General features: G+C 30.3%; 5 protein-coding genes, 1 non-coding gene and 1 pseudogene across 8 annotated transcripts; 3 read left to right on the forward strand and 4 right to left on the reverse strand.

Moving 5' to 3' along the window:
- The first annotated feature begins 2,476 nt into the window (after positions 1 to 2,476).
- On the forward strand, positions 2,477 to 2,548 carry TRNAQ-UUG (transfer RNA glutamine (anticodon UUG)). Its single transcript has one exon. It is a non-coding gene; the product is annotated as a tRNA-Gln (tRNA).
- Positions 2,549 to 6,381: 3,833 nt separating this feature from the next.
- Positions 6,382 to 7,571, forward strand: LOC107923249 (NAC domain-containing protein 83). Its single transcript, XM_016853464.2, has 3 exons — positions 6,382 to 6,633; positions 6,797 to 7,077; positions 7,178 to 7,571. The coding sequence occupies exons 1-3, from the start codon at positions 6,459 to 6,461 to the stop codon at positions 7,433 to 7,435; spliced, it is 714 nt and encodes a 237-aa protein (XP_016708953.1). The 5' UTR covers positions 6,382 to 6,458; the 3' UTR covers positions 7,436 to 7,571.
- Positions 7,572 to 10,380: 2,809 nt separating this feature from the next.
- LOC107924367 (uncharacterized) lies at positions 10,381 to 19,765 on the reverse strand. The gene is made up of 3 exons (XM_016854774.2): positions 19,429 to 19,765; positions 19,002 to 19,212; positions 10,381 to 15,342 (listed from the first exon to the last, which is right to left on the reverse strand). Exons 1-3 carry the CDS (start codon positions 19,585 to 19,587, stop codon positions 10,592 to 10,594), a joined length of 5,121 nt encoding a protein of 1,706 aa, XP_016710263.2. The 5' UTR covers positions 19,588 to 19,765; the 3' UTR covers positions 10,381 to 10,591.
- An 11,527-nt stretch (positions 19,766 to 31,292) lies between these two features.
- Positions 31,293 to 33,795, reverse strand: LOC107923158 (ubiquitin-conjugating enzyme E2 27). 3 transcript variants are annotated; one of them, XM_016853373.2, is made up of 6 exons: positions 33,656 to 33,795; positions 32,675 to 32,865; positions 32,451 to 32,499; positions 31,954 to 32,113; positions 31,728 to 31,817; positions 31,293 to 31,608 (listed from the first exon to the last, which is right to left on the reverse strand). In XM_016853373.2, exons 2-6 carry the CDS (start codon positions 32,850 to 32,852, stop codon positions 31,570 to 31,572), a joined length of 516 nt encoding a protein of 171 aa, XP_016708862.1. In that variant the 5' UTR covers positions 32,853 to 32,865; positions 33,656 to 33,795; the 3' UTR covers positions 31,293 to 31,569. The 3 variants fall into 3 exon arrangements, with proteins under 3 accessions (XP_016708862.1, XP_016708861.1, XP_016708860.1); XM_016853372.2 differs by having other exon boundaries at positions 32,675 to 32,880; positions 33,656 to 33,776; XM_016853371.2 differs by lacking the exon at positions 33,656 to 33,795 and having other exon boundaries at positions 32,675 to 33,021.
- Positions 33,796 to 35,906: 2,111 nt separating this feature from the next.
- On the forward strand, positions 35,907 to 37,283 carry LOC107923157 (CASP-like protein 1F1). The gene is made up of 3 exons (XM_016853370.2): positions 35,907 to 36,484; positions 36,565 to 36,691; positions 36,775 to 37,283. Exons 1-3 carry the CDS (start codon positions 36,285 to 36,287, stop codon positions 36,994 to 36,996), a joined length of 549 nt encoding a protein of 182 aa, XP_016708859.1. The 5' UTR covers positions 35,907 to 36,284; the 3' UTR covers positions 36,997 to 37,283.
- Positions 37,284 to 44,891: 7,608 nt separating this feature from the next.
- LOC107923522 (protein bicaudal C homolog 1-like) lies at positions 44,892 to 46,125 on the reverse strand (annotated as a pseudogene).
- Positions 46,126 to 55,743: 9,618 nt separating this feature from the next.
- On the reverse strand, positions 55,744 to 58,207 carry LOC107923621 (transcription factor bHLH137). The gene is made up of 8 exons (XM_041080626.1): positions 57,688 to 58,207; positions 57,394 to 57,582; positions 57,149 to 57,214; positions 56,977 to 57,045; positions 56,793 to 56,876; positions 56,490 to 56,654; positions 56,251 to 56,390; positions 55,744 to 56,138 (listed from the first exon to the last, which is right to left on the reverse strand). The coding sequence occupies exons 1-7, from the start codon at positions 58,018 to 58,020 to the stop codon at positions 56,298 to 56,300; spliced, it is 999 nt and encodes a 332-aa protein (XP_040936560.1). The 5' UTR covers positions 58,021 to 58,207; the 3' UTR covers positions 55,744 to 56,138; positions 56,251 to 56,297.
- Positions 58,208 to 61,955: the final 3,748 nt, after the last annotated feature.

Raw genomic sequence — 61,955 nt, forward strand, 5'->3', positions numbered from 1 at the left:
TCATTACCAACATACTAGATAGGTTTTATGCATATAGACATATATTTTACTTTAGGCTCAACACGTGTTTATAAAATTTTATGCACGTGTAACCTCATAAGAGAGTAAATTGATCTTGTGAGCTCAGCCCACGAGCTCATTACGACCCAGGCCCAAATCTTTTTAGATTTTGGGCCGATGATGATAATTTTCTTAACAGAAATCTTAACAGAAGTTATAAGGTGAGAACAGATTTAAATTAAGAAAACTAATATTAAAGGGTGATTAACAAAACCTTTTTTGTTTAATGATGGTGAAGAGCAAAATGTTAAGTTGGTATTGCGTTCTATAACAGTCTCTTTTTTCTTTTTCTTTTTTTTTTACACTTCGTCACGCGTGAAACTGAGGAGGATTTCAACCTCATCCAAGTCAACCTCACTCCATTTCTTCACTGTTTATTTTTCATCTTTGATGTTGATTTTCCCACACTCGTTTTCCAATTAAATCAAATTACAAGGCTTGAAGGGAAAAAAAGTGTCGAAATTTTTATATATCATTTTCAAGACAAATTGCTTTTTGTAAAGATGGGACTTGAAGTGGTAGGTTTAAGTGTTAAACCATACCTGAAATGATAACATTTTCTAAACAAACCCCATCATCTGATTAATTAAAAGATTACCCTAATGATCATTGTTTTAAACAATTTCTTTGCTTCTCATACTTTTTTTTATCAAGCATTATGTTAAAAACCAGCTCATAAATTGAATTGATTAAATGTACGGTTTAATGGTTGATGATATAATCTTTAAGTTACCATTAGAACTAATCATTCGTTGATACAATGATACGGTTGCGACAATTTATTTGTAGGGAAAGATTAAGGAAATGATGAGAGCAAAAGAGTTCTCAAGATGTCTTAAGGTTTAATATGTATCACTGGCGAATGGTAAGCATTCTATTTAGGTCAAGTATATGATTTATAGATCGGGCTTATAAGATCTTAAGCTTGCAAGATGTTGACCTGTGAGATCATAGACACGTAAAGTAAATTTACAAAATATAATTATAACATCATTAAATTAAACAAAATCTCGACTTTTGATTCAACAGACTTGAAAACTCATTTTGTTTTATTTTTTTTAAAAAATCATGATAATATTATTTATTATATGTTTACAACAATGATAAAAGTGATATAATTAAAAAAAAAACTGATAGCAACATATACATTGTTGTGTTTAATCTGAAAATAGCTTATTATTTGCACGTCTGAATATAAGTGGGATACGAAGTTAGTTGCTTTCATGGACAGTATTTTGAAAGCGAAAAGCTGTGGGTAACTTGGCACTTAAACAAGCTTTAGCACGTACTAAAAAGCTTTTAATTTTTGCGGCTCTAAACTTAGTTAGAAGCTGAGTGTGTGAACAATGTTTGGAAAAAGGCTAATATTCTACTGTTAATCTTGCGGCTATCATTCAAGTTTACATCTTTTTGTTCAGATTGGAACATTTGTTGCAAACCTGCATTTAAATAAACCACAGACAGGTAATATACAATGATGTTTCACCTTTTGTTTTGCATATAAAAGGTAATGATGTATCATTGTTGATACATACCAATTATTTATGTACATATTTTAGTTAATTTGAATTTTGGTTTTAAGGTTTATATTTAATATATTAATTAGTGAATTACTTAAAGTATATTATTAAAAATAGAGTTAAATTATGTGTATTATTATTTGATTTACTCGTGATGATATAAGAGTTGTTTCGTCTTGATTTTTGAATTTAAAATTTTAATTAGCAACGTAGAAGAGATACTTTTATATATGTTAATAAAGGAAAATGATTATATGAAACAGATATGTCACATCATCCTGTATACCTCATCAATTATTTAATACTTTTTCAGCATTTTTTTTCATGCTATTGACACATCATTTTGGTAAGTTTTTTAAATCTTGACCCTAAATCTTATACTCTGTACCTTAAAACTCTAAAACACTGGATCCAAAACCTTGAAACCTTGGACTCTGGATCCTCACACCCTGAACCTTGGACCCAAGGTTTAGGGCCGATGGTCCAAGGTTTCAAGGTCTAGAGTCTACGTTAAGAAATACAAAATGAAGAAGAGAAAATTGATTAAGAAATTAATTAAACCAAAGAGAAAAAAAATTAAAATCTAACCATTAATTGTGCTTAAAGCTAGTATGAGACATTATACTGAAGAAAAAATCATGTCTAAAGAAAAGATGTGAAAATATTAAATATAATATAATATGAAATAAATAAAAAAACGAATATGCTAAGTTTTATATAATACAAATTTTGAATATGTATATAAACGTTTATGATGATGATTATAAAATACAGAAAGTGGTAGATTATGAGTAAAAAAAAATACACAAATGGTAAGACCATCTTTTATTAGTGCAATCAGCTAGAAATTCCAATTTTATTAATAAAGTAAGACTGAGAAATTGATATCAAGTTGGGGTTCCATGGTGTAGTGGTTAGCACTCTGGACTTTGAATCCAGCGACCTGGGTTCGACTCCCGGTGGGACCTTTCTTTCTCTTTTTTTTTTTTTTGTCATCATTATCATTTATGATTTACATCAGTAGCGGACCATTAGGCCCATGTATTTTCAACGGTATTGCTTTTAAATTTGCCCACTTGTTAAGAGAATCAATACTCTCTTTTTCTCTTCCTTTAGGTTCAAGATTCTTTGTTAGCCATATCATGGTTTCAATGTTTACACTATAATTTAATTTTTATATAATATATAATTGAATACAAGCTTATCAGCCTAACTCTTGAAAATAAAAATTTATAAAGAATTTCTTTAAGTTACCGAAACAAAGCGGAAGCAACTCGAAAAGATAAATGGGCTTAAATTGAAAAGAAAAGTCAAAAGAAAATAATAGCATGTTGGTGTTTGAATAAATGCTTTCAAACATATTCTTTTAACTCAAGAATGAAGTACAATGAGATAGTTACAAATAAAAGGAATACCTCTATTTATAGTTGAGCTCTCTTAAACTTAGTGGTACAGTTTAAATTACATCGACGGTCAAAAATTAAAACCTATCTACAGGACGAGAATCCTAAAGGATTTAAACTTCATACAATCTTGTCTCTCTAGATTTACAACATTCAGCATAATAACTTTAGTTTTATTGGAGTGCTTCATTGAGACACCAAAGCTTCAAGAAGACGGTCTTCTCCATATGTGTCATGAATCGAATCAATTCAAGTGGGTTAAATGTACCCTATTTAATCAATTGACTTCCATGAGACACTTTGTGTGCATTTGTCACGAACTTTGAACCGTGACACTTAGACGTTAAAAATCCTTTAACTAATGGTTTTCGTCATATTGACCACTAATGTGTTGACATGGCTGTTAATTATCAAATAAGGCCAAAATTCCACATGGTTAACTTTGTTACAAATTGGCATTATTTGATTTTTTTTGGATAAAATATATTTTGAATTTTTTTTACTTTTATATCAATGAATTTAGTCTTTTTGATTTTTTTTAATCTAAAAATGCAAATCCAATTATTCACACTATTAATTTTTTTATTAAAATTATATTCATTACAATACCATTTTTTTTAAAATTGCATGGCTACTAAGTGAGTATTGTCTTTTATTTTAAAACATCACACTAGCAGATTTAACGGAAAAATTTTGATAATGCTAACAATTAAATTTGAATTTTGAAATTTAAAAAAAATAAAAAGACTAAATTTTAAATTCACGAACAATATAAAAACTTATAACACTTTTTAATTTTTTTTTCTAATAATACAATAATTAAATCCATCCATTTAATAAAAAAATAATTTCATCCTTTATGAATAAATTCAGAACCATAAAAAGTACATGTAAGACTACCCTATTTTTCAAAATTTATCCAAACATAAAAATTAGCTACCAAGAACTTCATTGATTTCATGAGCTGGATACTTATGCTTTGAATTGACTATACACAACTTGATGGGACTAAAATAAAAATAATTAATGTGATTTTCCACACGTCAAATTAGTTGGAATTACAATAAAAATAAATTTAAAATTGAATTATTATAAAATGGGGAATTTAAGAAATAAGAAGTTTTAGAGTAGATTGTATGGTCAAAGTTGGTAAAGAAAAACAGAAGACTTTTGTTGGTGTTGTGAATGAATATTCTTTGATAAAACAATGAATTAAATAAAAATAAAAATAAAAAAATACTAAAAATGGGAGCCGAGTATTCTTATTTCCGAATCAACATTGCGTGGAAAGAGCAAAGATAACATCTTCGTTATGAAGAAAAGCACAAAACTCCAACGTCGCCTTCATGCACAATTTTCTTTTTCAATAAATAAACAAAAAACGTACCTTTATTTTCTTAAAGTTTACTAATTTTCGACTTAAAGTTTTCTTTACAAAAATGATCCTAAAAACTTTTATTTTTTATTTAATATATTCTCTAATCTAATTAATATTTTGAAAATTAAACTCTTTTATAGTTTAAATCATTTTTAATTTATCTTTTCAAATTCTATTCGTTTTTTATTTATTTTATAAGGTTTTTATTTATTTTTTTAAAAATAAACTCGGAAGTCAATTTTATCAAACTTTGGTAGTGTTTATAGAGTTTAATGATTTAGGTTCGACTCTAACTTTACACAAATCATATGTGACTTGTCTTCAGATTTATTTTAGTTTAAAACTTACAATGTGTAAGTTCTTTTAAGAAGTATTCTGATTCGATTCGATTATATTTCGGTTTTTTTATTTTAATTATAGTTAATTCAAATATGTATTATTTATAGTTGGAATTGTAAATGTAATTTAAACTTTTAAAAAAAATTAATATGAGTTTTATCTTCACCTTTTTTCTACCTTTAAAAATTTTATTCAATTTGCTTTTGAAATTACAATATTTATATTAAAATAAGAAAAATTGTTGATAATTTAAAATTGGAAAAAATATTTTATGGACCATTCCCACCACATCATTCACGGCGACTTTTCAATTATTTAATGACATTTCAATAATATTTTTCATGTCATTAATACATGATTTTAATAATATTTTTTTATCCTGAACCCTAAACTCGAAACCTCAAATCTTGAACTTCGGGATTCAAAATTTGGGATTTGAAATAAAAATAATTACCAAATTATATATAATAACATAAAAAATTATTGAATAATTAAAAGAAAAACCGTGATTCAAATTTGGGCAGCTTGGAAAAGTTGAAAAGCATAAATAAAATGTTGATGATAATTGCAACAAAAGATATATGAAAGCTTTGACTCACAGAAACCACTTATAAAGTAGATAAAATGGGGAGAGATTAATTAAACAAAACAGCAAATTAAAGAAATATAGCACTCTCACACTCTCTACTTTGAAACTTACACCTTAAGTAACTTCCTAACCTCTACCATCTATTTCTCTTAATTTTATATATATATATATTTTATTCTTTCAACAAAAAAGGTACTGTATTTGACAAACTATAAAAGAAGAGAAAAGAAAACTACTTTATTTAACAATGTTAATTAATTATTTCAATTTTGGAAAAATGCCTTTCCATTATTTTATATTTCTATTTAAATCCTTGATTTTATCATTTTTATCGATTTTTTTTAATTTGAACTTTTAATAAATATATTTTATTACCATAATCTAATAAATTATAAATCATTATTTAATCTTATATCAAAATTAAGTTCCAATTAGAAACAAAAATGAGTAATTGTGTAAAACAATAATAATGAAGAAAACTCAAAGTGATAAACCAATTAAACAAGATTCAGGGACCATCCTATCAAATTTAGAAGGGACCAAGCGTGAAAATTTTGCATGGAAAAGAAAAAGGCTATCGTTAAACCCTAGCTTTACACATCTCCAAATTTATCACTTCATTAATTTTCAATTCAATCGATTTAATCCTCAATCTAACAATAATAAAAAATTTAAAAAAATTACAAAAATTATAAACTCGTTAGACTAGTTCAACTGTTAAATTTTTATTGATTTTAGGTTTTTTTTCGATTTTGAGTGATTCATTCAAAAGACAGTTTAATGCTTTTGTCTAAATTAATATACTGATTGGTTTTCAATCTAATCTATCTGATTGTCCGACAATGTTAAATAATAAAATAAAATTTTGAATTAGGTAAATAATTTAAAAAATTTTATATCGTAATCTCAAAAAAAATTATATTATATATTGGGACCAAAAAATGGAAATTTTTTTTGTTCAGTTAACTAATCCCTTAAATTTGATTTGATAAAACTTTTAACGAATCTGCCAGAGTGCCATTAAGAAAAACGGGGACCATTGGTTTCTTTTGTTTCTTCTTTTTGCCCTATAAAATGCTTTCAACTTTCAATGGCCATTGCTTGACTTTTACCACCCACCTTGCAGAAGAAGAAAGGGAAACTTAGGCTATTACTCACTTAAGGATATTATGAACAGTCTGAGGCTGAATGGATTAAGAAAATTGCCGCCGGGCTTCCGTTTTCAGCCGACGGAGGAAGAGCTTGTGTTTCAGTACTTGAAATGCAAGGCCTTTTCCTTCCCTTTGCCTGCTTCTATCATCCCTGACCTCAATATTTGCAATTTTGATCCCTGGGATTTGCCTGGTAACACATGTTTTGTTTTTATTTTTATTTATTAGCTGTCACATATTCCATGATTGGGAGCTTATGTAGCATGCATGCATGCAGTCTCTATGGAGGGTTATTAAAACATGCATTTGCATGTAAATATCCATGAAGTTTAATTAATATTCAACTTTATTTTTAGGTGATTTGGGGGAAGAGAGGTATTTTTTTAGTGTGAAGGAAGCCAAGTATAAGATCGGGAACCGGATAAACTGGGCGACTGCTTCCGGATATTGGAAGGCAACCGGGTCAGATAAGCAAATCATATCAAGGAGAAATCAAGTAGCAGGGATGAGGAAAACCCTAGTTTTTCACATGGGGAAGCCTCCACATGGATTAAGAACTGATTGGATCATGCATGAATATCGTTTAGTCAATGTACCAAACAATGATTTCAACTCGGCAAACAACCCAATGATGCAGGCAAGTCTATGTATATAAACTGATATTCTACATTGAGTAACATAGATACATATAACATGTCTCATTATTGCTAATATAAATTTTTTTAAAAATTTTGCAGAATTATTTGAATCATGGGATGGAAAAATGGGTACTATGTCATGTATTTTTGAAGAGAACTAGTAAGAAAAGTAGTGAGGAGGAGATTATGCAGAGTTTTTGCAATAAAAATAGAAATGAAGAATTGGGTCATAGGATGGAACCCAAATTGTATAATTTTATGAGAGAAAAAGATGCCGAGTCATCATCTTCATCATCAGCAAGTTCGAGGAGTGATATCACTGAGGTGTCTTCAAGTGCATGCAGCAGACAATACTGAAAGAAAGCAACTCACTGCCATACTGTATAATTTAGGTGGATAATTTCTCTTCATCAGCAGTCTGTTGTTATTAGTCCATCTATATTGACATTTGGAAAACTATTTTATTATAATATAAAATATAAATTGATATAAAGAAATTAGAGGTTGGATGAAAAAAGGCATATTCATTTTTATCCTACAGAAAACGAATATGTCAAACTTTGTCGAAAAGAAGAAAAAAAAAGGTTATTCGGCGGCAAAGCAAAGCACCGTTAATTAAAAGCAAGAATATGTAGCACGTAGGAAGGATTCAATTCTGATTCTTTCTTGCCAGGTTCTATGTGGTTTAAACTCTATGTTCGCTTCTCAGCAATGGATTGCAGATGCTTATAGGGTTAAAAGTCAAATTTTAGACTTTTTAAATATTATTTCTTTTACAATTAAATCATGAACTTGGTGGTTAAGTGTTGATCACCCATAAAATCCATCTACTTATGAATGAACCTTTAAAAGTATAAGTAATAGGTTTTTATTTGGACAGCTTAGACCTGGTGTGAGTATGCTTCTATCGTAAAGGACGGATCCAATATTTTACTCCAAAGGAGACGAAATTTCTAAATTTGAACTACTTTTTTGTTTTTAATGTAAAAAAGTGTCATTCTTGTCAATATATTGAGGAGATGTTGGAGCCTCATTGGTAGGAATCGGTTGATATGATCCAACCTTAATGTAAGCTTAACGGACTCTATCCTATTGATTTGGAGGGTAATCCCAAATAGATTTTCGAAGTCCCAGATCACGCTCTAAAGAAGAAGTATTAAACTTCTTTGCTTTGATTCTCGACACTTTATGAGTACGTTTAGGAACTTGAGAAGACTCGATATCTTATTTAGGAGTTTAGGAAGACTGGATATCTTGTTTAGGATCTTGGGAAGATCTGATATTTCATTTTTCTCCACTAATAATAGAAGATTGATGAACCAATTGATCATTATTACTTTTTGAGACCCTTTTCTTGGAAAAAAAATTAATCTTTTTGTTGACCATAATTTAATTGAAAAACCTCAAGCTGTAATAATATATTAAATAAAAACATATTAGGAAAAAGAAAAATAATAATGTCAAATAAATAAATAACATAATTTATGCAAAAATATTTACCAAGACGTCTTTTACGTAAGCAGCCAAGAGGAAGATAATTTGTATTTTTTTTACTCTATGCTCTGAGTCTCGACATGAAACTCATTTCTTTTTCTCTCGGCAGTGTCGACACCTTACTAGGGGAAGATAATTCCTTAGTAAGACATACAAATCAAAATACAAAAAAGCCACTAACCTAATATGTATGAGTATGGGCCAAATCAATTAATTCTGGAATTTAACTTTAAAATCCATATTGAACCTTTAAGTTTAGTCATTCAAGGCCCATCATACATTAATATTTGAATATTATTATTAAAGTTATATAATTAAAATTTAAAAAATACTTTGTTAATATAAAGTATAACCTTACAACTTAATCAAGCAAATTATATGAAATACATTTTAGCTAAGTGGGTGAATGTTATATAATGTGGACGCCAAATATAAAATACATGATAATTTATATATAAAATTCAAAAATTTAAAAATTTCAAGGGGCGACCGCCCCCACGCCCCCTGGATCCATCCATGCCTATTGTAATGTGTGATTACTGACCATTTAATTGTGCAAGTCACATTCACTACTTCTAAAGAATTTTGTGTATGTTATAGGGTATAATAATAAATTTAGTCCTAATGTTTATATCTTTTTTACTAAATTTTCCCATTAAACATTTGAAAAGAGTTAAATTATTTTTTTTAACGGAAATGCTAATTAAATTAAACACTAATCTTTTAATAATGTTGGCGTATCAACTCATGACATTCTGCATGTACTTTATTCTGACATAAAATTATTTGTCTTATATTCTACATCAACAAATAATATAAAAAAAATAATAATAAAAAAGCTACTCTAAAAAAATATAAAATATAAATGAATTGTCGTACAAATTATTATGTTTAATTTAACGTTTTTGTAAATATTTTTTAAAAAAAAATTTAATTTAATGAAAAAAAATCAAATTTACAATAGAGAAACTTTGGATTATGAAATTAAATATAATACGTATAAATTTAATTTATTTGATGCCGAAATTGGTCTCAGTTTGTTGATTCAACTATCCAAAATAAATTGTATCTTATCTTTCTAGTTTCGAACAAGCCTTTCCTTACTGGAACATCTTTTCTTACTATTTTTTTTTTAATGTGTGTTTTTGTGAAAAGTTGGATTCAAGTTAATTATAGGAATATTGACGTCATATACACAACTTGTCCCTGTCTGGAAAGCGATATATTTGTTCTACGAAATTCTGTAGAAACTGATAATCTAAGGGAATAGTTTTGTAGATTAGCCTAGAATTTCTCTCAGAATTTTCTTTGAAGAAAAGTATTTAGCATATTCATATTGATTGAGCTATCAGTGTCTGATATATATATTTAAATATAATTATGAATATTACTTTTAAATAAATTTGATTTTTTTTTTAAATTACGATTGAAATTGATTCAAGTTGAATTGCCCCATAGAAAAATTTTCAATCGGGTCAGCCACAACACAAGATAACCTGGATGACGACAATGCTGAAGATAAGAAAGATAAAAAGAAAAAGTTCCTTCAAAAAGCGTAAGGCACTAAGGTCTATCTACCATTTTCATGTAAAGCTGGCATGTAAGTCTCACTTTTACGAATAAGATGTGAATCATTTTTATCTAAAAAATAATAATATTTTAAAAGGCTAGCATATTGGACAGAAATGGTGATTGCTCAAACATAAACCATCCCTAGCAAGCAGATCATAGAGACCATACTGCAAGACATAAAGAGATATATCGAATTCTGGCACATCGACAAACAAACGAATTCCTTAGGTTAAATATCACAGGCAAGTTTTTAAAGATACATTAAAAAAACAGATCATAAGAAACCATTCATACATATACATGCATGTAGACATTCATCCAAACCAGTTCTTACAGATGCATCAAAATATTAAAGTTCACGCACCAGCATATGTTTCATAAGCTATGTTTTAATACACACAACTGAACACCATACTATGATTCATACTATAGCTCATACCTTAAACACTATTCATTAGGAAAAGCAGCAGATAGGAAATCTTCATCCTCCGCAAACACTTGCAGATTCTTGGATTTCATCAGGAAACTGACAGCGTCTTCATCGAATTTCAGAATGAAGGCCAGCTTGATTAGTTCGGAGAGAGAACTGACCTGATCTTCCTTCTCCCACAGTAGTCCCTCAGCAACTGCTTCTGAGAAATAAGTAGCATATTCAAGCCGATCCTTTTGCCCAGCAGACTCATCCAACTTCTGAATGAAAAACTTTGAGCTTTCTTTGTCCCAGCGTACCATTCGACTAGCTTGAACTTCTTGGGTTTTACCTGAAGACAATAACAAACTATATACAACAGCAACCGGTTCCGAAGTCTCAAGGACAGTGAGATTGCGGAGGGACTGAACAGCTTCATGCCTTTTCTCAGCTTCCATTTTTAATGAACATGCTAAAAACCCAAGAATAAGTCGGAGCAGCTCTTTTCCAAGCATGGCATCTCTAGGATTGATCTGCTTAAGTTCCAGGCCATTTGTAAAGGATAAGTCTTTCTTCTGTACAGAGTGAGAGATCATCCGAACCCCGATTTTCAAATATAACTCGAACAACGTAGTCCGAGGCAAAACAGGTAAACTTGGCTGAGGATACCAGACAAATAGAGGATGAGATGATGATTTGAGTAAAAGCTCCTTAAGCCGAAGATCATCAGCTATAAACACATCATGCTTGTCGAATAACATAATCCCCTCTGAACCTAAATCCACAGGGACCTTCACCAAACTTTCAGAAAGAATTTGCTCTTCCTTTGAACTCTTGTGCTGCAAAACAAACCTCCAGAATGCACAACACTCACCATGCGACAATCGGTGTCCTGAAGTTTCCCAACCTTTCCAGAGTTTGCAGTAATCATCTAGCGAAGGATACGATTTGACACCAAATGCTGCACCAGAGAAGAGCTGCAGTAGTACTTTGTTCTTATAGTGCTTCTCCAAAACATTCAACTGCAAACCAAAGAGTCCATCTCTATCATGCAGAACACATCCATCAGGTTTTACCCACCTTCCATTTTCATTTCCCTCTGGGATCCATATTAGCTGTTTTGCTTCACAGTCAGGCTTCCATTCTACTTTTGCCAAGAATTTATATATTCGAATGATTGTGGCAAAATCTGAATGCAGATCAAGGTGATTGGCTATGTGTGTGCTTCCCTTCTCAACATCAACAATAACACCTATAGAAGATAGCTCTTTTCTGTATGTTCTAATCTCGGAACCATAAAACCCTTCATCGATGAATGGTCCATCAGTTGGTTTCAAGCCTGAATTCTTATCTAAAAGTAAGCAATCACCTGGACTCATATAACCAACAGTGGTTTTCAACCATTTTTCTGAAACTTTTTTAAGAAATGGTAAAGAGAAGGTGTAGTTCTTGTCTTCCAACAAAATTCTCAAGCAATTGAGAAATGAAAGTGCAATTCTGGGAGTTATACTGTCAGTACTTCGAGGGAAATAGAGGCAAGAAGGCACAAACTTCACACCACTTTCGAATTCAATGACTACTCCAATAGTCTTCAACTCATGTCTGTACTTGTGAAGATCCTTTCCGTAGAAGCTATCACTATCATCAAGAAAAGGAAGGAGGGTAATTGAAGAGATGGACTCCCATTCCGGACTAAAAAGGATACACTCTCTCGGAGACCTGAAATCACCAAGCCGAGTCCGCAACCATTTTGCTTCAAGTATGCATTCCTTTAAGTCAGAGGGAAACTTATAGGACGTTCCCTTCAGTTGTCTACAGCATGAGAGGAATGAGAAAACATCATCTTTTGTAAGAGATGATGACGATGCCCGTCGCTTGAAACGGCTGATAAAGGATTTGACTGCTACATCGAAATCCACAACAGCACCCAATCTCTTCAACTCATTTTTGTAGCTAGAGATGATACTTCTGTAGTAAGCTTGATCGATTATCGGGAAACAAGTGAAAACTTGTAGAAGACAGCCCCACTCTTGATCAAATAGAAAGCATTCAGATGGAGGTTTGAAACCAAGATTTGTCTTCAAACACTTTGCATCTCTAAGTGTAGTAACAAGCCTCTCAGGCGATCTTGCATAACGCATACATTCCAGCGATAAAAGAAAAGCATCAGCACTCATAGAGGTCAAGTACGAAGAATTTTTCAAGTTATCAATGACAAGCTGATAGCATCTACTGAAGCCAACTATAACACCAAGCAGCCTGAGTTCGTCTTTGAAGCCAAGGATTTGATCACCGTAGAATGCTTGATCAATGAGGGGGGCATTACATATTTGTATGGCTGTCCTCCATTCCTCGTCGAACAAAACAGCTCCCACCGGTGATCTGAAACCACGGGAAGTCTTTAGCCACCTTCCTTCTTTGATACTGCGGATAAATTCATCAGGAGCGAGGTATTTTTTCCTCAGATATCTGATGAGACCAAGAATGGAAAGCACACGATCTTTACTTAGCGTTGATGAAGATGCCAATCGCATGAGATGGTCCCCGATAAATTGACATGCTTCACCATACTCAAACATTACTCCGATAATTTTCAGCTCCTCCCTATAATAATTTATTCTGTCTCCATAATATGTCTGATCAATTAGTGGAATATCAACAAACACTGACCCATTCTGCAAAATATCTCCCCATGAAGATGAATGAAAGAATGATTGTGCTGGTGGTTTGTAGCCAGAAGAGCCATTTATGGTGACTTTCAGCCAGTTTCCACTTTTTATGCTAGTCAGAAACCTTTCTGGAATTGGCGTTCTTCTGCTTCTCAAGTACCGAATCCAATCCAAAAGCAAGAAAGTGTTATCCTTTGTGAGGGGTGAAGAGACAGCAGGAACCGCAGCATTAGGGGGAGACACAGATGGGATATCTGAAACACCAACATGTGATATTAGAAACTCCAAGAGCTGCTTTCCAGGAGTGAATTGACCAGCAAAAGTCCTCTCATGCAAGTAATCTTCCCCCAACTCAATATAGCCTTCAGCTTTCAGTGGATTAGAACCCACTAAACTGTTCCATTTGCTTCCATTAGCAGGAACAAGAATCTTCCTCTTCTTGGTCACATTTACATTACCATAGTTATCTACCAGCGGAATAATGTCACACAAATCACCAACTTCTGCTGATGTTACGAAGTACTTCCAGAATGAATGATATAAGAAGTGAGCATAGGTAATAACAAGCTTCGGCTTGCTACCAAGACTGTCAATAAGAGCAGCTGCATAGTCATACACACTTATTGAAACAACCTTGACCTGGTTTTGTAGCCATCCTGAAATTGTTTCTTTCTTGAAGCATGTACGGATGGCATATTGTGTGCTTTCAGGAAGAAAAAGACAGTTTGTAGCCCCACCAAACTCCCTATTCCAATCAATCATCCATGAGACGTGATCAAATTGATGAGATCGGCATATTGTCCCTCGAGTATGTTGCATGGATTCACTGATACTGCACAAGGACACACATCCAGAAAGATCAACATATTTAAGAAGTGGTACGTTTATAATGTTGGTACCATAGAATATGTTCTTCCAATTCTCTGCAAGGAAGATAAGAAGCTCAAGATAAAGGCTCTCCGAAACTCCCAACACAAGATTAGAACCTCGGATGCACTTTGCATACCATCTGTTGTCGACCAGTCCAACTCCCAAAAAATTCAGAATATTATCATACTCGGCCACATCAAAAGAAGAATGCAAGACATATGTTCCATGTGATGACAGATTATGCAAGCCTACCCCCTCCTTTCTTGCCTTCTCCACAATAACCCAGAAAGCAGGCATAATTCTACCAACTTCACCGGGTTTATGAAAAAACTTCTGGCCCGTGCAAGACTCATCACTTGGTAGTATATCTTCATCCACCAGTTTCAATCTTATTGTTTCCCTAATGGCATTAAATTTCTGGTACGAGGAACAGTTGACAGGCAAGAAATTGAACATCCAACGTAGACTAGAAACCGGGGCCTCATTTGTCATTTTAACCAGTGAGATGAAAGCATTGACAAAAGCAGTGGGAACGCAATCAAGAATCCCTTGGTTCCATTTGTTGTCTAAGAGTATTGTTTCCCTTGATGATGATAAAACAAAATCTGCTTGAATAATGAAGGGGAAATTGGTCACCATCTCCGTGGGAAGAAATGCATAGACCCCAGGTAAGTTCATCCCCCTATGCAGACGCTCATCGTTCGGAAAAGCCAACGTGATCACCAACTCGTCCACATCCATTCTCCTTTCCACTTTGTTTTCCAGCCTAACAGGAAACTTCTGCTTCCATATATGGTAGCTGCATTCTTTTCCGGACTTGTCATCCTTTTCCTCAGCGGAAAGACAGAGAGTATAGGACTCAGCATCGACATTCTTCCTTGTCACAAAATTAGTCTCACTTGTAATAGCTATCCCACTCACAGTATTGAGCCTCGGATCCTCATTGTCTTCCCTGACAGAAAGACGCTTGATCTTCGAAAGGAATAATAAAACTTCGGGTTCAATGATTGACAGCTGCTGTTTCACTGCCTTGACCTTGTCAGGCTTCAGGGGAAGCACAATGACTGTGGTTGGAAGCGCAGATCCATAAACCTTTCTAATGTCGTCGAGTGTCAGGTCATCAACCCACTCAGGAACTATGTAGCCAAGACCACAGTGAGGGCAAGGGGCCTCATTGAACCGTATCTGATAGCCATTGCTGAATACGTAGGGCTGCGCACTGATCAGAAAGACACTCTTGAATCCAATTCCTGCAAAGAAAACATAATACATCCTTAGATAATAAATCCTCACATATATTATGGCACTGTAATATTTATGAGGTTTCCAAGTCTTGCTCTGTTATAATTTCCTTTTATTTGAATTTTAGTTGCTAAAAATGTTAAATGTGAATTATTTTTGTACGTCCACAAAAGATTTCTTGTAATTTAAAGAAGCTCTGATGTTTCATTGAAATATTTTATCACGTGTTATTCCATTTCTCTAATTTTTTTTTATGCTAAAATATCAATGGTAATGTAAATGCCTTGAACACTGAAATATTTGTATTAGAAGACTAGGATATCAATGACTATGCTAATAAAAGTGTAAGCAAAATAGGGTATATAATTATGTTAGAAGATTAAAATATTTGTTAGGCAACTGGCTTGAACACTCTAAAGTTATACAAATATAGTATACTAAAAAGTGTCAAGCAAATTAGGGTAATATATCATCTTCCACCAAATAATTATACTCGCTCAGTTATTAATTTTTATTTTTTTTTAAATTTTTCAAAAAAAAAAAGGAAAAAGATAAGTTTTTGATATCCTATACACTTAATTTATTTAAGTTCAATGAATTTCTCTCCCAACTTACTCGTTTCATAAAATATATTAAAAATTCAATAGAGTTATCATAATAAATCTATGCATATTAGAAATTATCAAAAATCATCCCAAAATACCAAATATATATTTAAAATATCAGCTTTCAAAGGAATTTGACTTCTTAGCTATCACATATTATACATTTAAGGTGGATTAAATTTAGTTTTAAGCATTGCCCATAAATGAAAAAAAAAAAAAGAAAATGAAAAGTTCACATGCCGAGGGAATTCTGTTCTGCGTTCGAGAAAAGAAAATTTAAAGCTTAGTCAATATTAAAAATTTCTAATATTTATCAAAAATTCTATCTTAAACACTAAAAATTTTAGTATACTTTTTTTCCGTTTCCCTTTTAATCCCAACAAACTGTAATACCAAAAAAATCCCAACAATATGCAGCCAATGAAAATTTTATAATATACATATTTGAGCATTGATGTAAGTTTGCAAACAAAAGATATCGTTATAATTTCTTTTATTTATACAACTTTTTTTATAGAGTTACTATATTACTATTTCAAGTTCATTTTACTCCCTTCATTAAATATAATTATAATTAAATTATAATTTAAATAAAATATATTATAATCAACTAATTTATTATGACCTGACTTGACCCATAAAAAAATTATAAATTTTTTTTAAAGATACTTAAACTTTTTATGTGTCGAGTCTGATCATTTTAAATTATTTTAATATAATATATTTAGTCTGATTTATCGTTAACTTAAATTATAAACTGTAATAGTATCATAATTTAAATAATTTTTTTTTGGGAATAGTTGAATTTTTATATGTGAGGTCAAATTAAGGTAAATCAATTTGATATAATATATTTAGTCAACTGTACAGTAATTTAAATGGAAATTGTAATAGTGTCAGAATTTAATTAGATTTTTAATGTACAAAAGACTAACGTCGTCCAATTTTTAATAGGAGTAAAATGAAATTTACACTGTATGACAGAGAATCCTAGTATACTTTGACCTTTATAGAGATAGTTTAATTATTTATTTCATCATTTTGTTGGCTTTTTTATTAAACTAACCCAAAAAAATAAATTAATTATCAAAATAACTCACCTTTTTAATTAAATACAAAAATAACTCGTTTTCTACAGTAAAAAGTGGTGGAGCCATATGATATAACGCCATCACAGTGCCACGTCAGCAAGGGGTGTTAAAAAATTATTTTTTAGTAGAGCCATGTTAAATGACGCCACCAGTATAAAATATCAAGAAAATACTTAAAATTCTGAAAAAATGGGGATTTAAAAAAAATTTTACCATTTTCGGGTGAAGCCATTCTAAATGGCCCCACCACTTTTCTGCTTTCTGACACATTTTTGTTTTCTTTTTCTTTTATTTTCATATTTCTTTTTTTTATTTTTTTATTTTGTTCCTTAATAAATTTTATCTTTTTATTTTTTTACTTTTTTGATTGTTTTTCTTATTTCATTTTGTTTATTTTGTTTTATTTTTTATTATTAAATTTAAAATGATATAATATAATATTTTTTTTAATTATGATATAATATAATATTTTTTTTTAATTATGATTGGTTTATCTTTTTTGTATTAAATGAGAATTATATGGCCATGATTGCTTTTTTACCTTTTAAAGATAGGTATTAATTGTGATGAATATTTCATCCTATTTTTCTAAAAATCCAATATTATAATTAACAAATATTAGTAAAATATATTGCATTTAAAAAAATTATTTTATTCATTCATTTAATTTTTCATTTTTCTTAACTTTTAAATCTATTTTTTACTCAAAATTGATGAATTTTTTCAATACATAAATAGCTATGTGGATGATATCTTAATATTTAATTAATTTTAAAAATTTTAAAAAAAATTAAAATAATTAAGAATATATAAAAAATTTAAATTTGAAAAATGAATTAAATGTTGACATATCATTATATGACAACCAAATGTGAGATATGTCAATAAAATTAATTTTTTTGAGGTGGTTTTAATAAAAAAATAAAAAATTGATTAAAATATTTTTTCTATAAAACTAGACTGCAAAAACGACAAAATGTGAATAAAAAAATCATTATAAACATAAAAGTCGATTTAAATGGAATGATAAAATTTATTGAAGGATCATTATAAACAGTTAAGGTTTTGGGGGGCGGGGGCGGGAATATTAAAAGTAAAATAAAAATAAATTTTATTTATTTATTTTAAAATTATAATAGAAAACTATTAAATTTATTTTTATATTTAATAGTTATAGTAGATAATATTTTCTTTTGACATGGGTGTTAAAATCCAATCATAATTAAAAAAATATATTATATTATATCATATTAAATAAAAAATAAAATGATATTAGACACCACATAATTATATTATATCATAATTAAAAAATATATTATATTATATCATTTTAAAGTTAATAATAAAAAATAAAACAAAATAAAATAAGAAAAAAAATCAAAAAAGTAAAAAAAATCAAAAAGATAAAATTTATTAAGGAACAAAATAAAAAAGTAAAAAAATGAAAAATGAAAATAAAAGAAAAAAAAAACAAAAGAAATATGAAAATGAAAGAAAAAGAAAACAAAAGGTGTCAGAAGGCAGAAAAATGCTGGCGCCATTAAGAATGGCTCCACCTGAAAATGGTAAATTTTTTTTAAATATCTTATTTTTCCAAAATTTTAAGTATTTTCTTGGTATTTTATACTGGTGACGCCATTCAACATGGCTTCACTAAAAAATAATTTTTTAACACCCCTTGCTGATGTGGCACTTTGGTGGTGCCATATCATATGGCTCCACCACTTTTTACTTAAAAAAATGAGTTATTTTTGTATTTAATTAAAAATGTGAGTTATTTTGATAATTAATTTATTTTTTGGGGTTAGTTTAATAAAAAACCCATTTTATTTGACATATAAATTTATTTAAGGATTTAAATATTTGTTTTAAAAAATTATATATTTATATAATAAAATTTAATATTTTAAAAAATAAAAAGCAGGTAACCAATTAAAAATAAAAAGAATAGAAAATGGAAAATGCATGTACCTTTCTCCCCAATATAACCACTTTGCCTATTCCCTTTCTTGGTGGAACGACCAATACTGCAAATAGAGTCAATATTTTTGGAAGAAAATCCCTTCTCATTATTGAACATCAGCAACGTTGCCGAAGCTCCGGTCGCCGTAATATCTCGAGAAGTTATCACAAACTCGAGTGATGGATCCACTCCTTCTAAATACTCGTTATCTTGCGCATTCTGCCTCATCACAAAACTTTCCCCCATTACCACGACAATCAAAATTTAAAAATATAAAAAAAAAACACAATCGATCATCTACGTCATTCTGATTCACATGAATGTTTGAGTATATATCTTACAGTAACATATTCAAAATTTTTCATATATTACTGGAAACAATATCATATTAAATGGACAAAAGAAAAAGTGGGCAAAAGGAACATGAAAAAAGACCTGGATAAGTTCCATGAGGAAATGAACATCTTTAGTATAAAGCTCAGCGGATAAGTTTCGAACGGCTTGATGAAGGTCTTCTGTCAAAGGGTTGGGTTCTCCTCCGATTGAGTACTTTATTTTTCTAATCGCATCAATGTGTTCTTTAGGTGACGCCATTGCTAACACAAGTTTCCTTAATTTCTTTTTTCTCAGAGAAAATGAAAGTTAAGAGGAAGTAGAGAGCAGAGAGTGGACTAAAAAAGGAGGAGCTTTTAGTGTCTCCCGTGGAAAAGGAAACCCCAACGCCAAGGTGACTTAATCAATAAGGAGTTCCTTTAAAAGTTAACGAAATTATGAAAATTCATATCATATCAATTATTAATTTATTAAAAAAATATAAAAGGTAATAGTACAATTGAACGGAAGGAGGCTCTGGCTTCCACTTTGGTCAAAAAGGAGAATAAGAATAGTCTTTTTTTAAAGTTGTCGTTTACTTGGCGGAGAAAAGGGAAACTCTTACAATTTATTCTTTAATGCATATAAATTAAGATTCCTTGCCGCAATTAAGGGATATTAAATTTTGTCACACATGTACGTGGATAGAAATTACTTATTTAAAATATATAAATATGTTTTAAAACAATAAAATATAATATTTAAAATTAATTAATAATAAAATATGAAATATGTAGAATTTTAAATTATGAGTAAAATAAAATTTAAACATGTAAATACATTATATTAAAAATATTAAATGCACTTCTAAGAGTTAAAGTTGTGACACTAACTCAATTAATAACGTTATCAATATAAAATTTTCTCACAAGCATATGCATATACAAACCACATATTTAGAATATAAGTATGTGATTAAAAATAACATATAATCAATAATAAAATGTACTATTTGAAACTAATAATAATAACATTTGTGCAATATGTATGAACACTCATGTAACATGTACGGAATTAAGAAAAAGAAATTAGTTTAAATTTGAATAAAAACAAATTAAACAAACAAATATATTGTATTAATAATACATGTTTTCTAATTTTTTATTATAGTATTTCCATTTTTATATTGTAACACCCCAATTACCCGACTCAATCACTGGGTCCGAACAACGAGATATCACATTCGTTGCTGGAATAACTGACAACATTCATTCCAATATAATAAAAAAAATCATACATTTAGACCCATGACCAAGTCATGATTAATATATATATTGTAATGGCCTAAATTCAAAATTATCGGAACAGTGATTTCGTAACCACAAATCCGATTTAAAGAAAAATTTATTTCAATATTTTTGCATGAAAATTGATATGATAGGAAAATCGTATTAAAATATTGATAGAAAAATTTTACCGATTTAGTGGTTAGTTAGAAAAAGAAATTATTGAAGAAATTGGGTAAAAATAAGGTATCGGGACCTCTATCTTGTAAAACCGAGTCAAAAATAATTTTATAAATATTTATGAAATGTTAGTAATGTGGTATTAAAATTTCGATAGGAAATTTTAATGTTTGGGTAGTCAATTAAATGAAAAGGACTAAATTGTAATAGGTGTAAAAGTTGCTAGAATGATTAAATAGCTTAAGAGTCTAATGAGAAAGGATTTAACAGGTAATTAGCCCCAAAATTTATTATGGCTGGACGGCATGGGCATGAAATCAGCAGAAAATTGATAAATTAAGGGCAAAATTGGAATATTACAAAATCAACTAAATAAAGCTATGACTAAATAGGAAATATCTAGATTTCTCTTCATTTCTCTTCAATTCCAACAGCTAAAAACGCCATAGGAGGGTTCTCTAAGCTGATATTCCATAATTTTTGCACCAAGTGAGTTAATCCTTGCCTTTATCTTGTACTTTTTGTGCTTCTAAGACTTTTACAACTAGGTCCTACTATTAAATTCATTAGTTTTTGATTTCATGGATGAAATTGAAAGTCATCATGGTTGAGTGCTGTAAGTTTATGATGAAATAGAATGAAATTAAAGCTTTAATTTGTTTATGAGATGATTTTATTAGGTAATTTCAATAGAAATTGATTTTTAAGACCTAATTGTGAAAATGCTTGGAATTAAAGTCTATTACTGAAATTCTGATTCCTAAAGGTTGTAAACTAGTTTAAGGTGATAGAATAAAATTTTAATTGAGAAAAATCAGCTCAATTAAGAGGCTAATTTAGTAGGGACGAAATTATCATTTATTAAAAGCTTAGGAGAAAAATTGTAATAAACAGTTTGCACAAAAACAGTTTGGACAGCAGAGTAGACTAACTTTGAAAAATCATCATAAATTGTAAAAATCGAATTAGAATATGAACAAAATATGGAATTAAATCTTATTGAGTCTAGTTTCTCATATAAGAAATAGTGTAAGCAATGAAATTGTAAATTTTGAGATATAATGAATTTTGTGAGACAAGGTCAGAATGAATTGGGGTTCCCCTGTTTTGACTTTTAAAAATCATAAAAAATTGAAGAAAAATAATTAGGGGCTTAAATTTACATGTATAAAATCATGAATGAGTCTATTTTTATGAGAAACAAACAAGAACATCATTTGAATCCTATATGAAGAGATAATTAATTTTTAGTGAATAAGGGTCAGAACTGTCAGACAGCAGAACAGGGGTGATTTTAAAGAATAAACTGTACTTATTGGCTAAACCAAAAATTCTAAAAATTTTATGGTAAGAATATATATGAGTCTAGTCTAAGGGAAAATTAACAGATCTTAATTTTGAGTTCCGTAGCTCGAGTTATAAATAATTTAGTGACTATGACTCAAATAGACAGCTTTGAATAAACTATAAATAATAATAGTTGAATTATAGAGAATGTTGCATATGAACATGAAATGTATTAAATTGATAATTAAATTTATTTATTTAGATCCAGAAGATTCAAATACGAAGCTAGATTGAGGAAAGGAAAAAGTTCGGGATTAGTAGATTTTTTTTTGTTTACAAACAAGTATCAAGGTAAGTTCGTGTAACTTGAATTATATTCTTAAATGCTTGAGATTGTATGTTATTGATGTGAATATGATTTGAATGTTCATTGTATGAAAATTAATGAAACATTGATATATTTGATAAAATTGGAAGAAATCCCGGTTGAATGAAGGGAAAATTCGATGGATCTCTGAAAAGGAATTGACGGTAAAAAGGATCTAGCCCGGACGGGTGATCCTATCTTGATATAGCCCTCCCGAAGAATATGTGTAAAATGGATTTAGCCCGGACGGGTAATCTGAATTAGGATCTGAATTTAGCCTGGACTGGTAATTCAGATCCAAGCTCATTAGAGTAATTGTTGTTGCAGGGGATTTAGCCTGGACTGGTAATCCCGACAACACTCTATGAGTTTATATTGCAGGGGATTTAGCCTGGACTGGTAATCCCGCTGCAAGGTTGAGGTTCGCGGGAGTGTGCTCTCTGAAATGGAAATGTGCGCACATGAATATGAATTGACGAACCCAGAATTGTACACTAAAAGTGTACCTCTGAAAATCCATCGAAATTTCGATAAATTCAATGGGATAAATATGAAAAAATAACAATGAAATGAAAATTATGATATTGATGAGCTTATCAATCATGATATATATTATTGGTACATGGAAATTATTGTACTAACTTGAATGTTGAGTTTGTGCATATTAGGGTAATAATGCATTGAATGGATATATGAATGTTTATTGTATTGTATTGAAAATATTAGGTAAGTATAATTCTTGTTACATGAGCTTACTAAGCACGAAGTGCTTACCCCATTTCTTTTTCCCTGTTTTGTAGTGTTAAGAGCTCGGAGGTCGGATTTGGTCGGAGACACATCACACTATCAACCTCAGGATTTCGGTATATAAAGAAACTTTATTTTGGAAATCAATGGCATGTATAAGCTAATAAAGTAAATGTTAACGTGAAATGAATATAAAGTTAGCCATTAGTATGGTTAACAAACCTGGTTTTGGGTATGTGATGACGTTATCTTATAAATATGCATGAATTTATCTTGAAAATATGTTGAATTGGTTTGGTTGAAGTGGATTGGTCTCGATATAATATTGCAGGGAAGGTTAGATATTTATAAAGGGGCTATATTGAATATAAAAAAAATCGTAAACTCCGGTAATACCTCGTACCCTATTCCGGTAATGAATACGGGTAGGGGGTATTACATATATATCAGTATCTCAACTATTAATCTATTTATTCGTTGCATTTCATGCATCATCTTTTCCAATTATATATATCGGTTCACAAAAAAACATTATAACTTCATCTAAATATTCGCATAGCATTTGTAACACCCCTTACCCGTGTCCGACACCGGGACATGATACGAGGCATTACCGAACTTAAACGAAATCAATCATGCAAACCAGGCCAAGTCACACGCCTGTGTCTTCCACACGGTTGAGACACATGGCCGTGTCTCTGCCCGTATGGCCAGTACATAGGCTATTTTCCAAGCATTTTTGTCGCCCTTTACATGCACACACACAAACATGGATCCAGAAGCATTCAACATCCTTAATTATGATGCAGACATTTCATTTACTTATCAACATACATGTGTTACACATTCTCACATTAAATCAAGTCTAGACACACTATATCTTATTCATTTGGCTTTATCAAATACCTTACCACTTATACCTTTATACCATAGTTATCTTCAACTCTATTTAATTCCAACTTATCATCAAGCATAACCTTCTATGTAATACCCCCTACCCGTATTCATTGCCGGAATAGGGTACGAGGTATTACCAAAGTTTACGATTTTTTTTATATTCAATATAGCCCCTTAATAAATATCTAACCTTCCCTACAATATTAAATCAAGACCAATCCACATCAACCAAACCAATTCAACATATTTTCAAGATAAATTCATGCATATTTATAAGATAACATCATCACATACCCAAAACCAAATTTTGTTAACCATACTAATGGCTAACTTTACATTCATTTCACATTAACATTTACTTTATTAGCTTATACATGCCATTGATTTCCAAAATAAAGTTTCTTTATATATCGAAATCCTAAGGTTGATAGTGTGATGTGTCTCCGACCAAATCTGACCTCCGAGCTCTTAACACTACAAAACAGGGGAAAATGAAACTTGGTAAGCACTTTGTGCTTAGTAAGCTCATGTAACAAGAATTATACTTACCGAATATTTTCAATACAATACGATAAACATTCCTATATACATTCAATGCATTATTACCCTAACATGAACAAACTCAACATTCAAGTTAGTACAATAATTTCCATGTACCAATAATATATACTATGATTGATGAGCTCATCAATACCATGATTTCCATTTCCTTGTTATTTTTTTCATATTTATCCCGTTGAATTTCTCGGAATTTCGATGGATTTTCAGAGGTACACTTTTAGTGTACATTTCCGGGTCCGTTAATTCATATACATGTGCGCACCTTTCCATTTCAGAGAGCACACTCCCGCGAACCTCATCCTTATGGCGGGATTACCAGTCCAGGCTAAATCCCCTGTAATATAAACTCATAGAGTATTGTTGGGATTACCAGTCCAGGCTAAATCCCCTGCAACGACAATTACTCTAATGAGCTTGGATCTGAATTACCAGTCCAGGCTAAATTCAGACCCTAATTCGGATTACCCGTCCGGGCTAAATCCATTTTACACGTATTATTTGGGAGAGCTATATCAGGATAGGATCACCCGTCCGGGCTAGATCCTTTTTACCGTCAATTCATTTTTAGAGATCCATCGAAATTTCCTTTCATTCAACCGGGATTTCTTCCCCTTTTTATCAAATATATCAATGTTTCATAAATTTTCATACAATGAACTTTCAAATCATATTCACATCAATAACATACATTTCAACCATTTAAGAATATAATTCAAGTTACATGAACTTACCTTGATACTTGTTCGTGTACAAAAATCTACTAATCTTGAACTTTTTCCTTTCCTCGATCTAGCTTCGTATTTGAATCTTCTGGATCTAAATAAATAAATTTAATTATCAATTTAATACATTTTATGTTCATATGCAACAATTTCTATAATTTCATTATTATTATTTATAGTTTATTCAAAGTTGTCTATTTGAGTCATAGTCACTAAATTATTTATAACTCGAGCTACGGAACTCTAAATTAAGATTTGTTAATTTTCCCTGAAACTAGACTCATATATATTCTTATCAAAAAATTTTCATAATTTTCAATTTAGCCAATAAGTACAGTTTATTCTTTAAATTCACCCCTATTCTGCTATCTGATAGTTCTGACCCTTCTTCACTAAAAATTAATTATCTCTTCATACAGAATTCAGATAATGTTTCTGTCTGTTTATCTTGAAAATAGACTCATTAAGGATTCTAGGCATATAAATTTAAGCCCATAATTATTTTTATTCAATTCTTTATGATTTTTCAAAGTCAGAACAGGGAAACTCAAATTCATTCTGATCTTGTCTCACAAAATTCATTATATCTCATTATTTACAGATCCATTGCTTACACCGTTTCTTCTATGAGAGACTATGCTCAATAAGCTTTAATTTCATATTTTATTCATCTTCTAATTCCATTCCTAAAATTTATGGTAATTTTTCAAAGTTAGTCTACTGCTGCTGTCCAATATTGTTTTAGTGCAAGCTGTTTATTACCATTTTTCCCCTAGGCTTTTAATAAATAACAATTTCATCCCTACTCAATTAGCCTCTCAATTGAGCTGATTTTTCTCAATTAACACTTTATTCTATCACCTTAAACTATTTTACAACCTTTAGGAATCAAAATTTCAGCAATAGACTTTAATTCCAAACATTTTCAGAATTAGGTCCTAAAAATTAATTTCTATTCAAATTACTTAATAAAATCATCTCATAAACAAATTAAAGCTTTAATTTCATTCTATTTCATCATAAACTTACATCACTCAACCATGGTGACTTTCAATTTCATCCATGAAATCAAAAACTAATGAATTTAATAGTAGGACATAGTTGTAAAAGTCTTAGAAACATAAAAATTACAAGAAAAAGGCAAGGATTAACTCACTTGGTGAAAAAATTATGGAATACCAGCTTAGAGAACCCTCGTATGGCATTTTTAGCTGCTGGAATTGAAGAGAAATGAAGAGAAATCTAGATATTTCCTATTTAGTCCTAGTTTTATTTAGTTAATTTTGTAATATTCCAATTTTGCCCTTAATTTATCAATTTTCCTGCTGATTTCATGCCCTTGCCGTCCAGCCCAAATAAATTTTGGGTCTAATTTCTTTTTAAATCCTCTCTCATTACACACTTAAGCTATTTAACCATCTCATCCACTTTTACACCTTTTACAATTTAGTCTTTTCATTTAATTAATTATCCAATACCACATTACTAACATTTCATAAATATTTATAAAATTATTTTTGACTCGGTTTTACGAGATAGAGGTCTCGATACCTTATTTTATCCAATATTTCTTTTTCTAACTAACCACTAAATCGGTAAAATTTTTCTATCAATATTTTCATACGATTTTCCTATCATATCAATTTTCATGCAAAAATATTGAAATAAATTTCTCTTTAAATCGGATTTGTGGTTACGAAACTACTATTCCGATAACCTTGAATTTAGGCCATTACATTCTAACCAAGTCATAACTTTATTTAGTGTCCACATTTCACATGCATAAAACAATATGCTTGACTAAGACATTCTATACCAATTCCATATTCAATTTAACATTATTACTGTTTCTCACTTTATTCCATTGTACCATGGTTACCAAACTATCCATCAAACGTCCATGTTCAAAGCATTATCATTTTATTTCCACATTACATATTTAATTTATGGTCATGACCACCTTGATTGGTCATAAAACATGCATTCAACACACATGACATATTACCAACCATGCATGGCAAACAGGCATATTCACATCGCAATTATTAGACACAACATGAATGGCTAGATTAACAAGTCGTAATCAATAGCTCAATATAGGCCAATACATTTGGCCAAATTATAATAACACATGTTATAAAACTAGGTCCCTATACATGCCACTCACTTGATATTTCTAACTTATGTATCAATACTCCAAAGGTATTGGCTTGATAGTGTGATGCTGCTTCCGACGATCTTCAATCTCGAGCCGACTTAAGAACACTAAGGAATAGAAAGGAAGGAGTAAGCTTTACACTTAGTAAGCTCGCATGAAAAATAATAAGCAATGTATTAACATGCTATTTTCAAATTCTTTTTATTTATTTAAAGTCCAGTCAAGCTATTTTCTAGAGTCGCGGTAATTAAATTATTTATATCCGGAGCTATGGAACTCCAAATTAAGATCCGATAATTTTTCCTAAAACTAGACTCACATATCTTCTTACCATAAAATTTTCAGAATTTTTGGTCCAACTAATAAGTACAATTAATTATTCAAAATCTCTCCTATTTCACTGTTTGACAGCTTCTACATTTCTTCACTAAAATTTATTTATCTCTTAGTACGGGATTCAAATAATGTTCCCGTCTATTTCTATTGAAAATAGACTCATTAAGGACTTAGTAATATGAATTATAACCCATAATTATTTGGGTAAACTACAAAAATAGTCACTTTTGTTTGTTTCAGGTTACATTTTAGCCACTTATGTTTGAAATGTTACATTTTAGTCACTTATGTTATTATTTTGTTACGAAGTGATCACTCTTCCGTTAAGTTCCGTTATCATCAAAAAAATTTATTCAAGTACAAAAACAAAAGAGGATTCAATGAAAGGTCTAGGTATGTTTTCTTCACCAACAAATTTATGTTCTAAAACTTAAAATGAAGTGGTTGTCGACAAATAAGAAGATGGTAATCGTTTTTGTTCCTAATCATTGTATTTTTCAATTCTTCACATTCTTGAATAATTAGTTTCTCAATCCTGTTTTTTCTGATTTGAATCGGCTTGATTGTTCACAATCCCTTTGTGGGTATCCCTTTTTTCTGATCTGAAATTCTTTTAGTTAATATTCGTATCAAGAATTTTAATTTAGGGTTTTCATTAAACAATAAAAAATTCAATCTTTTATTTTTCTATATTGAATAAAAGAGATAGAGGAATGCAAAGAAGACATACCTGAACCCTCCATTGAATCCATCTTTATGAAGCAATGAATTTGATTTCAACTATTTTGATCTTAATAATAGTTTTTTCAGTTAAATGAAAAAAAAAGCATTGAAAAAAAAGAAGAGGTTGAAGAAAAATTAAAAAGAGGAGACGAGCAGTTTTTTTAGTTAATGTTTAGGTTTAAAAATTTTAATTAATTAAATTTTTTAATTAAAAATCTATTTTCATCCCATTTAAAAATCCAAATTGGCATCTAAAATCTAGTTGGACTGCCACGTAGGATTACCGTTAGAGAGATAACGGAACTTAACGATAGAGTGATCACTTTGTAACAAAATAGTAACATAAGTGACTAAAACGTAATATTTCAAACATAAGTGAATAAAATGTAACCTAAGGCACACAAAAGTGACTATTTTTGTAGACTACCCTAATTATTTTTGTACAAGTTTTAGTGATTTTCCCAAGTCAAAACAGGGGATTCCGAACTCATTCTGACACTGTCTCACAAAAATTCAAATATCTCATAATATGAGATTCCTTTGCTTATGTTGTTTCCTTTATCTGAAACTAGCCTCAATAAGCTTTAATTTTATATTTTATTTAGCATTTAATTTGACTTTCAAAATTTGTGGTGGATTTTGAAAGTCGGAATATTGCTGCTAGTCAAACAGTTTTAAAGCAACAAAATGATAATCATTATATGATTGCCATAAAAATTATTCTCACATGTATCACTCATTTATTAGCATTCTTACCACAAGTCCATTTCACTTCCCCTGTCCAACACATGTTCGTGGGTTTCGAGGACATACCTATGCTACCTCTTAGCACCACCACTTGTCCAATCGTGACAATCATATCATCATAATAGTATCTTATAACATAAATAAGTTCGTCATGGCAAAAACCCTTTTTATTCATTTCTCATATTAATCCTGTTGAATTTCTCGGAATCTCGATGGATATCCCATTTACCCGTCAAATCATACAAGTGATCATTTCAAGTACGCACTCCTGCGAACATCACTCTTACGGCAAGATTACCAGTCCAGGCTAAATCCCTTACAACGACAATTACTCTCATGAGCTCGGATTTGAATTACCAGTCCAGGCTAAATTCAGATCCTAATCGGATTACCCGTTCGGGCTAAATCTATATTGCACACATATTATTCGGGAGGCTAGATCACTTTAGGAACACCCGTCCGGGCTAGATCCTTTTTACTGTCAATTCCTTTTTAGGAAAATCCATCGGACATCCTTTTCATTCAACTAGGGTTTTCACTTTCATCAAGTACATTAATATGCATAGATGACCTTGTAATGTGCATTCAAACCAACTCATTTTCATGTTTATTAAACATTAAACTTGTAGCACCCGCTAACCCTATCCCGTAGCCGGAACAGGATTACAGAGTATTACCAGTCATTACAGTTCGATTACGATTAATAGAGAGAGAAATATAATTTAGTTCATAAAATATAGCTTATTGTCCCTTATTGGGCCCTCGAGACTTATAATGTATGTTGGAACCAAACAGGACTCAATCGAAAGCTTATAAAATTTTTCATACAATTCTTAAAATTTCCTTTAATGAATAGTACCATACGCCCGTGGGGCCTAGGAGACACGTCTGTGTCTCCATGACACACCCGTGTTGCCTCCCCATGTGACTCACACGACTTGGACACGCCCGGGTCCTTTACCCGTGTACAACACTGACTTATTACTCATGAATAAACTAGCTTCACATGACCAAGTCACACGCCTGTGTCTCTGCCTGTGTGGCTATACCTAACTACTCACTTCCAAGCAAAAATTTAATATTTATTCTTAGACAATAGCAAATTCGATAAGATTTTATGTTATTAAGCTTAGATGGAGAATTATTTCATATTTCGAGAAGTTATATAAATAGGCATATATGACAGTTGATAATAGTTTGTACTATGTATATTTTTTATGTCGATGATGCTATGCGAATATTTAGATGAAGTTATAATGTTTTTTGTGTGAACCGATAATTGGAAAAGAGGACGCATGAAATGCAACGAATAAATCTATGATTTTTTTTATTTAGATACTGATATATACATATATTAATCATGACTTGATCATGGGTCTAAATCTATGATTTTTTTATTTATATTGAAATAAATATTGTCAGTTGCTCTAGCAATGAATGTGATATCGCGTTGTTTAGAGTGTTGCAAATATTTTATTATAAGATATATTAATATTTTAATTAATTAAATCAAATGAGATATTTGTATGGAAGTAAGAAGAAATATGAACATACTCTCCATGCTCCAATGCCACCGCCATCATCATAAAAGGAGAGAAATTCTCATTTTCTTACAACTTAGTCCTTTGTCATAAAACCGTACTATTATGCTCAAAATTCTTGAAAATTTCCAGACACCAAGCATGAATGATGAAATAGAGATCTTAGAGAGTATATTCCACAACTTAGCAAGTAAGGGGTGTTACATATTTCTTTTATTTAAAGATTATATAAAAGTATGAAAAAAATAAAAACACCATTAAAATAATTTTTGTAATAATTTAATAGAAAGAGTAAATTAGTTTTTTCCCAATTGAATTGATACCCAATTAACCAATGACACCAACTTAATATACAGTTCAAATAGTGTAGATTATATAAAAATATGAAGAAAAAAAACAAAATATATAAAATAATAGCATAGATGCAACTTTGAAGAAATTGAATGATCATGAGACTTAGCACGCAAGTAATCATTCAAGAAAGCAAACTTTAACTCCATGTTATCCAGCAAAAGTTGATAAGCAAAGTCTCATAACCTCAGACAATACTTAACAGCTTTTATTCAAATATAATCCTTTGTGCAATCTATAGTATTCAGATTCACTTGGTAGATGAGAATTTACTAAGTTGGCAGCTCCACCACAGATCACCAGGTCAAAAGTCCTTCAAGAGCTTAGCCTTCATCACCGCCAATGGCTGCTGGACTACTTCTCACCAAATCATCGGCGAAACCGTTTCATCTGTTCCCGTCTGATAAAAATAAATAAGATTGTCGACATTAGTCCGCTACCGAAACTAACTCGAAGCATACTTTGTTGGAATGTATTTACTTGCGTCTATGAGTAGCCGGATGAATAAATAATACTAACCTTTTCCTCAACCCCTAAAGAAGACACCCTGGCAAAATTTTCTGTCCAGGAACGAGCTGTATCGATGAATGTCTGATACTCACAAATATACTGCGATAAAATGGATTAAAAAAGGGTCACTAAAGCTGTCCTGAGAACAAATATACTGCATATATAAATAAGGCTTGGTAAAAACAAAGGAAATTTTTGTTACAGAACATGGGAGAACACATTGAGCAAACCGAACCTGTCGTGCTACTAGAGCATCTTGAGGATCACGGAGTTCAGGAGCAGAAAGCAAAGCTTGGACCGAAAGAAGAGCCGTTTTAAGACGGACTGCAGGGCTCCACTGGTCCTTCAATATATCCAGGCACATCGCCCCACTTTGACTGCTGATATTCGGGTGCCTTGGGTAGGTTACAGAACATAAGCAAGTTTTCAAGAGTTAATTAAAACCAGAACTTAATCGTTTGTAAGGTCATGTTTATGCACCTAGCTTATGTATCAAATTCGACAAAGTTTTGCATCTGATAAACGAAGCAGTTTGTACCAATTGAAACTAGGATTCCACAACATACATATATCTCTCCTTAGGCCATTCCCAAGTACAGAGTTCAGTGGATTATCAATCACAGGCACATCAATTGTACTACACTACTAGAAAATCAACTCAACTATCCAAAGCAATCAACAAATGAAAATGAAATATGCAGACTAAATAAGATGATGCAAATTTTTTACTACCAAATTTTGGTAATAAACGTCATTCGGGGAGGTTCGTATGGGTATGCACCTGCAAAACAGCATGAATTCACCAATATCAGCAATTAATGATCTAATCCAATTAAACAAGGCTAAGTTCAACTTAATCTATCAGCCAACTACATATGTAAGACCATTAATTTATCACTTCACACAACACAAACCCCATCAAAGTAGACAATAAGATTTAAGAATTGTGAATAAACCAGGCAATGCGATATGGATCTGAAAGGAGCCTCCTTCATAAGGAGTGCCGAGGGGACCGGCGATGCTGCCAATCAAGCGAGTGAGATTGTCTGGTTTCAGCGAGAGCGTAATGCCCGAGGAGTCTTGTTCTGTGTTACATTCTTCTAACTCCTTTAGAATCCGAGCAAGGTGTTTCATCTTCTCAATTCTTCTTCTTGATCAAACCCTAAACCCAGTAATTAAAGAAGAAAAACAAGATTGCCAAATTGAACTATAAAGAAAAAAAAAACTCTATAAAGGGAAGAGTCCAACAAACAATGGTTTCTTTTTCCCGCCAAAAGAGTTTTATTTTTTAAATGATTTTTGCTATTCTCAAATGGAGTTTTAATTTGAATTGAATTTTAAATCTAAAAAAATTATTGACATAAATATTTTTTTTTGTAAATGATAAGAGAATGACAAAATATTAACAGTAACGCGATTCAAACTTAAACTATAATTGGGACAGTGAACACAGGATTCGAGATAAATAAATTTTTTGAATGGAAGACATAAAAACTTTAAATTTATTTAATTAAAAATGTGATAATTTAATTTATAATTATTAACTATAAAAAAAATTCACCTAGAATTGTGATGAAAATTTTGTTTTATATTATAATAAATAGTTGATTATTATATTTTTGTGTAAATGTTAAATGAAATAGTTGAAATAAGTGAAAGTAGATATCAAAACAGATGAAGACAGTAAAATAGACGAGGATACTTATTATTATATAAAAAAAAAAACAACTTCAGCTAAGCTGCAATCATGGTGGAATAAAATTTATATGCAGCAATCCAAAAGGGTGAAGCCGCCCTCTTTGTTTCTGTTTGTTTATGGATGAACAGATTCTTGGGTACAAGTGTTGTCATGACACTATACTTATTATACTCACTATCATGAATGGCTAAGATCCAAAGCAAATGTAAGCTTAAAAACACTAAAATGAAGATCTCACCTTATAACCAGCAAGGATCATTCGCTACTTATCAACATGTCCTCCTCCAAAACCAACAATACCTCATACCGAAAGCTAGCGTTACTATCCTTACATCAACACTTTCCTCGCATAGTTGTCTTTACATGTGTGAAGGTCTCAGGGCCATGTGGTTAGATAGGCATATTCATCAACATAAATTACATATCACTTTAGACGTAATCTTTATCACCTTCCACATTTAACCCACTTGCCTTTTGTTTTCCATTTGCAGGAAGAAGGATTGGAATTGATTGTTTGACCACTTTATTATATATTCTCACTTATTAATGCATGGGCTAATTGCTTTTATATATACATATATATGAAGACTGAAAATTAAAGTTGTGATCATGATAATAGGTTGGTCCTATTTAACATCTTCCACTATGATTTAATGGTTTTTTTTTTGTTACACATCTCATTTTTTAACTATGTGATCAGAGATTTAATCTCGTTTACCTATTTAAAAAGCACTGACAATAAATTAAAAAAAAACCCTAAAAATCGTATTAGCTCTTAGCTACCCAAATACCACTTCACATGGCACATTAAAGACCAAGTAGGATTTCGGTTATGGCTAGGTAACCATCATCTTCCATCCAGAGGAATGCATGTGGCTCTTTGCAAGCCACCAAAATGTGTATAAATTTATCATAATGGGTTATCAAGCATATATACTAATATCGATTTGGTTAGGTGGGATTTTTTGAAGAGTAATTTTTATTTTAAGTTTTTAGATATTTTAATAAAATGAAATTTATTTTATAATTTTTAATACTATTTAATAAAATATTGAAGTGTTTTTTTTTATAAATATTGTTCAATAACAATTTTCAAAAAATTTTAAAATATAAAAGAAAAAATGACAAACTTACACAATAAACCATCAAAATATATTGGAGATTGAGTTATTGCTGCTGGGCGGTTACCTTCCTCTATATTAGTATGAGTCAAAAATATAATAAGCAGAGAAAAATGGTGAGAATGAAGTCCACACATGTTTTAAGAAATTTGTTTGGTTCTCAACTGGGATTTATGGGTTACGGAAGCATAAGTCAAACCTTCAATTCTTCCTTTTGTTTTATTTTCATTTCCAGAATAAAAACAAAATAGAAATGAACTAAACTACTATGCCAAACTTCCAAATATGTTAACTTCTTTCTAAAATCATTCTATTATTATTAGATTATGGTACATCCTTTAAATAGAGTGAAAATAATTATATATAAAAATTTTAATATATATAATTTTGGTTAAAATAATCATTTAAAAAATTTAAATTTCATGTATTTCAAGTTTATTATTTTATTATAAAACATAAAATAAAATAAAATTATTTTTATATAAATATTTGTTATTTTATAAAAGTGAAATACTCTTAATCAATTTTAACTAAGTTGATATCATATGTCAAAAGATGTTACAAAATTAGATTTGAGATGAAATTGGTCTAAGAGACTAAAAATCACAAATAGATGAAAAATCTTAATATGATTAAGGCATATGATGGTAAATTTAGAGACTCATATTATATAACAATTACATATGATAAAACTCGAATCTAGATACTCCATAATTCAAGACTTGAATGAATTCATGTTGGTTTGAATAATGTAATAGTTAAATCAATTAATCTAAAATTTCAAGCACCCCCAAATCTATTTAATGCATTTATACCCATTAAGAAAACTAATTCTTTTGGAGTTGGTCTCAATAATATAATTTTTAAAATTAAAACTTGATTTTTTTTCTTTTATTAACCACGGTTAATGATGTTGGGGATAAATCCGAATTAAGTAACGAACAAAAATGAATATAGAAAATTGAACATAGATATTTACGTGAAAAAACTTCGTTGAAGAAGATAAAAAATTACGGAAAAAAAACTTCACTAAAACAATAAATAATCAAAGAGGAGTACAAGATGGAGAAACAAAATAAACCCGAACCCAAAACGTAAAGTTTTCTCGAAGTTTTCAAAAAACCCTCTCTTAATTGTGTTGTTGAATTAATCTCTCTCAATTAATAAACACCTTATTATTTATAGGCTGAAATTCGTAGGCTAATCTAATTAAAATATCCAGTTATTGAAATTCCTAAGCTTTTCTCGTGACGATATTGACCCTATTTCGTCGGAAATGAGTCACGCTCCACAAATAATTTGAATAAGTTTGCATAAAATCTTCTTCTTCTTTACTATATAAGTAGCAAATACTTGGTAACGTAGTCTATTCACCGCCAGAAAACTTTAGCCTTTTTCCATGAAAATCTGTGAAGAGTCAAAACAACTAGTGTGTCTATATTAATTGCATATCCATCACTTTACCTAATATTTAAAAAAAATTACCTCATTTGTTTCAGAACAAAAACCACATTTGTAGTATTAATCTTTAGATTAAAAGCTGAAATACCACCATTTTTGTTGTTTGGTGAACTTTTTTAACGCACTAAAAGATTCTTCACTTTTTCTTTTCTTTCATCTATAAATACCCTTGTTAACTTTGTGTTTCCTTTTTCTATATCAACGCCCTTGCTCTATTTTATTCTCTGCGAATTCATTCCCCTGTTTTTCTTTTCTTCTTTTTTGAAGAGCTTCATTTCCCTTTCAATGGAAAGCATGGAAGCCAAGCTCCCACAAAACCCACCTCATAAAACACACAAACTTGTCCTTTGTGCACAAATTTGTTTGAGAATCGTGGCCATTTCGACTGCATTTGCTGCCACATGGACGATTGTCAACGCCAAGGAAACTGTTGTGGTTTTCGGCTTGCAATTCGATGCTCGATATACCTATTCCTCTGCCTTCAAGTAAGATGAACTCATCGTGATTATAACACAAAACCCAAATTTTTCATGTGCTAAATCAGTAAATCCTCTCTTTTTTTCAGGTTCTTCGCGTTTGCAAATGCCATCGCATGTGGTTTCACTTCGCTTTCCTTGATGTTCGTGCTCTTAATCTTCCGCCATGGCCGCTTTACACCTTCGAACTTCTTCTTCCTATTCCTACACGATTTGGTAATGTCGGGTTTCATGTACGTGTATAGAAAACCAACAGCTTTTATTTGATAAATAATACTGTGTTTGGTTGGGCATTGCAGTTTATGATGTCGCTGATTCTTTCCGGCGTGGCGGCGGGGACTGCAATAGGATTTGTTGGCCGTTATGGTAACAGTCATGCTGGTTGGTCGGAAATCTGCGACCGTTTGAAGAAATACTGCGACAAGGTGACCACTTCTATGGTGCTGTCGTATCTGTCAGTGATTTGTTTAGTGGTGCTTACAGTCATCTCCGCCGGCAAGTCCCGACAAATCATGGTTTAAAAGTTATTTGAATTTGGGTCATGATGACGATGCAATGCGTGTCTTTGTAAACTTTGTTCACTCTTTCGTAGCAAAAACGAAAGTAATAAAATTTAGCCTTTTTTTACTGCTTATTTTCCTTCTTCGTGAGTATCGATAAATCACAGTTTTATCATATGGGGGAAAGGATAGCTTCAGGAAAAACTGGCTAACTTTTCTTTATAAAGTCAAAGTCATTTCCTTCGTAAAAGTTATTTCATCAACTGTTTTTACTGTTCTTATCAGTTAAAAGTTAAAAGTTAAAGCTACACACTTTACTTCTTTTTTCCTTTTTTCATGTTATCGTAGTTACTGGAAAGTTTTATCTAATGACGTAGAAAAAGAGTGAAGTGAATGCTTTTAATTGATGGGAGGATGGGACACAAAGCATCCAGAAATAAACTTTCATCTATCTAAAATAAGTTTTAAGAGATAAGTTTTAAAGTTAAGTGTGGTTTAGATGAACATTTATATGTAGTATAATGTGTTTAATTTATTTTATTTTATGTTTTAATATCATTATAATATTTAATTTTATTGTTACCATTTTTTTTACGCTAAATGTCCGTCCTAACCCACCTGTAATCAAGACCACTTGATAATTAATCTTTTTGTTAAACCATTATTTTTAACTTTCATCTTTTAAAATTTTATTTCAGATAATATTACTAACTTTATCTCTTCGCACATAATATTTTTGTTATTTAATGACTCAAGTTGAATAATTTTCATTATGTTAATTTATAATTTTATAATTATCTAATAAACTTAAAAAGTAATTTTTCCATTTTGGGTGTTCAAAGTCTATGCCTACCTCTTGGGTTCACTCCTTTGAGTTGAATTTGGTGTTCATTCCTTATTCAGCTAAACTCTATCTTGAGCAAATAAATTGAATTCTAAGTAACTTGCTAGCTTAATAAAAAAAGTATTTTTTAATTCATTTTTATTTTAAATTAATATTGAAAATTTTCATTTCAACTCCAACAATGTAATTAAATTTAAAATTAATTTTGAGACTCAAGTTTATTTTATATTTGATAAATAATTTTATCGATTGAGGTCAAATTAATTTATCTCAAATAAAACTAGACATTTTCTAAATATATAAATTCCATCTAGCTCAAGTCAGATTCGACCTCAAATTTCAAGCTGAGTTAGTGTTTGGAATTTTGTTCGACTTTGAGATCAACTCTTCTCTTATTTTAAAAGTTTAAAATTTAATCATTTTACTTTTATTTTAATTTAAAAATTTCAGTTCAATCATTATTATTATTATTATTATTGGTAGCTTCTATTAAAATTCATTCTAACACATCACATAAGGATAACTTAACCAATATGACAAATTGAAAAATTATGACACAAAATATTTACAATTTCAATGATTGAATTATAATTTTTAAATTAAAATAGTTTACATATTTAACTTTATAATTATAGAGATTAAATCTCAAATTTTATAGAATGATTATTTTAATTTATAGATAATTATTAAAGTAGTTCCACTCACGATCCAATTTTGAAGAAATAAGCCAAGCAATTTTGTTCTAGATTGAAAGTTGAGACGCCATTATTTTTTTTTTATCTTGAAGCTTAACCTTAACAAATGCATAAGTTTCCTCTGTATCATTCATCTCTAATTTTTTCCCTATATTTTTAAGTCTTTTTAAGTCGCAATGAAAAGTAGTACCGAGTAAAATTTGATTTGACTTGAAAAAATCGAATTTTAAATTAATTAAGTTGAGTTCTTCAAGTTATTCGAATCAATTCGAATAAATAATTTGAGTTTCGAGTTCGAATCAAGTTGAATTTTACAAGTTGAATAACATATTTGTGTAAATATCCTCTTAGTCCTTATCAATTTTGAAAAATGAGTAAATTGATCTCTCTCAACAAAAATTATGAAAAAAAATTCAAAATATTTATAAAAAATCTAAAATTTTATCTTTTATAATTTAAAAATTTTAAATTTTAAAAATAAAATTTAAAAATAAAGAATATATAAAAAAAATTAAAATTTTTAAAATTTTATTTTTTAAACAATAATTTTGAGATCTAAATAATAATTTAATTATTTTGTAATAAAATTTTAATTTAACATGTTTAATTTTTTAATTTAATTCTAACATTTCATTTAATTTGAAAAACTCACATCACAATACCCACCATCTTTTCCTCTTTGCACAAATTTGCTGGCGGATGGTTGCGATCGCCACCGCATTTGCCGCCACATGAACGACCGTCACTTCCAAAGAAACCGGTACCTATTCTTCGGCTTTCAAGTAAGAAATGAGAAACCCGGGATTATTACAATATATTGCCCTCAAAATTTCTCGGAACTGCTCAACTGCTAATGGTAAAATCACCTGGTTTTTCAGGTTCCTGGCGTTTGCAAATGCCTTCACTTGCGGTTTCACTTTGCTTTTCTTGTTGTTCGTGTTCTTCTTTGGCCGCCATGGCTTGAATCCTACTAATCACTTGTTGTTCCTTCACGATATGGTATAATGTTGGTTTTAAACAAATCCATGAGATTGAAATACGATTTTTGTTAACCTCAAATGTTTGTTTGATATTGATATTCGGATTACTGCAGTTTCTGATGTCGCTGATGCTATCCGGTATTGCGGCGGGGACTGCATTTGGGTATTTAGGCCGCGGTGGTAACATCCATGCTGGTTGGTCGCAAACCTGCGGCCCTTGGAACAAGTAATGTCTGTAGGTGACCACGTCTATGTGTCCAATACTGCTAACAATGTTGTGTCCGAAAAATAAAAAAAGGTTGGACAAGTAAGCAAAAGAGATTGAATTGGAAATATGATTTATATCATCAAATTTTAAGAATGTGTAATAAATAAGCTTGAGCTTGGAGTCAGACCCACAAATTCTTCATCTCAAAATTACATTACCTTATAGCATCCTTAATTCAATTAATATAGTTATTATTATAATAATTAAGAGGATCTGGGTTTGAGTACGTTTAAGTGTGTTTTTTTTCATATATGTGTATAAAGGCTCCTATACTAGGTATTAGATTGAATTTTACCACTATTGCTAAAAAAATAAATAAATTAATCATTATATATTAGATCAAAGAGTAAACTGGTCTTTTATGTTAAAAATTTCATTCATTTTTACTATTAAAAACTAACATGGCTGACAGAATAACCAAACAATAACATGTAATGTGCCATTTGCCATGTATACCTCATGCCGACATATACGAGGCAATTTTTAACAATAAAAATAAATAAAGCTTTTAACAAAAAAGACTAATTTATTATTTGATCTAACGCATAGGAATTAATTTACTTATTTTTTTTAACAAAAGAGACAAAATGTAATCTAAATATCCTACAACACCTTCATATTACTTTTGCCTAAATAGAAATATGCAGCAAATCATATATCATAACTTACTTACCTTACAAATTAAACAAATAAAAAAAAAAGTGGTTTGACAATTTATTCTAATTGAGGGGGTGTTTAATAAAAATAAAATTTCAAGTGTTGGAAATTAAGGATATTAAATTTAAGTTATAAAATGTTTAAAATATAATAGACGGTTTGGTAAATATAAAATTTTAATTCTTTTTTTTATTTTTTATTTTGAAAACATTTCACATTATTTTAAACAAAATAACATTTTAAACCTAAACAAATAAAATAAATTAAGTGATGGTTAAATTTTTTTTTATCTACTTATCATTTTATGCATTTGTTTCATAGAAAAAGATTTTATCATATGATTTTTATATATTATAGATTATTAAACATATTTAAAGATTTAAATTGCTGAAAATATTAATTCTTAGTTGTTTCAATTAAGGCGTAAATCATACAACTACTCTAGTTACGTTTGTTTTATTAAAAACAACTTTCAAAAAATGATTTCTAAGAATTGGATTAATTTTTTGAAAAAGTTGATTTTTTTTTTGTATTTTGATGGTTCTACTTAAAATATTTTCCGTTGTTTGAAAAATTTTCCTAAAATCGGTTTATAAAAGTTGTAATTAGTGAAACGAATGCATTATAAATATTTGTTACAAAATATTATAGTAACATTTCCTTTTGACAATCGAAATTTATTTTATAATAAAATGATATTTTATAATAATTAATACCATATATAAACTTTTTTGGCCAAATATATCATATTTAAACTTAATATTAAACAATGGTTAATTAAAACTTAATTTAAATTTTATATATATTACATATATGAGAGTAAATAATGACAAATTAGACTTGGAAGGGATAAACAAAGTTAAGCATAATTTAAACAGATACCCATATTTATATATTAAAATAATAATAAAAATATTATCAACAATAAGTTAAGAATATTAATTAAAATTTAAAATTATTATATTTCAAATTAAAATAATAAATCATATTAACTATAACAATAATTTATTATATTATAAAATATAAGTAATTACTTATGAATGTTCAATAATATTAAACATCAAAGTATTCGATATTAATATATTAATATTTTAAAGTATTTTAATAATTAAAATAAAAAAATTATTAATGTAATAATATTATGCTTGATTTAAGTTAATTTTTATATAAAAATAAAATTATTCATAAATAAATTTTTTTCTCTTGATTAAACTGATTTCCATGAAACAAACACATGAAATACAAATCATATTTTTTACAAGTAATTTTCTCTTAAATAAGTCATTCTTAATTAAACTTAACATTTAATAAATTTAGAGTTTAAGTTGTATTTTTTTTTATAAGGAAAAAAATGAACATTTATGGTAAAGCATTAGACTTAGCCATCCATATCTAATTTACAAAGAGTAAGAGAGTTGTCCTTTAACAAAATAAAAAGCGTGGGTTTTTTTTTCTTTCTTTTCATTCTTTTACTACATAAAAAGCAAAGTTGTTGGAATTAGACACGACTAATGGCTAGTTTAGCAATACTTTTAAAAAGTGTTGTGAAAAAAATGTTTTTGAAAAGTTTGGTTTAAAATTTAAGTGTTTAGTATTGTTGTCAAAAAGTGCTTTTGAGAAATAAAATGTCTATTTTAGACATGATATTATAAAGTAACAAATATGCATTTAAATACTGTTCAAATTAATTAATATTATGATATTTTAGGAAGAATATAAAAAATAATTTATTACAACTTATTGTTAATATTTTACTATATAGTATTAATTTTAAATATTTTTAAGTAATTAATATTAATTATTTATTAAATTTAATTAGATATGGTATTCTAACATTTTTGAGAGAAGACAAAAGTAAGGTTAAAAATATTTTCAACTTTTTCATCTGTCAAAAATCACTTATTTTAAGTTGAAAATTTTCTCAAATGATGTCTGTTTGGTAATGATTTTGAAGGAAAAATGATCTTTATTGTAAAAACTCATCCGAAAAGCTAAGCAGAACGGGCCCTAATTAAATTAAAAATTAATTGATATATTAATTTGGACAAAAGGATTAAGTTAATTTTTGAATAAATTATTTAGAATTAATAAAAATAGAAAATAAAAAAAAAGATTACATCCAGATATTTAATTAATTTAATAAAAAAATTAATGATTTAATCAATTTAATCATGGAGGTGAATAGTTGACTTTACATTTGTATGTCAACCAATTCTTTCATATGAGACCCCAAATAGCATAAAAGTTGAAAGCAAGTGAGGGATTTAGACAAGTGTGGGGGAAGAAAACTTTTGAACTGGAGAAGCCTGGAATATGAATTATTAAAAAAGAAAATCTGTTAAATAAAATTATGCCAAAGTAGTATTTGACTTTGAAAACCATTGCGAATTAAATTGTGAAAATGATGTGACGTTGAAGTCAAATTGGAACAATTTACCCCAAATATTTATTGATTGAGACAATGGATATAGATGGTATTTGAGGGATTAAAACTAAATTACATTATTGGTTGCATCAAGCTCTTTTTATTTGTTAATAAATTTTTAATCCAACTGATAAGTTACTGGTTTGATTAATTTGATCACTAATTCAATTATAAAAATACTGATTACTAAAGAACTAAAACTCAGATTACATTAAATCAAATATCTAAGGACTGAACCTGAAATTAAAAAAAGGCATAGTTGATTTTTGACTTGTTATTGCTCGCCTAGTGAACTCTGGATAAATTGGGAAATAATGAATAATAGGAAAGAAACAGGTCAGAGTTAGAAGTTAATCTTCTTTTGTTAAGTAATTATTTAATTAATATAAAATTTATATTAAATTCAATTATAAAATTATACAAATATTAATAGAAAATTGTTTTTTATGTTTTCTTTAATGTCTTAATTACAAATGTGATATTTCAAATATGATTGGACGGATGAATCTTGAGACAAAATAAACTATTTTATTCAAAGACACACACTCTTGTCCTAGTCAAATTTAATACTCGTAAAAACTTTAGCAGCAACATGATTAGCACACGACCCTATCCATCAAGCTCACACACGGAGTTTATTACAATATTTAAATTTAGCTAATGGATAACTCAAGCTGGTCGAGTTCAAAAATAATTTGAATTTATCAAATTCAAATAACTTGCATTAAACATCGTTTTCACCCTTTGGAAGTCTTTGAAGGTCGATCAAATGAACTGATTCACTGCAAGTTGGCTCACCAACATTCAAAATGTCCCAATCCAATTCTTTTATTTTAATTATATATATGTTTGACCTTAAAATCAAGGGTGATTTTCAATCATGGTAGACAGTGGTGAAAACAACAAATATAAGCCAAAACCAACGTTCATCACACAAGTTCACTGGGAATATATTCTGACAATGTCCACGTTGATTAAACGTTGGCTATGTGTCGAGAAATACAAATATTTACGACCATGAATTAGCTAATTTACAGTCTACAGAGGCCTTGGAATCCTCCAGTTTTCAGTGGCTATAAATAGAGGCTTTCTCAATGCTTTCATTAACAGCAAAACCAGGAAGCGAGGTCTTGTATGGAGATTAAAGAGCCTTGTAAGGTAGCCAAGGATGACTTGCCTAAAACCCCCAAACAGGGTTTTGTTTGAAGTATCCATTTTAATGGGGCTTTTTAGGCAGTCTCCTTTGGCTATCCTCACTGGCTCTTATCTTTCATGCATGACCTACATCTCTTCCATGCCATTTCCTTAGAATGTTCCACAATGTGTTACAATTATGAACCATAAAACAAAAGATATGAGCAAGTTTACCTTATTCAGCATAGGAAATATAGAGTTTCAGGTTCGAACTCTGCTTTCTCTTTTAAGCACTTCTGTTTATGTGCATTCATGCCATATATATACATATATGTAGAATTTTAGGCAAGATGTATTAAGCATGTTATCAACACAAGATACAGAAATGCTCCAACTATGGGAATGTATGCATGAGGTTTCCAACTAAAGATTTATACACGGAACAAAACGAAGGCAAAGAAACAGAAATTCAGACATTGATATTGATCCTAAAAACACAATTAGCATGTTAAGAGGAAGTTCTATATGATTAGGTTAATGTGCATATGCACAAGGATGACAGTATGTACAGATAGAGTGCAAGTATCTTACGATAAATTCAAAACAAACAGTTTCAAGAGGGAACAACTTATTAAATACAGAATCCTCAACAAGCAGAGCAAAGAAACACATGTTAAGTGATTGCTACATCACGAGTGTAGGATACAGGTATGCATCCAACATGTGTATGTGCTCGTTTCTTTTAAAGTTTTCCCATATATTTGAAAGATAGTAAAACAGTTCGGGTAAAATAGTGTAAATGCAAAGATACATTCCATTTCATAATCAAGAAGAACTAAGAAAACCATAAGAATATGATTAGAAATCGCCTTATTTTGTGAAAGCACTTTCCTTTAACCAAAAGAACAAGAAAAGCTAATAATCTCTCAATGTTTTCCATTAAAAGTTTTCAATAATTGTTTTAGTTCACCATGAGCGAATTGCACAGCAAAAAAAAAAATTTTGCACCAGACTCAAAATTCTCCTACCTTCACTACATCAAAAACGAAGATAAAATTCTGGTTTCAAAAATCTTATAACAATGATGAAAAAAAGAAAATGTTAGGAAAAGCCTTTACCGAGCTTTTGGATTGCACAAAAGAGTTTTCTTCTTGAGCCAACTGCAGTTATTCCCATATCCTTCAAATCTTCCAGTGTCAACAATGGCAGAATCTCATCATCTACCTCATGGATCTCGAAAATAGGGGCGTATCGTCCTAGACCCAAAGTATCCAACCAGGTTCTAACGCTATCTTCCTCACACCGCCTTAAGTTAGTATCTGATGGCCCAGAAAACTCAGTTCTATCAGAAACCCTAGTTCGAAATGGCCTTCTTCGATTATTTTCATGATAAAGAACTTGCCTTTCTTTGCCATCGATACCCAAATTGTCCAAAGAATGAATATGACTATGTTCTTTCAAGGGGCTTTCGGAGTTCTCCATGTCGAAATCATCGTTGTCTTCACCGCCACTGTATTTCTCCTCCGCATCCACATTACTGTTGGAAACCCAATTAGAGCGGACCCGTTTCGCGGCGGAGCCTCGTTTCTTAGAATCTTTGACTCTCCAGCTAGAAACGGCCACGCCATCTAAATTGTTGGTATCGTTGTTCACTTCTCTTACGTCATCGAGGGTTTGGCTCTTGGCGTTGAAGTCAGTGTTGAGATTGGTTAAAGCGCGAGTCTTGGATAATTTAGAACTCGCGGCGGCTACTGAGGGATTTACGGAATGGTGGCGGGATTGATGTTTCCATTGCTTGGCGACGGATGCGGCGGCGGAAGACGACTGTCTTCGGACATGAGAATCATAAGCTTGGTCGCCGCCGATGTCGCCTAAACGAACGCTGGGTCGTCTCTAGCGTTTCGATCCAATAGTCTCAGATGAAACCAACGGGTCGGTCCCTCCGCCGGCGTTTACCTGGCCGTCTGACGGCGGCACCTCCGCCATGTTTGTTTTACTTTAGGTTTTCTTTTTGGTCTCTTTTTGGGTTTGTTTTTATTTGTGAAGAAAATGAGGAAGCAAAAACGGCGATTAAAGAACGGGCATTGAACGGTTCGAATTGCCGCTTTTCAGTTCAAATCAATCGGATCAGTCGATTCATATCCCTTTTTTTTTTTCTTCTAATTTTTTTGTTCGTTGTAATTTTTTTAAATATAAAATCTTTAATATGTTCAAATTTTAATTTTTTTATACTGACGAAGTGTCGCTTTGAGTTCTTGGGTAAATTTCAAGTTAAACCATTTATGTATGATTGAAATTGAGCTCTGGTCATCAATTTTTTTTAAAAAAATATTATATGATCACTAACATTATCGAATTATTACATTATGGTCATTGACCCGTTAGCTATCATTAACATTGTAATCGCAAGCTGATATGACCATTAACAATATCTATTCTTTTTTTTCACTTATCCATTTCCACTTTCTCTATTGTCAACAACTTCTTATGGGTCTAGAAATTCATTTTCCAAATCGAAAGAATTCACCATGCTTGATCTTGCTAATGTAAGCATGCTACATGCTTATGAACTAAACAATAATAATGACATTATTTCTTATCTAAGTTGATAAAGCTAAATAAGAAATGTGTTGATATTATAGTGTTATTGATTGATTTCATCATACATGAATTTACACGTGACCTAAAAAATAATCCACACATGAAGAAACTTCATATTGCAATAGATGAAGAACTATATCGTTGGGAACCCAATGTGTCACTCCAAAAAAGTCTCCCTTAAATGATTTTAAACTTTATACAAATATAGGTGATCACAAGGAGGCCAACAACACCAACAATGTATCAACTTTTTAAGGTATCATATTTACATCTTTAAATAAACTAATCAACTATAATTGTTCAATGAAAGAGAACTTATTCCTTTCCCATTGAAATGATATGTATAGTTAGTGGTGGAAACAACAACAATAGTAAATGAGGTCTCTTCAGAATAGATTTTGGAGGGTTTTTTTACATGAGATTATTGTCTTTGTGGTTATATGTTTTTATCCCTTTTAAATTTATTTGATGATAAACTTTGTGAATGTTAATTCATCATTCTTTTGTTTAGTCACAAGTCATAAATCGCAACATATTTTTGGGCACCATTCACAATGTACGACATCAATGGTTCTCCAAACAACCCTGGTAGGTAAGCATGTCACTAGTGTTCCATCAATTTATCCTCCTTCGAAAGTGTTCAAGGATTTAACACATTAATTTTTAAATCTTTGATGGTGAATGTAAAGGGAAACTTGTTAAACAAATTCATGAAAGGTAAGACAACACAGAGAGAAAATCAATACCACCAATGTTAAAAAAGCAAACCACAAGAGGAAACAAGTTTTTAGGTCTATATGCAAAAAGAACGTGTTCTCGAAAAACGTAAAATTAAATTAAATCTCAGAAGTGATGTGTCTTTTCAAGTCCTTGAGTAGATCAACGGTAATGCTTACAAAATTGATTTGCCTGGTAAGTATGGTTGTATTGCTTCTTTTAATGCCTTTGATTTATCTCTCATTGACATTGCATATATTCGAGGATGAATCTTGTTGAGTAGAGGAGAAATGATGCAAGTACTGAGGCCCATTTAAGGGCCAGCATAATAATGGGCTTGGTCTCCCTGAAGGTCTAATTACTCATGTAAGATTGAAGCGGATTTGAGCGATGACGAACTTGATCATACAAAAGTTCGCGACAAACAAACTTAGCAAGCTTCAAGGTGACAATATCGAGTTTAAAGAAAATCACGGGTTCAATTCTTGAAAATCTTGGTCCAAAATCAAGAATTGCGGGTGCAAACATGCTTGGATGACTTCATTGAGTGCAAACGATCCATTCAATATGCACGAATGCTGAGAAATTAATTTGATTCAATTTACAGAAGCTGTCAATTTTCAACTCAATAAAAATCGATTGACGATGCATTTTTGAATTGGATTCAAATATTTCTCGATGAAAATTTCTTCAGACAGATTAAAGTAATTAATTGTAAGTTTCAACTTTTTTCTTTTATCATCAAATAAATATAATCACTAATATTTTTAATTAAATTAAGCTTCTTACCTGTAAATCGGATAAATCTAATTAATAATGAAAAACATTCTAATCATTTCAGTTTTTTTTTTTAAAATTGTAAGACAATAGCTATAGTATTATTTGATGGCAAATAAAGATTCTGCATCTCTGTAACGGATCCGAAATGGACTCTTGTATAGAAAGCCCATTAATTATAAACGGGCTTATCCTGACCCTCTTTCTCATTATGGCTATTACTAGTAAAGAGGACAGTCCAAAATTAAATCTATTCCATCTCGGCTCACCTTTTAAATTTATAATAAAATTTAGTCATAAACATATTTTATATTTCTCATTATAGGGATTATCCATTTTCACGGTGGAGGACCACGTCCAATGTTGGCCACCAAAAAATGACGATGAAATTTACAGTAAAAGAAGTGAATACTAACAAAGTATAAACAATGAATAGTGTAGTCTCTTTCATGGAGGTATGGGCACACCGGCAATGCACAGACTGAAAAGAGAAAAAAAAAAAAAAAACCCTAGGAACCAACTTCTATGCTCTCATTGTTCAACCTTAAATCCCTTTCGCAATTAATCTCATACAAATGTACCGACCCTTTTTACCTAACTTATTCAATTTTCGTGCCCACAAAACGTATTTATCTTTTTGGAACTATATATAAATGTATTGTTACGCATAATTTACGTATGAAATGCATGGAGACTTTATTTTCGTGGTAATGGGACCACTTAAAAAAGGGTCCTTGATGGAAAAACCGTCGTCAAATGTTTGACTTAAAGGTCATGGTGCTAACCGAGGTTCATGTGCTTGCATGTGTAGTCTCGAAGGAGGGATGGGCATCCCATCGGCATATTATAGGTTTTGGATGCTCAGCGTTACGTCCCCTTCGCAATTAATCCATTTTTAGCAGTCAATTTGGTTTCCCATGCCTTTGTCTGCTCACAATTTACATTGAATTTTGCATGCAAAAACAGTATATTGTCTTTTGCACGTTGGTTCAAATGAATCTCTCATTTTCGTTCGTTTTCCATTTCGGTTTCATTGCTCAACTTGCCCCCCATCTTCTTTTCATGTCCCTGTTTCTGTCCAAATAAGATAATCGAAACACGATGTAACTACTAAATACCGAAATTTTTACACTAAAAAACCACAAGAATCCAAACCCTTTAAGAAGCATGGTGCTACGGGTGAAGAACCAATTGTAGTAGCCTAGTCAATGAGAGTCTTATTACAAGTTTTCGTTTCAAAAGGTTGAATTAAGTGTCTAAGACTGTTCATGTTGAACCCTAAAGCACACCCCGAGCCAACTGCAATAACGCAGTTGCTTTCGGTCCTAACGGACTAATATAAATAAATCATGTTAAAATTGTACTATAGGAAGGGACCATTGTGTTGTTTGTACCGGGAACTTGAGAAACGTCCTTCTTTTACAAATATTTTCGTCTGGTCTGAATCAGACATCCCATGAGACTCCAAGGCAGACATTTACTGAGGTTATGGTCCCAGTTTTTTCTCCTTGTATTTCAAGTAGATAGCAAACGAGACCAATTCGCAAAGCCTTTAATTTCCACTCCACCATTTGCAATCTTTTGGTTTGTGGATCATTGTAATAATTTTTATCTTTTGAGAAAAAATATTTCTTAATAGAAAAAACGGACAATATCTTAATCTAAAACTTCATACCTCAACATTGGCTTACTCTAGTTCTGAAGATATATGTATCTTAGTTAGTAGGAAGGAAATTGTAGGGTGTGTGATTGGACAATTCCCAAGTTGGACTGTGTGATAAAGGCAAAACAAAACATGATCAAAGTGTCCATTTAAGTCAAATATACAGGGACCAATCCAAGGGGGCAAGCACCTGCAAATAGACAAGTTTTTATTTGGTCTTGGGGTCGTCTAATTCGACAAAAAAAGGTTCGCACTTCTTTACTCCTTTTTTGGTAGCGGCTTTAATTTAACATTTCCAACTAGTTCGAAAAATGAATTAATATAATCAAGAGTTCTTATAGACCATTCTTTAAGATTATCATATATTATATTTAATAAAAATAATAATTTAGTTGATCTTATTAGTCTTTTGGCAATTGAGACAACCAAAATTTAATATCTTTTTAATATAAGGTATTTATCTAATTTTCGTATTAAAAAGAATATCAAGCAATTTATGAGTGAATTTGGATGAACGGTGCGTTTATTTGCAATTAATATAAAAATAATAGTGATGGTAAAATTAAATACTGTAACAACGCTATAAACCGCACCACACTTTACCGTTCATCAAATCCACCTATATCCTATAATAGAGAAAAACATGAAACAAGTGGATATAAAAACGATATATTTATTTGTAGAGCCCATGCCTAAATCATCATCTTCTTCTTCAATCCATTATTTATTTATTTTTGATAAGCAAAAGAGACAAGACAGTTCGATGGGGAAGCGACCAAGCCATGCGGGTTTGCTCCTCTACTTGGACCGACTCTTAACAAGTGAAGTCCCCCTAGTGGACCCCTAGTCTGGTCCATTCGGCCGCAACCAGAGGCTGCACCATCCCAAGTTCCTAGCCGATCACCACTTTTTAAAACTGGTCCCTGTCCTTCACCTCCCCCAAAGGTGGGCCAATACTGCCCATTGCCATTTAATAATTCTCCTTGTTATCTTCTACCTACAACGACGGCCAAGATTTTTGGTCCATTAAACCTCCTCCGTTACGCACATAATTTTCTCGTTTTCTGACAAACCGCCGGTGAGACACGCTGCCCAAGTGTTTTCCAGCATCGATTGTTATGCTTCCGGGAAGAAACGGGTGATTTTTAATTCCATATTTGCTTTGCTAAAAGATTGTCATAATAGGTATTAGGTAGTTAGTACCAATATATTTCAAGACCGTTGAAAATAATTTCTTAATTTGTGCTGAAATTTGACGATAAATTATTTGAGGGAGACAATACTACGACTCAATTCCTAAATAATATTGACCTGTTGAAAAGTTTATTGTTCAGATAAACCACACTTTGAAAATTTCACTGAAAGTAACTGCTCTCCCTCGAGCCTCAACAAAAAGGTGCAAACTCTACTAAAATTGTGATGCTCTCATCCTTGAGGTAGGTGATCGTGCGTGCACCATGCAAGCCCAATTTAGTGAGGTGCTTCTGCTCTATGAACTCCGCCTCTAATACTAGGGCTCTTGATAAAATTAGAAGGCAAAATTCCAACGGCAAAGTGAGGAGTTGACAGGGGCTTTGGCCTCCTTAAAATGAATTTCTTTTCCATTTATAATTTATAAAATTTTAAATTAATATTGGTAAAATTACACTTTATTCCTAAAATGATAAAAAATTAATTTAATTTTTTACAAATTTTAAAGATATAAATTATTAAAATGATAAAATTATATTTTTACCATCATAAAAATATACAAATTAATTCCAGTCCCCCCCCCCAAATTTTTTTTTCTAATTTTACGGCTACAAAATCTTAATTCAATTCAAGAACAATATCAACCCATTAAAGATCTGTAAACTCTAAATAAGCAATATTTCAAAGATTTCTCTTAGTAGCGTTAATATCTTCTAACCACCTATATCATTATGAACTTTTATTATTTCATTAATAACTAATATATTTCCTTCAGCTATGTTATTTTGACTTTTAATTTCTTTTTTAATATTTTTATTTTCAATATTCATGTATTTTAAATTAACATGTAGATTAAATGCATATTCAAAATATAAATATCAAGATATAATTTTAGAAATATTCACTAAATACATATTAAAAGAACAAACTAAACATAGTTAAACCAAATACGTATCTAAATCCAAAAAATAGAAGACTAAAGTATCCTTTAATGGCTAATTCTTTTGTGATTAAATTTTTTACAAATTCATACTAAAAAACAACTCTCATTATTCTTCGGAAAAAAAAAAAGGAAACTCACGTTATTCATATACTTAGATGGTTAGACTGATAATCATACGAGAGTTTTTGATGGGTCCTTTAATGGCAGTCATGTCTCCTTCATGATTTTGATGGGTCATGCATATAAATATACCATGTCATCACCATCATCATAATCAAATTATAAAAAAGGAAAAAAGTGAATGAACGAAGCAAGGAAATTTCTCCAGGTTTTGACATGTGTCTCCTACACTTGCACATAAAATTTGCCTTAGTTATTATATACATGACCTTTGCTTCATGTTCAGTCAATCACACATTTAAATCAACTTACCAAAATGTTAGTTGACAAAAAAAAAATTAAAGTAGCACTTTTTTTTTCCTTTCCTTTAGTTGGGTTTTTTGTTCCTTCTGCTTTTATATTATTATTTATACCTAACCCCCCAAAAACAAACCACTTCATTTAGTGAAACTAGCTTTGACAAGTGTCGAACTTTGCAGCTGAGGTTGGTGCTTTTGGAAAGCATGCTTTGCCATGCAAATTTCCCTTTTGTTGTACGTTTGGAATGGATAGAAACTGAACTTAATTGAAAGGACTGGTCGAAGAAACTCAGATGGGTGTTGTCTTAATTGATTTTGTATTTATAAGGCTAATGCATTATTATAAATGTACTTTGAAACAAAAATAAAAATAATCACCAACAATATAACATTATTATTTAATATTTTTAGTGAATCAATATTGTCTTTTTTTTTATATATATAGTGTTCGTAGTTATTTTTCTTTATAATGTTGTTTTCAATATTCAAGTTTACGTTTTCTCCTTGAGAATGCAATGTGTTTTAACATTGCACCCAATGATTTATTGGTAATATTATCTTAATTTATGATATTAATAACCTCACAATACAAAAAGATAAATAATATAAAAAAATAAGGTGAAAATTTCTTTATAACTCTTGTAATAAGTTAGCAAACTAGTACATTAAGTAGTTGGGTTTATTTATTGAGTTATATATATGGTTAAAAGATATACAGTTAAGCTAAAATTTGATGGTGTAATAATATTTTATAATTATTTTTTATTTTTCAGTAATTATTTTTATCTGAAGTTCCATGTCAATATTGGACGTGAAAGAAACATAATTTTCTATGGAATAACACTTACTTTGATGTAAAATCATTTATTGCCCAGACAAAACAAAATATGTCATTTTATAATTTTCTTAATTTCTTTTTTTAATCACAAGTTTCGTGTCAGTACCCTTCAATTTGGTCTCCATTCGATGAAAATTTATCAAAAGTTATTTTTTTACAGAGTAATATATATTATTTTGAAGGCAATAGATGAAAATCTGAACCCAAAATATTATTATTTTTTATATAATAACATTTGAAACTGATGCACCCATTTAAATTGTCACACAGGTACGGCTTGCGGATCAATCTCATAGCTTTGAGAACATTCTTGATCAATAGACTATTTAAGTATTATAATATTTTTATTATTTCAACTAATATCGTATTTAATTATTATATCTATTTTTTTAAAATTTATTACATAATATGATGAATGTAACATAATTTAATATATTTCAATCTGTTTCATATATATAATAATAATTTAACAATGATTTTCTTCTGTAATAAACTTGCGGGATCCAAATTCTTGCAAGTTCCGGAGACATCCGGAAGTAAATTCCAACTTTCGAAATTGTCATTTTTTATAAAATAAAATTTTAGTGAATCAGACACTAATATAGTAAGTTTTAATTTTACGATATATGTTATAGACATGATGTTAATTAAATAAAAACACGTAATAACACATCATAAATGGAGAAACATGAGGGTCCATGAAGAAGAAGATTGATCAGTTGGTGAGCTTACATTATATAAAGAGCATTTACTCCATTTTGTATGCTAATAAAACACCTCATTATCCAGATGGCATTCACTAATTTCCTCTCCTGGAGACACTTAACCACTCTCACTTAAATATCATATCACTGTTTTTCCATCTATGAATTGATTGGTAAAGCAATCATTCTATGAACTGAATCATCGTTATCATCTCACTTGAAAGAAAATTTCAATGTCACAGCTTTGTTAGAAAAGCAACTTCAAACGGTTTGAACACATAAAATTTTATTTTCCGACATTTTCCGGAGTTCTGTTTCCTTGGTTTTTGGAGATTTAGACTTTGGAATGGTGAAGAAAGTGGGGGAGGTTGTTATTTGTTAGTCGTTGCAGCATCTATGGAAGTTAATTTGTGTGGGTCAGTGTAAAAAAACAAGTGAAACACTTTGAACCACATGGATTGTCTGCTTCTATACCAGAGTTAAAACAAAAGAGAGATTGGTTTAATTACAGTGGGTCATGCCCAAGGATGCTGATAATTAAGGATTTAATTGGATGATTTGGGAGTTTTAATCAAATCAGTTTGTACCATAATCAAATCATAATGCAAAACATGCATATTTAATTAATACAAAGAATATAAGAAATGCCAAATGGAATATATTTTTAGAAAAAAGAATCCAAGCTTTTTGATTGTTTAATGGGGTATATTTAACTGGTACGAATATTAAATCAAGATCACCATTTTTTTCCAATTCCTTTGACCACTATAGTTGGGCTGCCTACCTTTTTCTTGCTTCTTAATATTCATTGTTTCCTCAACTTTATAAAAAAATAAAATAAAATAAAAATTCCTATGATCATCTCCATAACAATATTCTCTTCTTCCATTATGGACTTAAACCAAATATTCCAAAACAAACAAATTGCAAAATCTTACTCAAAGCGCTTGACAAAAGGCATCGAAACCCTAATCATAATTTTATCAATATATTTCTATATTTACGTCCATTGATACAATGATGTGATTAGGAGGTTGAAGAGCCACAAGTGAAGGAACACTGTCATCCTTTCATTGGTGGGCTGTCATTCAGTTTCATATTATATATTCATTATTATTATATGATTACGTTGAGAATAGAGACCACCATTCTGATGTTGCCATCAAGGAAAAAGGAATTCTGGTGCTTTGGACAGCAAATACATGTTATGTTGAAGATATTGTTGATCCATAACCAGACAGGCTATGGCAATCTTTGGACATTAGAAGTGAAAATTGTCCATCTTTTTACAAATATTAATCCAAATACTATATATATATATATATATATTTCTTCTTCTTTCAGACCAATTATTAATTTGCACTGTTTAGAATCTTCAACTTGTAAGGGGAAAATACCAAGTCGGCTAAATTATATATTAAAAAGAAAACACTTCAACTTGGATTATATAGACACAATCCAATGACTCAAGTTATTAATTATCAATTCAAATAATTATATTTTCAAAATATTAACAAATAACACAACGAACCCTAGACGAACCAAAATAAAAAATCAAATAATTATTTTTGTATCATGACAGAATTCGTCTATAGGAAGATCATCTAATAAATGAAGCTAAAGCCCCCATAAATGCAAGAACCAAGAAGATTCCACCTCGAATTGAAGCCAAATATTGCACAACTGGTCACATCAACCACAGAGCATCAGAACCTACCTAGCCATACCTATTTATTGTAAACTTAACAGCTATTCTTATATATTTTTCTTACTATTAATTCTATTTACATATATATTTATTTAATCATTTAATTTAAATAAAATTTTAAATTTTAATATTATTTTATTTACTTTTTTTCTTCAGCAAATAAACATGACAACAATAAATATAACAGAAATAACAGAAAAACAGTAAAAGCAACGGAAAAGAGATTTTATAAAGTTGATTTTTACATTACAACATACTTTTTACTTTTACTACATGAAAGAAAATAAATTTAGCGGTTCTTCGTTTTAGTTCTAGGGCAGAAACACTAAACAGGCGTAGGGTCTAGGAATTTGTGCATGAAAGTGACATGGGGGGAGTCAAAACAGACAGGAACAATGGATCTACAAAAAGATATGGTCTTATTTTTGGTCGGTTTTATATCTGTCCTTTTGCGTTCTTCTTCCTCCATTCAATGTTGCTTTGCAAGCTGCCCTTTTATTCACCTTTCAGATGCTGCTCTTAATTCCTCCATGGAAAAGTTATGCAGAAAAAAGCCAGATGAACTTGGTTTTGAATCTTTGTTTTTCCGGTATTTTTTGCTGGTTTAACAAAGGAAAAATGTAGGTAAATTTACAATGGAAATTGTTTTAATGTTTTTATTGCATGAAAAAAAAAAAGAAAAAAAAAGACAGTACATCAGGGGTTTACTACCAGATGTTTGTAGGGCAGCTCTCTCTCACTCTCTCTCTGCATTAATATTAATGGAAAGAACATAAGTTGTCGTTGAGCTGAGATGAGTTGAAAATTTTTTGTCTTTGGTCCTCCACATCCCACAATAAACTTCCATTATCCTGAAAAAGATGTCTTGTCAAATAGTTAGAATATATATACATTTACATATTTATATATATATATATCTGATAAATGTGGTTGTTTTTATGTGAATATACCTGAGAGTGAGAAAAGAGATTGGGCCTTAGCCCCTGTTGAAGAAAAAGTGCAGTTGAAACATCCAGAAGAGGATAATTGTGAGATGGGGCAATGGTGGTCTGAATGGGGTTACATTGTTGTGGACATGGCATTGGAAGTGGGGATGTTTCAGTACTGCTCACCCTCTAATAAAAAAAAAACAATAATAATGTCAAGAGAGACAAAGATTTCATCAGCTTCAGTAATGAAATAATGGCTTATAGTTAACACATATAAATGGTGCGCAAACTAGGCATAGCTTTAAACAACACATGCTTTCTTACTTCTGGTCTGATCATCAATGTTTCCAGGTCCACTCCAAAGTCATAGAACATGGGACTCAAAGAAGCAAGCTTCATTGACAGAAACTACCAATAAAAAGAAAGACAAAGAAAAAAGAGATTATGTATTGGTTGTTTGATCTTACTATTAGAAATAATGTTAAAAAAACAGTTTGTTAATTGTTACCTCAACTTGGTTTTGTAGGGACTGAACATAATTGATAATTTCATCCAACATAAGGGCCTTTCCAGTCACCTATTTTCGTACAAAAATTAACCTCGTGATCAGAACAGCCTGTCAGAAATGTTTAAAAAAAAAAAGACAAATGGCAAATTAAACTGGAACTGAACTTGATCACCTTGTCACACCCTGGAACAAGTCGCTGTAATGTCTTCATCCGTTCACTTATTTTCTCTCTTCTTACCTGCAAAATCCATTTCAAGAAAATAACCAATAAGGAACAATTAATCTAATCTTAAAACCAGGGGCTAGGTTTTGACCCAGAAAAGGGGCTGAGGGTCAAGCCCAAGCTGCTGCTTGTTGCTGCAAAAAGTGTGGGATTCTTAGCCCCAGAAAAAGTGAGTTTTGCTAGAGTAACAGTACCCTTTCTGCTAGACTGTGGCTGTCGGTGGCTTGACCCCGCCTGGCTCTAACATGAATGTAACCTGTTGGTGGCTGTTCAGTTGCTTTCTCTTGGGCTTTCTTATCAGCTTTAGAGTTACACCCTTTCTTTTCATTTTTCAAGCCGTCATTGCACTTCTTTTGCTTCTTGGTTTTCCCTTCTTTTGCACCCTAATGAAAAAATTCCATGGATCAATCATAAAAAACAGTTAGGGAACCCATTATTGAAAAACCCGAAACGCAATATTTAAAAAAAAAACATGGTCATGGACAAACCTTAAATTGTGCAGAATTCGAGGTTGTCCCATTCCTTGTCCTTTTCTTCTGAGTGACTTGCTCACCACTTTCAAGCTTATCCACCGCAGTGGAGGAACCATCGTCGGTGCTCTGTTTTTTAGTCACGGTGGAAGGCTCATTTGAACTGTGATCAAGACAGTTACTTTGATGGAGCATAGGACCAACAGGTGAATCCTGGTAAAATTGAGGGAAACAATTGGGATTAATGATGTTGCCTTCTTCCACGAAACCAGAAACTTTGGTAGTGGACGTGTTTGGTAAGAAAAAGGAGTCAAGAAGAAAAGGATGAGACTGAAACGAATAGGTCGCCATTAGAGAAGAAAAACAAAAGAATTCAAACTACTATTTTTCTTTTTCAAGAGAGATGAGGTGAGCGTGTTTGGAGGCAGTCAAGAAAATTAAAGTGTGTATGAAAAACAAAGATGCCCATTTCCAAGGTTTATATAAACGTCAGGAGAGAGAGAGGGAAAGAGATTGTATGGTAACTCTTTCCCATGCAAAATTTCTATATTTCACTCTTATCTTATCTATCTCTCACGTCTCCCACCAATAAAAAAACAAGATATATTATAATTTCTTATTTTAATATTCTAATCCTAGATTTGACCTTTCTTTTCTTTCCCAAATCACAAATATAACTATAATTGTAAAAAATCAATAATCCTAAAAATTCTACATTTGTACGGTTTCCTCCTTCAGAAAAGTAAAACCTCGATTCTATTAACGTAGATTATACCCTCAAAGTATACATAACACCTAAACCCTCTTGATGCTCTTCCACCAAGGTGCAAACAAGATTTTGAGAATCAAGTTTGTAAACTGATTTATTTGTTTCAATTAAATAAATTATAAAAAATATTAAAAATTTAATCTGTTTTCTAGTTCAATTGTTTAATTCAATTGATTTTAATAGTGGAGGTAAAAAATTATTTTCAGGTCAAAACTAAATTATATATTTTTACAATAAATAAAATATAATTTTATTATTTTAATAGTCAACATTTTATAATGTTAAGTGGTTAATACATAATTTTATTATTAATAATTTAAAATTTTATAAATTATAAAAAATTTAAATAAAAAAGTTTCTATTATAAAAGTGACAAATACCTTATCAACCTTTCTGGCTCCACCACTTATTGATTCATAATAGTAGTTCTTAGGTCAATTTATTTTGATTTTCAATTTATTGAATCTTAAGTCAATCAATTATTGATAAAAAAAAATTATGTAATTATTCAATATCAAAAGATATAAGATGTAATTATTTTAAAAATGCTTTTATTATAATAAAAAAAATTGAGTTTCTAAAATAGTAGTGAATTATAACAGATGAAGATGTCAGTGATTCAGTTTCCCAGGCATACTATACCTATACTTTTTCTGCCATATAATGATGTTCACGGCAGTGATTTGGCACACCCTTTGTTCAGAGAAATTAAATATTTATACTGTTTGAGTAATCAACCGAAAACAAAGAAGAAATGGGTGGTTTCGATTGGGTTGGGTTTTTTTCATTTATTAATAATTTTTATTATTATTTAAATTTGTGTATAAGAAGTTAAGAAAAACAGTAAAGGCATGTTGTTACATAAAAGCGGCTGATTGTGTATACTTTCAGACAAAAAACACAGTCAATGTCAGTCCCAATCTTTTTTTAAAAGAACAGAACAGAATTGGATGGGATGGGATTGACGGTTGAAAGGACGTATTGTAATATCTAAGGATCACCGCCACCCTCACTCTGACCCAAAACTATCCACTAAGCCCAAAATCTAACCCTGATAGGTCAAGCCCGACTTTTCATATTTAGCCCATCGTTTTTTCTCTTAATGGATAACTTGACATTTAATCCTTAAATTTAACACTCTTTCTCTATTTAGTCCCTAATTTTTTTTGTCTATATTAATTCCTAAACTTGGTGGTTTTTTTTTTCAATTTTGGTCTTCGCGATATTGTGCCGCTCTTAGATTCTTCTATTTATCAATTAACTTTTCATAGAAAATATTATAATTTGTATATGATGATGTAGTGTGACATAATATCAGAGTAATACATCATCATATGGACTAAAATTGAAAAAACTGTCAAGTTGTAAAACTAATGTGGGAAAAGTTACCAAGTCTAAAGACTGATTTGGATAAAAAAAATTTAGGGACTAAGTTAGAAAGAGTTATCAAGTTTAGGGATTATATGGTGATTTATTCGTTTATTTAAAATAAAATAATATGAAATTTTAGACATATTAAGACATGATAATTTATTATATTAATGTTAAATTTAGGGTAAATTACACCATTAGCCAATAAATTATGGGTAAGTTTGGTCACTTAACTAAAAAAGTTTCAATTTAGTCATTGAATGATTAGAAAGTTTTCATTTAAGTCACTGAACTATTTAAAAGTTTATATTCAAGTTAATAGACTATTAATTAAAAAAAGTCCTACTAGCTAGCTCCAAGCAACAATGGGTACAGTGGATTAGTACCAAACAACAAGTAGAAGAACATACATTAAATCCATGTCGATTTGACGAACAATGTGCTAGATTGGAGAAAAAAAATTATTCAAATTTTGGTTTACAAATTCATGACTTCCAAAGCTGCTTCATTGAAAAAGAAAAACCAAATTGTAAAAGATAAGGGGAGAGAGAGCTATCGACTGGTGTAGGCAGTGTGAATAGAGGCGATCCTGGGGGGGATAGCATGGGCCCTGGCCCCCTTAAAATAAAAAATTACCATTTAGGTCTTCTAATTTTTTTAAAATTTAAATTAATAAAAATAAAATTGCACTTTGGCCCCCCTAAAATTATAAAAATTTAATTTAATACTTTAAGAATTATAAATATATAGACTATAAAAAATTAAAATTTCATTTGGCCCTTCCCAAAAAGTTGTTCTGGCTTCTTCCCTGAGTATAAATAGAAAAAAGCCATATAACATTGGTTTTAACAGTTTAATAACTTAAATGAATTTTATTTTTAGTTTAGTGATTAAATTGTAATTTTTTTAATTAAGTGACCAAAACAAAAATTTACCCATAATTTAACTACTAACGGTATAATTTACCTTAAATTTTAACAAGTTTTCCATTTAATTGTGGGTGTACAATATTGTATATTATCATTTTATTTTTACCCATATTTAATTATTTTTTATGTTATATCCGATTCAAAAGTAATATGTTTTTCAATGTGAAAATGAGAAAACATATGAGTAAATGAATGAAAGATATTTTTTTTTTTTTGGTACAGAAAAATTATTTGTGGGACTAAACTGACAACAACAAATGATAGGATGGGGATATGACACACTAATTTGTAGTTTATAATATTAAGGAAACAAGAAGGATGAATAAGCAAGTTGCAATTTGGTATAGTCCAGTTGTCAATTCGTGAAAGAAGATAAAAATTAAATATGGATAAGCATGATTTGTTTAGGAGATCAAAATGTCCAGATGAAAGCTTTAACCATACACGTAAAATCACCTGAATTATATGGAAACGAAGACAAATGGAGGAGACAAAGTTGGTGCTAAAGTAATCATAGGGAATCGATTGCTTTTTTTGTTTTTATATATACTTTATTTCTGTTTTACTGTAGTTGTTTATGATTCGTGATTATCGAAATTAATAATATTATTTTTAATATTTAAACTTAATTTTTTTTTTTGAAAGTACGATACATCTTATTATTATACTCGATTAATTGTTAATTAATTATTTTTTTTTAAAAAAGTCATAACGTAATGAGTGTTAAAACTTATGTCATTTCAACCCAAGTTTAATTTAGTTTATGTAGTTATTGTTGTACATCAGACTTTATTTTATTTTTACAATGAAGAAAATTTTAATTTACAGATATTTGGATTTAAATTTGGATGGTTGGATGCTATAAGTATGAAAAGTTGTGGTAATTTTTATAAAATGGTATAATATTAATATTATTTTTTAATATTTATATATTATGTTAATTTAATTTTGAGTTTAAAAAATTTAACTTTTAATATTTATATTACTTTTCTTTGTGACTTTTCCATTTAGAAGGCTAATATATATATATATATTAGCTAAATTTGATTAAAAATAAATAAATAAATGTAAATACCCAATAACACAATATAATAATTTTCATCTTTTTTTATTCTTTCAAAATTAACCCAGAATGTCACTAAAAAAAATGGAATTTAAAATAATAAAAAAAAAAACAACAACAACAACAAATTACATAATGTTCAAATGTTAAGAGT

This window comes from Gossypium hirsutum, chromosome A11, assembly GCF_007990345.1.
Source record: "Gossypium hirsutum isolate 1008001.06 chromosome A11, Gossypium_hirsutum_v2.1, whole genome shotgun sequence".
In the NCBI taxonomy this organism is placed as follows: Eukaryota; Viridiplantae; Streptophyta; class Magnoliopsida; order Malvales; family Malvaceae; genus Gossypium; species Gossypium hirsutum.

Bases quoted from the DNA above. Each gene is read 5' to 3' on its own strand.
- LOC107923157 (XM_016853370.2), top strand. From the start codon at position 36,285: ATGGAAAGCATGGAAGCCAAGCTCCCACAAAACCCACCTCATAAAACA. The intron at 36,485-36,564 runs GTAAGATGAACT...TCTTTTTTTCAG, and splicing joins ACCTATTCCTCTGCCTTCAA to GTTCTTCGCGTTTGCAAATG. The intron at 36,692-36,774 runs GTAATGTCGGGT...TGGGCATTGCAG, and splicing joins TCCTATTCCTACACGATTTG to TTTATGATGTCGCTGATTCT.
- LOC107923158 (XM_016853373.2), bottom strand. From the start codon at position 32,852: ATGAAACACCTTGCTCGGATTCTAAAGGAGTTAGAAGAATGTAACACA. The intron at 32,500-32,674 runs GTTTATTCACAA...GCTGTTTTGCAG, and splicing joins GATCCATATCGCATTGCCTG to GTGCATACCCATACGAACCT. The intron at 31,818-31,953 runs GTTCGGTTTGCT...ATTTTATCGCAG, and splicing joins ATGCTCTAGTAGCACGACAG to TATATTTGTGAGTATCAGAC.
- LOC107924367 (XM_016854774.2), bottom strand. From the start codon at position 19,587: ATGGCGTCACCTAAAGAACACATTGATGCGATTAGAAAAATAAAGTAC. The intron at 19,213-19,428 runs GTCTTTTTTCAT...GTGATGAGGCAG, and splicing joins TCCTCATGGAACTTATCCAG to AATGCGCAAGATAACGAGTA. The intron at 15,343-19,001 runs GTACATGCATTT...TTTTCTTTGCAG, and splicing joins TGGTTATATTGGGGAGAAAG to GAATTGGATTCAAGAGTGTC.
- LOC107923249 (XM_016853464.2), top strand. From the start codon at position 6,459: ATGAACAGTCTGAGGCTGAATGGATTAAGAAAATTGCCGCCGGGCTTC. The intron at 6,634-6,796 runs GTAACACATGTT...CTTTATTTTTAG, and splicing joins TGATCCCTGGGATTTGCCTG to GTGATTTGGGGGAAGAGAGG. The intron at 7,078-7,177 runs GCAAGTCTATGT...AAAATTTTGCAG, and splicing joins CAAACAACCCAATGATGCAG to AATTATTTGAATCATGGGAT.
- LOC107923621 (XM_041080626.1), bottom strand. From the start codon at position 58,020: ATGGCGACCTATTCGTTTCAGTCTCATCCTTTTCTTCTTGACTCCTTT. The intron at 57,046-57,148 runs GTGATCAAGTTC...GTACGAAAATAG, and splicing joins TTGTTCCAGGGTGTGACAAG to GTGACTGGAAAGGCCCTTAT. The intron at 56,877-56,976 runs GTAACAATTAAC...TTTTATTGGTAG, and splicing joins CCCTACAAAACCAAGTTGAG to TTTCTGTCAATGAAGCTTGC.